Below are 67,764 nucleotides of genomic sequence, written 5' to 3'. Positions count from 1 at the left end.
CGATGTTGATTAATGTGCTTTGTCCATGTTCATTAAATAAAGTCAAAATCAAAAACCTTTTCTGCTAAAATACAGAGCCAACACAGAGCCAAAATATATACAACACATTCTCCATCCGAAGAACCATTTCATCATGCAGACTGCTTCTAAATATAACCACTGCCTTTACTAAAAAAACCCTGAAAAAGAACCCTTAGGAAGGTGAACAAATTCAGTTCATTGACTCAGGGAAAATGTCTAGACAGTGGTTAACAGTGAAGTTAATCAGAGCAACATTAGAATCAGAGGTGGACACTCTACACAAGGTCATTTAGCAACGTTTAATGAAACGAAATGCTGAGTGAATTAATACGCATCTTAATACACAGTGTAGCAACTACAGTGTGCACTGTCCAGCGCTGTTTAAACAAGCTAATACAGCTAGCTGCGTTCAGAAACGCTAACTAGCTTCATACTTGTTTACTGATACTGAGCTCTGAGTCTTGGCTTTCACGGGGTTGAAACACACAAACCAAGATGAGGAGATTGCTCTATTCCTGCTCTGTAGGTGGGTAATATTTTTGCTGTTTTGGGTCACTTAAGGTGGAATTGTCTCCAAACCCAGGAGACGGCTAACTGCGTTACCGTAAGTGCTACAAAACTACAAAAAAAAAACTTGAGTTACAAATGAGTTTCTGCTGAAAATCAGTGAACAATATTTTAGAGACAAATTAAACTACACACATATTTTCCCTCAAAAACACCATTCCACCTTAAAAAACACAGAGCTTCTGAATGTAAACACACAGAGAGAGCTGCATTTGTCCACAATCACAGATGTTACCTTTTAATTTCCCAAACCTTAGCCCTAAACCTAACCCTAAGTCTACACTTATGTAAATGCAGCTTTGTTTGTTTGTGTAGTGCTTTCACTGACAGAAAACTGCACTGAATATGTAGCTCTTCAGAGAGTTTGAGTGTATTAATGAAACAGCGCCACCAGTGGATGGGAGCTCACTTAGTGAACATACAATAACTATGAGCTATGATCAAGCAGAGTCTCCTCCACGTACAAATGACACTGTTTACATTTTACACTTGATCAAGTAACAGCCTCCTCCAGATGATCAGAGCAGTGTGTGTCCAGTGTTATTCATTCCATTACTACGTCTTTAGCACCACCCTCTCTGTGTTCTTCATAGGAGGTTTGATATGGAAGATTTCTGTCAGATTTCAGACACAATTGTGATTGGCTGAGAGACATGTCTGTCATAATTTCACAAACGATCAGTCAGTTGACATAATAATGCCCAGGTCTTTGAAAGATTCAAAAGGAGGTCACTCTTAGAGGAGATGAGGATGGTCAGGAACTGACCAGATGGATCAGTGCTGTTGTATTCAGTGCAGATGTATTTATGGAGGCCAAGTAAGAACATCTAGCCTTTCATCATTGTCCCAGACCTTACTACTGCACACGTTTACACACACACACACAGACAAAGGACTGCACTGAATTTAACGTCTGGCAGCCGACCGCTGCTTTGCTGGAGGGTTTCGAGTCCACGCGTTTCTATGATGTCATCCTTTTACAGGATTCTTTCAGCGGCCTCACGGCCCAGCGTCGGCACAGAGCGAGCCACAGATGGTCCGCAGACTCGCCATCTCCAGCATGGCAGCCCAGATTTAGCAGGAAAGCTCTTCAAGGTTCTTGGTGGTTCACTGAACTAGAGCCCAAGCCAATAACAAGTCTCGGCGGACTTGGGCTGGAACAAAAGCCGAGAGATCACGTCCAGTTTGTGTGGAGACAAGCTGTGATTTCTCAGAGCTTGAAACAAGCAGTTGGTTTATGCCTCTTGCCGGCACTCTTCAAAACAGAAGAACCAGAAATGGATATTTGGAGCGGGGGGTGGTTTAGAAGAACCATTTTGCATTTACAACTATTGGCAGATGCTCTTATCCAAAAGGGTTTACAACTTTAATAATGTTACAGATGTGGATTAATGCAGTGTTAGGCATCTTGCCCAAGGACTCTTATTGGTTTAGAATGATTCCTGCCCAAGTTTGAAACACCAACCGCCACTAATCTTGCTTTCTTTAAAAAAAAAAGCTTTTGTAATTAATGGGTTTTGGATGGATTCCATAGACTCTGTCTTTGCTCCACTCTTGTCGTTCTATGACACACGCAAAAAAGGTTATATTTAGAAAAGTTACAAATGCCTATCCTCTTCTGGAAATGAGAAGTGAATAGGCACCCAGTTGGACCTTAAAACGAACTAAATGTACCTTTAATGCCACATTTACCTTGTTTGGATCTTGAATAAATACCAATGTGCCAGCGCAGTGCTTTATTTCTGACAGAACTTATGTGAAACTCTCTTTATAATTTAAACTACTAACCATTCCTTATGTTTCGGGTTTTCTCTAGAACCAAGCACACAAGCCAAGGACCATTAAGGATCTATTATTTCAAAGAGCGTGGCCTTGCCTTAAATTTCAATCATTCATAGAACTGCTTACTAAAAAAGTGCTGCTATACTTCAAGATTAGAGCGGAACTTTGCTGAGGATTAATGCCAAGCTGAAGTTTACAGCGTTGAAAAACATAAATCTGAGGACCAGCGTTCCTGGGGTCTATTTTTAGACGTCCAGACCGAGCTCGGTGCTGGTTTGACTGGGATAAACGCCAATTCTCTATTGATATAATCACAGCCCCTTCTAACCCCACCACCCCACCTCCCCCCAAATGTTCAGCCCGGCCTGCCATGGACATGTTTGTGCACAGTGAGGGAGACTTCTGTTTTAGTTTGAGGGTTACCAAACGCCCTCTGGAATAAACAGGCCGATAAGAATCCTCAAGCCATGTCCAAAAGCTTCAGAAATGGATTTTCTTTCCATCCGAGAGATAGAGGCATCTACATTTGGTTCTGCGACTGTTTATAGTCTGTAGTGGAGAAGTCCTGAGCTTATATATCAAGAGAAATCACTGTTTTTTTGTTTTTTTCCCCCTTCTCTCTGATCCCGAATGGAGACTGACAGATAGGATTGGAATATGGGATGAATTATATTGCTTTGTGCACTTCTCCAGACTGAGGGGCATTGCCTCGACTTTGGCTAATACAGAGGCGCCTACTGGCCTGCTGACCTCAGGGCAGGAGCCGAAGAAAGCTGACGGGTTGAGCCAGACACATGCGCCTGATGCCAGTGTCTGATCTCTCCTCCCCTCTCCCCCCACTGACGGTGAATATACCAGTGCTGTTCATTGAATTACCTGCTTCTGGCCCAAGAACACACAGCTACGTCCACGGCGAGCCGTACTGGCTGTGTTCGCTTTACTGAACGCTTTGATTCGGGCTTCAGCCCACACAACAGGTTCACATTAGGCAACTGTCTTATGAGGAACAAGTTCCAGAAACAGTCTCAGCGTAGCAGCCAATGTATGGGTGGTCAAAATGCTCTGAATATTTGTAATATCAAAAAAAAAAAAATGTTGGGATGTTGATTAATTCATTGCCTATTCAAAATACACACGTATTACACTAACACAGTAATAGTATTGGGTTAACTTGATGCTAATATGCCTTTTATTTCAACACGCACCATTGTTCCCCTGTGTATTTAGCTACAACTATGAATTATGCAGTTATTACATTGTAACTACTATGTCATTACAAATGTGAGACTCTGTATTAGGAAACTGAAGTCAAAAACAGTCTAAAAAGACTCATTTCTGGTTTTCCAGTCCACAAAACTGAAACATTAGGACTTGAGGAGCACGTTTGAGAGTCTATGAAAATATCTGAGGGTTTCTAAAATTCTAATTTGGAAACCAATTTGGTCATTTTTTTTAAGAAGTGTGTTAATTTACCACAACTACAAAAATGTCCAAGTCTCATTTCTCACTAAGACTCTGCACAAACATTGTCTCCATATGTTTTACGCTTCTGTGTAGGAATCATGGATTCAATATTTATTAACTACAATCTTTAACATCAATATTGAAACTGTACATAGTGCTGAGAGTGAGGAGTTGAACCGAATGCCCACCTACGGACACAGTAAATGCCGGAATAGTGACTGTCTAGAGTTACATAGAGTCAATGTGTGAGTGTACCTTGGCATTCAAGGCTTTTATATTTCTACTAATATTAAAATAAGCTACACAACAAACAAGTGCATTCTAACAAGGATGGGGCGGGGTGTCAACAGCTATTTTAGACCAATTCTAAACCAGTACAATCACGTTATCAGGGGCCATATCTCAACAACACCAAGGCATTTTATTTTTCTCAACATGACATATGATTACTGCGTTATAAATACAGCATTAATAATGGAAAGCTGTAGAGTAGTGTCTCTAGAATGGAGAAAAAAAAAACAGTCTGAGATAGTTCTATTCAGTGAGCAAACAGCACTGACTAAGCACCATTCCACTTACAGCTTCACAGCTCAAAATCATCAATCTCAGCATTGCGTGCAAATACCAAGCCCTAGGAACGGGAATGTTCTGTTGCTCACCACGCCGCTCTCCAAATAATAAAGGCGCCCCCATATGCCAGTTCATGGGAAGCTTACGTTCCCTCTGCAGACTTATACCTGAGGCTCAGATACTGACACCGTTTGCTCCAAAGCTGAGCTGCTAACACTGAAGGCACGCTGGCAGCAATTCAGTGGCTTTTATAACTAGTCACTGGACTGTGGCAGAAGCCTTCAAGTCTTCTTTTCTGGTCCCATTCACACCGCACACACACACACAGTGTGATGGAACACACCCACAGCTGCCCCCAGAACAGTTTAGCATACGGTTACAGGATCAGCGCAGCGATGGGGAACCTGGTTCTAGCCATATGTCCCAATCTGCTGGTGACAGAGGTGAATCTTAGCAACTCCTTTATTTCCTAATTTGGTGCATGGGACTCATAAGAAAAGCTTTTGTTGTGAGTCTGAGGGTGGTCCACTGCAGAGTAACATACAGGACCCCAACCATAATCAACACTTACAATAAAAACGTTTATAAATGTTTTATTATTATTGTTATTATTATTATTAATAAGGTACTCTCCTCATCTCCAGCATTTATTTATCTTGGATTTGTTTTTGTATTTGAATGTGCTGGTTCCACTTATTAACCACCATTATGTATATGGTTACTACATTGTAACTATGCTGTAATTACACAATTTGGGAAAACGTAAATCCGCGAGAAATTTAAAGGACTTAACCATATTTATTTTCATAGTGACTAATGTTGGTGTGTTTTCCAGTTTTACACGAAGCAAATAAATAAACACAAACACCTCGCTGGCCTAAGGACGTGGAGTTCGACAGGGAATCATTACACGGTGCAGAGCTTTTACCTTGTGTTCTTCACACATCATTTACAAAAACCTTTCTTGAGAGAATCACTCATCTCATGCGAATAAACCGTTTTAACACCTACATTTTAAGGCTGAAAGCAGCCAAAGTTCCAAGACGTGTCAAGAACACTATTTATTATTTCCATGGTGTAACAAAACCATTAACAGTCAATCACACTCCCAGAGCCGGCTGCCAATGAAGATGTTATTAAAGATTTCAAAGGCTGCGTTTCTCCTTATTGCTCCCTATTGCTCACAAAAGAGGTATAAGTGGGCAGCCTTTTAATCTAAATTACAACTTCCAGAGCAGCTCATTCACACAGTGATTAAATCAGCAGCCTTTCACACGTCCTGCTAACATTATTCGAGTTTTTAAAATTCAACAAAAGAATTGTCAAATGAGCAGTTTGGATGGTTACTTAGTTAGGTGTCAATAGTCCGGGGTGTTATACGAACGCGTGTAATCTACCAAAGTGATCAAACTCTGAAACGCGCGCGCACACACACACACACACTGCTTAGATGTTGCCGAATGCTGGCTAGCCTTTTGTATTCAGACACACTGAAAGAATCCCCCGCACCGATCGCTCTGTGTAGGTATTATCTTTCAGCTTAACTGTTTTTTTTTTCCCCTACCACAATTTATTTGGCTCAAAGTAGCAGTTTGTTCTGCACGCGCCAGAAAAATGTTAACACAACTGATTTAATCTTCGCTGGGATCTGATAAAGACACCTGCATTGGAATAACACGACATGCATGAGTTCCCAGAAAACCTCCGCCAGACTCGGTCCAGCTGCTGCTGGCGTTGGGTTCAACTTCCTTCTTCTTTGTGTACGTCGTGTTTTGTGGGAATTGTGGGACAGAACGGTCTGCGGATAACGCGCTTTTTTTACAAGCAGATGTTAACACGTAAACGCTTGTAGTTTGAATTTCTTTACTGCGATTCAGTGTGTCGTTATTTATTAAAATGTCGGTCTGAGCGCTGTCCGCATCCCCTTTGAATTAAACTGAAAGACATTTCTTTAAACTGTAGATGGAAACCCGCCTGTTGTCCCGTGTGTGAATGTGAGCTAATTGTTTACCACTGAGACGAAGCTCGCGCGGGTGTTGAACGATACTTGCGCTTAATGGGGAATTTCCTACAGACGCTGGAAACGGAAGCGAAGGCGTTACAGTCTTTGTAGAGTTCTAGACAGAACCCAAAACAAAACCTGACACTTCTTAATATAAATTATGATAAATAAACAATTTAATTCATTATTAAGGCTTCACGCGAAACATTATTTATTTATTTATTTGGTATGAACCAAGAAATAAATATTGAACCATGCCAATACACACACATATATATATTGCCTGTCTTTGCTAAATAAAATAAAATAAAATAAAATAAAATAAAAATGGGCGTTCAACGAAATGTATGTTTTTTATTGAAAGCTCAACAATGTAGTGCCTCTCTTGTCTTACGCTTATTAAAATTCTAATTTACTTTATTTGTACTCGTTCAGAGTTTGTCCAGGTCTCTTTCAGGCAAATTATTATTATTATTATTATTATTATTATTATTATTATTATTATTATTATTATTTTAATGAAGAGCCCACGTCACATTTAAGAGCTCTAGATACTGATGTGTCGTTATTGTATCATTGTTTTATGTACTTTGTAGTTGCTGAAAGTAACACTTTGCCTTTTTCTCTTTGGGTGTTTTTGTTTGTTTGTTTGTTTGTTGTTTATTTGTTTGTTTGTTTTCTGATGGATGGCCGCACTCCAGGGCCCTTCAGGCGTATTTCAGTAAGAGTTCAGCAGTTTTAAAATTGAGCTCATATCACAGTAAAGCACTTGTGTCCAGTTCATTTGTGATTTGTTCGTGGATTACATTGTTTTCTTTGTTTGTTTATTGTTTGTTTGAAGCTCAAAAAGGGTCCAGTGAATGAAAACAACTCATGGATACCGTGGAAAAATAGAGGGTTGGTGTTTTTCAGCTCCAGTTAATGGTAAGATGCCAAGAAAGCAAGCTGTGTTCTGAGCTGATTTTTAATTGGATCTAAGCCCTGTTTCTTTCTCGGTATCGCTATTTTTGTCACGTGCCTTTCGGGTGTCATTTACCAGAACTTCAATCAACATAAACATGTGCTCGTGCAACCTCACAACTATTCTCCAAAAGCGCAGGTGCCGCGCGCACGAGCGCAGCCGCTCTGGGACTCACCCACGCACTCGTTGGCTTCTCTGGCGGTCGCGCGCTGCCACGGCCGGTCGTAGTGGAAGGGTTTGCAGCGCTCGCACTCGGGGCCCGCGGTGTTGTGCTTGCACTCGCACACCAGGTTCCCTTCTCCTCCGCTGCCCTCTCCGCCGCCGCGCTCCCGCACGCACTTGGACGCGTGTCCGTTACACTTGCAGCGGCCGCCCACCTGCAGGTCCGACACGGCGTAGTAGTAAGAGTCGCGTGCCAGCTCCGAGTCGTCGTCGTTCTCGTCGCCCAGCGTGTGCAGGCGGCTGAAGGTCACGCGCACGTCCGTGGCCGTCACCCAGTCCTGAAGCACGGGTGAGTTGTCGAAGTCGTGCGCGGACGGGCGGCCGTCCAGCGTGCTGAAGGCGATGAGGCCGCCGGCGAGGGGCCGCATGTCCGCGTGCGAGTCCGTGCACACGGCCTCCTGCTCGTTCTGCTTGGTGACGGGCGCGCGGTTTGGCCGACCGAACATCTTCTTGCACTGCGTGGAGTAGAACTGGAAGGGCGTCCACGTGCGCCCGTAGTCCATGGACTTGTGGATGGCCATAGATTCGGGTCGCGGCGAGCAGAACTGCAAGCTCACGTACGTCACCTCGAACTTCTTGCCCAGCGAGAGCGTGAGCGTGACGTTGCGCGGGTGCTGCACGTAGTTCTGCGACTGCCAGCACGTGAGGTTGTGCGGGTTGTTCAGGTCCGTTAGGTAGGCGGCGGGTCGCGCGCGCTTGGCGTCCGATGCGTCGCACGTGTGGCACTCCCTTTCGCGCTCGCGCTCCCCGCTGCTGCCGCCGCGCTCCTCGCCGCGCTCGCGATCCGTCAGCACGCAGTAGCGCGCCGGCGGGCTGCCGCACGTGCTGGACGCGCGCACCTCCCGTCCGAACGCTGCGTTTACAAAGTCCGGGATGCAGCGGCGCGCGCGCCCGTTCTCGTCGTAGCACGGGTCCGGGGGCGAAGACTGAGCCGCGAACGTGCCCGCGTAGCCGCCGCCACTGAGGCGCGCGCCCTCCACCAGCAGCGCGGCGAGAGCGAGCAGCGCGAGCCCGCCGGTGAGAAGTAGACGCAGCATCGCCCGCGCTCGCGCTCGCTCACGCTCAAAAGTGCGGTTAGAGGCGGAGGTGCTGGAGGTCTGGGAGGCAGAAGGTGGATGATGGGAAGAGTGGAATCTCACTCTCACTTTTCTCCACGCGCTTTACACCGGGACACGGCGAGTCACAACAAATCAAACCTGCAGTTACACTCCTGCCCAACGCTGGGAGTACGCCTCGGTTCGAGCCTATCTCTCTCTCTCTCTCTCTCTCTCTGAGACTTATTCACACACCACTATCTCTCACACACCTCTCTCTTTCTGTATCTAACTTACTCGCACTCTACAAAGTGTACGTCTCTCTCTCTCTCTCTCTCTCTCTCTCACACACACACACACACACACACACCTCTCTCCCTCCTTCCCCGCCCCTCTCCCCCCTCTCTCCAGAGAAGTTTCTTTGGCGCGCACCCACACGTTAAATCAGAGCGGATATGACCGCGCTCGTTCCTCTAGGTCTGTCGCGCGAGGCGTTTGTTTGCGCTACTCCGCGCGTGGGGGGAATTGTTTAAGAACTCTGATAAGAAACGCGCTTGTCCGGGATAAACATATAAGCTGTATCCGCGGAGAGAACGCAGTTTACTTCACAAAGCGCCCACAGGGTTTTTCTGAAGAGAAGAGCCAGAGAACACAGTACATTGTCTCTTACACACAGACTACAGGCGGAACTGCCGTTCAGTTCCTGTCCTGCTCGCTTTCTCTCTCCACTTTCGCTCACACACCACCGGATGTTGCAATCTCACTTTTCTCACACTTTAGGCCTGAGCACAACGAATATGTAAACAAAAACCTGATATTAGTTCAGCTAGTCTCTCTCTCTCTCTCTCTCTCTCTCTCTCTCTCTCTCTCTCTCTAACGAGCATTGAGTGACTGATAGTTTACAAAAGACCACAACCCCCTCTTATTAAGAGTTTACATGTTATTATGACATTAATAAAAGTGACTAGTGGTTATCAAATAGTGAGTCTACATTCATTTATTCACCTCAGATATAAAAAGTAACTGATGTGTTTATTTATTAATATATTATTGTTAACACCTTTTTAGGGCGTCTATAACCTAAACAGTTATCAAATAAAAGCTAAGCATGCGTTTATTTTATGAACTTACTGCTGTCTACGTGGCTAGCATAGCGTTTACACGTTGTTTACAACCGTTTAATTTTTCGAATCGAAAGAGTGTTGTTCAGTGTCCATATGTGTGTGTGTGTGTGTGTGTGTGTGTGTGTGTAGTTTAAAAGTGTTAAAAGTTCTTGATTTGACAGTGTGCTGGTTGATAGCTTAGCATTGTTTTGTTTGGCCTTGAGTAGCAGTTAGCAGCTAACACTGTAAGGGTTTATTGGGTCATTAATAAATGCCTGGATTTAATTCATATGTGTGTGTGTGTGTGTGTGTGTGTGTGTGTGTGTGTGTGTGTGTGTGTTAAAACAGTTAAAAATACAGCCTATATTTTTATGTTACATTTTTTCTTAATTTACAACTTGATTAGCCACAATTTAAACGGATTTTCCACCTGTTTTATAAAAGCGTGGACATTGTGGCTTGGCTTTTAGACAAAATTAAATAATTGGACACTGACATCTTGTGGTTGGTGATTGCAATTACCCGAGATTTCACGGAGCTAAGCAAATCTACAGCGAAACACTGTGACCGGTGAAGTCTGCAATTCTGTAAATTCATAGATTTCAGCTAACTAAAAAATACGTTAAAATATTAAGGGATATTGCATGTGTCCAGGAAGAGTAACAGAGTTATAGACTATTTTTAAACCACAGAGAACAGCTATGAGAATACATTTTAAATATATGTATTAGATCTGTGGTAGCCATATCTCACACAAAGAACCTTTAGTGATTCCAGTTATGAAATTTCACATATTACTCCTTATGTAAAACAAAGCAGAAGCATTAGTGATATGACAAGATGAGCCCATGGCCATGGCTGTTATTATCCATGCTTTTGTATGGGGCCCCCCCTGTAGGGTTTTAAGAGGAATGCAGGGTGCTATGACAATCAAAATACTAGGTTAATAGTAAATGTTTAAAAACAAAACACAGTTAAATAAGCAATCCACAGTTTAAATAATAATTAATGAATAACCTTCTAGAACCCTTTTTTACACAGTCTTTCTGAAGATCTGAGATGAGTTTGGGGCCAAAGAACTTCATACCCTTTCTAGAGTTGATGTATGTCGTCCTCCTCTTTGGTGATGGATGTTTTCTGAAGTATTCCTCAATACTGTGGCTATATTGATTACAGTAGCATGACAATTTCTCATGCAGTGTTAACTGAGTTAATGCTAACCATGTTAACTCCAGTGGCTGGGGCACTCACACTCAGACATGTTGGCAATTTCACACAGAAAACTAATGCACACTTTTGAACCATGGGGAAAACTGGAACAATGGGAGGAAACCTATGCAGACAAGGGAAGAACACACTAAAGAGTGATCTGAGGATGGGATTGAACCCAGGACCTCAGGGATCAGTAGTTATAATAGTTTTATCTTTAATCTTACATTACGTTTACCTCTTTCATTGTACATTTCACAGTGGGTGTCTTGAAAGGCACTTTTAAATAAAAAGTTATTATTATTAGCCCAATGATTCCACCTTAAATGACCTCGCATGTAAGTTCACCATTTACAATAGAAAGGAAAATGTGAATAAGAAACTGTTGTAAAGACAGGTCTAGTGATGCGCTAATGCCATTTTAGCAGTTTAACATCACATTAATGTTTAAAACATCTCTCCAACTGATTAATGATTACTTATTTTATATTTTATATTACAATACATAGTGTATGATCCTGTACTACAGGTACTAGACAAAGAATAAAGTAATGGAGGGCAGTGTTTTGGCCACAGCCTACATTTTCCGGCAGAGTTATCATATAAACTTTAGATGAATGTTACGGACCACAGAAAGCCACAGCATATAACAGCTCAGCCCACAAACTGACAAGCGTTCTTCCTACGTAGGCATGAAGCAGACGCAGCAAAGAAGAAGTGAGTGTGAGTGGTTGTTTGTAGGGGAGGGACTTGAGAGAAGGAAGTTCTCCTTTCCTCTTTTCATTGAAAATACCGGGTACACATTTCCTCCCATCTCAGTTTACCACAGGCCCAGATCAGGAGACACTATTAAAATATCTAATAGCACACAACACCCAAGGTTGAGGGTAAGGGTGGTTTTGTTGTACTGCTTCAATCAATACATCATTGCTGCCACCAAATAAACATACATATACATACATATATACTTATAAAAGGGGTTCATTTTTTATTTTATTTTATTTTTCTATAAAACGCAACTCTTGTGAAATCAGATTGATTTGTACACATGGGGGCGTGCTTAAAATAGTTTGAATACAGAACCCCTTGGTGCATTTTTACTGCATGGTACCTACAGCTTGGCTGTACTCCATGGACCCATCACAACCCACATTCTCTTACAGAAACCTCTGGCTTTGGAGACTGCAGCCACAGAGGAAGTAATATTAATCATTGTTCAATCGTGTATTTGTTTGTTGTTTTTGTTGTTTGGGACTCAGCATAGCTCCGTGCCTCAGTTCAGACATGAGTTCAGGCATTTTTTTCATTCCTTACTGCTATGTCCAGCTCACTTACTGCCATTGTCCATCAATCCAAGGAGTGTTTGAAACCTTCAAAAAGCCCAGTGTAATGTTACGAGCTGCCATTTTGAATTCACTAAAATAAGCATAATCCCTACTGTAGCGTGGAGATTTTATTAATTGCAAGAATCTGTTGAATTTCAGCATTTTGACATGACCGTACAAGCAGGTACTAAAAGAACAAACTAGTGGAAAATCAAAAAAGCAGAGCACAGCCGAGCCTAGTAGGTACTATGCAGTGGAAAAGCGCCACCTGAGATTTCATAAAACAAGACTGTAGCTCATGTTTTCTCTGCAGTGTTGTTCAGAGCCCTTTACCGCATTGACCTGTGCCTTTATAACAGCTGTCATTCACTGACCTTAGTTTTTCAAAATAACACACTGGTTTAACCTCAGAAGTTCACACAATCTGCTTTTCCTGTAGTAATTGTGGACACATTCAGTGATGTTATAGTGTGGGCTCTGAGGAGTTCATTTTACAAAGAACATCAATAACGCCTTTATTCTTCTTTTTATTTGTCAGTTTCCTTTTTTTTTTATTAGAGGTTTAGCTGCTCCTGCTTTAACTTTCATAAGACTGAGTCTCCTCACAGTGGAAGGGTAGGGAGAGGAGACCTCTGGGATTTTTTCAGAATCTAATGCCTGCTATTTCCTGTGAGTCTAAGACTGAAGCTGAGAAGTGTTTATGTGATAGTGACACTTTTGGTGCTTTATTAGATGTTGCAGTTGTTAGGAGCTTCATTTTCTCTGTACTTTTGTTGTTCTTTTTTTTTCCTGGTCTTTAGCTGGTTAGTTAATGTGTATCTAATCACCTCAGATTTTATTCTCCTCCTTTTATTCACATGGGGATGTACACTGAATCAAACAGTAAAATAGTTTTACTGTAGTATCACATTTGCATTTATGGCATATGGCAGATTCTCATATCCAGAACGATTTCCAAGATTACTGGTATTACAGATAGGCCAACGCAGTGTTAGGAGTCTTTCCCAAGGACTCTTATTGATGTAGCACAGACTGGTTGTCCAGTCTGTCAAATGGGAGCCGATGATTGTACCACACCAGCCAGATGCACCTATCATCACTGTCAAAAGAAAAAAAGATATATCCCTTAAATAGTAACTTTACATGAGAAAGAAAAATCCTTCTTAAATTTTAATGAAAGTTTATGTAAAATTGGAGAATTCATGGTAGTGTCACAGTCACACAGTTCCAGGAGGTTGTGGGTTCAAGTCCCGCTCCAGACGGTCTGTGAGGATTGTGGTGTGTTCTCCCTGTGTCCACGTGGGTTTCCTCCGGGTGACTGTCTGTGAGGAGTGTGGTGTGTTCTCTCTGTGTCTGCGTGGGTTTCCTCCGGGTGACTGTCTGTGAGGAGTGTGGTGTGTTCTCTCTGTGTCTGCGTGGGTTTCCTCCGGGTGACTGTCTGTGAGGAGTGTGGTGTGTTCTCTCTGTGACTGCGTGGGTTTCCTCCGGGTGACTGTCTGTGAGGAGTGTGGTGTGTTCTCCCTCTGTCTGCGTGAGTTTCCTCCTGGTGACTGTCTATGAGGAGTGCGGTGTGTTCTCCCTGTGTCTGCGTGGGTTTCCTCAGGGTGACTGTCTGTGAGGAGTGTGGTGTGTTCTCCCTGTGTCTGCGTGGGTTTCCTCCGGGTGACTGTCTGTGAGGAATGTGGTGTGTTCTCCCTGTGTCTGCATGGGTTTCCTCCAGGTGACTGTCTGTGAGGAGTGTGGTGTGTTCTCCCTGTGTCTGCGTGGGTTTCCTCCGGGTGACTGTCTGTGAGGAGTGTGGTGTGTTCTCCCTGTGTCTGCGTGGGTTTCCTCCGGGTGACTGTCTGTGAGGATTTTGGTGTGTTCTCTCTGTGTCTGGGTGGGTTTCCTCCGGGTGACTGTCTGTGAGGATTTTGGTGTGTTCTCTCTGTGTCTGCGTGGGTTTCCTCCGGCTGACTGTCTGTGAGGAGTGTGGTGTGTTCTCCCTGTGTCTGGGTGGGTTTCCTCCGGGTGACTGTCTGTGAGGATTTTGGTGTGTTCTCTCTGTGTCTGCGTGGGTTTCCTCCAGGTGATTGTCTGTGAGGAGTGTGGTGTGTTCTCCCTGTGTCTGCGTGGGTTTCCTCCGGGTAACTGTCTGTGAGGAGTGTGGTGTGTTCTCCTTGTGTCTGCGTGGGTTTCCTCCAGGTGACTGTCTGTGAGGAGTGTGGTGTGTTCTCCCTGTGTCTGGGTGGGTTTCCTCCGGGTGACTGTCTGTGAGGATTTTGGTGTGTTCTCTCTGTGTCTGCGTGGGTTTCCTCCAGGTGAATGTCTGTGAGGAGTGTGGTGTGTTCTCCCTGTGTCTGCGTGGGTTTCCTCCGGGTAACTGTATGTGAGGAGTGTGGTGTGTTCTCCCTGTGTCCGCGTGGGTTTCCTCCAGGTGACTGTCTGTGAGAAGTGAGGTGTGTTCTCCCTGTGTCCGCGTGGGTTTCCTCCGGGTGACTGTCTGTGAGGAGTGTGGTGTGTTCTTCCTGTGTCCGTGTGGGTTTCCTCCGGGTGACTGTCTGTGAGGAGTGTGGTGTGTTCTCTCTGTGTCTGCGTGGGTTTCCTCCGGGTGACTGTCTGTGAGGAGTGTGGTGTGTTCTCCCTGTGTCCGCGTGGGTTTCCTCCGGGTGACTGTCTGTGAGGAGTGTGGTGTGTTCTCCCTGTGTCCGCGTGGGTTTCCTCCGGGTGACTGTCTGTGAGGAGTGTGGTGTGTCCTTCCTGTGTCTGCGTGGGTTTCCTCCGGGTGACTGTCTGTGAGGAATGTGGTGTGTTCTCCCTGTGTCTGGGTGGGTTTCCTCCGGGTGACTGTCTGTGAGGATTTTGGTGTGTTCTCTCTGTGTCTGCGTGGGTTTCCTTCAGGTGATTGTCTGTGAGGAGTGTGGTGTGTTCTCCCTGTGTCTGGGTGGGTTTCCTCCGGGTGACTGTCTGTGAGGATTTTGGTGTGTTCTCTCTGTGTCTGCGTGGGTTTCCTCCAGGTGAATGTCTGTGAGGAGTGTGGTGTGTTCTCCCTGTGTCTGCGTGGGTTTCCTCCGGGTAACTGTATGTGAGGAGTGTGGTGTGTTCTCCCTCTGTCTGCGTGAGTTTCCTCCTGGTGACTGTCTGTGAGGAGTGTGGTGTGTTCTCCCTGTGTCTGCGTGGGTTTCCTCCGGGTGACTGTCTGTGAGGAGTGTGGTGTGTCCTTCCTGTGTCTGCGTGGGTTTCCTCCAGGTGACTGTCTGTGAGAAGTGAGGTGTGTTCTCCCTGTGTCCGCGTGGGTTTCCTCCGGGTGACTGTCTGTGAGGATTTTGGTGTGTTCTCTCTGTGTCTGCGTGGGTTTCCTTCAGGTGATTGTCTGTGAGGAGTGTGGTGTGTTCTCCCTGTGTCTGGGTGGGTTTCCTCCGGGTGACTGTCTGTGAGGATTTTGGTGTGTTCTCTCTGTGTCTGCGTGGGTTTCCTCCAGGTGAATGTCTGTGAGGAGTGTGGTGTGTTCTCCCTGTGTCTGCGTGGGTTTCCTCCGGGTAACTGTATGTGAGGAGTGTGGTGTGTTCTCCCTGTGTCCGTGTGGGTTTCCTCCGGTTGACTGTCTGTGAGGAGTGTGGTGTGTTCTCCCTGTGTCCGCGTGGGTTTCCTCCGGGTGACTGTCTGTGAGGAGTGTGGTGTGTTCTCCCTGTGTCTGCGTGGGTTTCCTCCGGGTAACTGTATGTGAGGAGTGTGGTGTGTTCTCCCTGTGTCCGTGTGGGTTTCCTCCGGTTGACTGTCTGTGAGGAGTGTGGTGTGTTCTCCCTGTGTCCGCGTGGGTTTCCTCCGGTTGACTGTCTGTGAGGAGTGTGGTGTGTTCTCTCTGTGTCTGCGTGGGTTTCCTCCGGGTGACTGTCTGTGAGGAGTGTGGTGTGTTCTCCCTGTGTCTGCGTTTGTTTCCTCCGTGTGACTGTCTGTGAGGAGTGTGGTGTGTTCTCCCTGTGTCTGCGTGGGTTTCCTCCGGGTGCTCCGGTTTCCTCCCACAGGCCAAAAAAAAAAAAACACACGTTGGTAGGTGGATTGGCGACTCAAAAAAAGTGTCCGTAGGTGTGAGTGTGTGAGTGAATGTGTGTGTGTGTTTTTTGCCCTGTGAAGGACTGGCGCCCCCTCCAGGGTGTATTCCCGCCTTGCGCCCAATGATTCCAGGTAGGCTCTGGACCCACCGCGACCCTGAACTGGATAAGGGTTACAGACACTGAATGAATGATTATGGGGTGAACTGCAAACTTATGAAATCCATTAGGTCTCTCATGTCTACAATCATTATTTTAATTTGATTACAGAGCTATAGAACTATTGTTTAGTATTGGATTATAATCAGTTTAAATGTGTAAAACCTTAAGTAACACTGCAGAAAATGGCCCACTATTCAAATAAATATTTAAAGCAGCTCCTTTCCATTAATGGACATGGGAGAAATGGTGCTAATAATTTGCAAATAATCATAATATTCAGCAAACCTCCCATGAGCACTCAGTCATAGTGGGTGTATATGACACTAGAGTCAGTGCCTGTAGCTACAAGTGAGGTGAACTTAATAAGATGGAAGTTCACTGTAATGTAGTTATTGTTTAATGAATTTCAATATAGTGGTGCAACCTTTCAGGAAATTTGTCTCAACGTAAAACTAAGAATATAAACAGACATTCAGAGAAGTTCACTGTACTTCTTCTAGTTCCTTTGCATGGTTTTAAATGATTCTTTATAGAAGTATGTCCTTGTTGTAGAGTATTATATGTTACCCTTTGTGTTCAGATGATCACACACGCTTTGATTTGGCATCAGAACCAGGTCCTGGAACACACTACTCACAAAATTAGTTTAATCAAGTTTGTTTGAACAGGTCGAATAGGATCAGAGTTGGATAACACTGGCTCAGACTGTCAGAGAGACTCCCTTTCTTCTTACCTGGATTGTGCATGTGAATTTGTAGAAGGACTATCATTCATTCATTGTCTGAAACTGCTTATCCAATTCAGGGTCACAGTGGGTCCAGTCCGGAACCTAACGGGAATCACTGGGTGCAAGGCAGGAACACACCAGTCCCTCACAGGGCGACACACACACACACATTCACTCACACTGAGTCGCCAATCCACCTACCAACTCCTACAGACCGTCACATGGAGTGTGGCTCAAACCCACAACCTCCTGGTCCCTGGAGCTGTGTGACTGCATCACTAACTGCCGCACCACCGCGCCGCCCGAAGGGCTATCAATTTATTTTAATACAGTTCATTTATTCAGTTTCATTTATTTCAGAAATACACCATATGTACAAATATTTGTAATGAATGTATTCTACATTACGTTGCACCCGTTACTAACACAGATGTGCAGACGTACACACACTGCCTCTCTGATCCCTGTAGAGAAACACTGACAATAGAACTGGATTCTCTAGAGTAGAGAAACATGAACCTAATGCCAGGCGAGGAATATATAGCCCCCTAGCACTGAGCTGTGCTGATGAACCCATATTTCCTGTCATGTCTCTTGTTAGGAAGTGAGTAGTAGCCTCTATGTGAGCAAACATTATCATTCTCAGTACATGTGCGCTCAGTTAAATGGTTATTCTCTTTTTATTGCAAGAATTTCACATATTAATCCAACCACAAACAAGTCTGTGAATCACATAATGCTCCATATAATGTACTCAATGTTTACAAGGTACAATATTAACACTGAATATACACACAGCGGTACTACAAAATACACAATAATCCAACACAGTGTCCCAAAGAAATCACTGACATTCTCTCAAACTTCCAAACAATGCTCAAACAGTGCAATGTGAGCTATAGAAATGTGTTAGAAGAAAGAAAATAACTAGGATCCCTATTTTGTGCAGGGCATTTTACACAGAGCAGGATGTCACAGTGAACCAGACAGCCTAGGTTTCTAAAAGTATCAGACTATACACACTGTCGGAACTGTGATGTATAAAGTGCTCTGGAGTCTAATATCTGTGCCTTAAGAATTGAGGTGAGGGGCCAGCTACAGTCCAGTTTCCATGCCTTAAACATTCTGGGGTGAGAGGCATGGCGTAACCACAAACATCGCACTGACCCTGAGACCCTGCTCATCAACACAAGCTTTTAGAAACAGCTCCATATCAGCCCTGTTTTTAAAAACAAATAAAAAGTGTTCTTTAGCCTCTGGGTCATCTCCAGAGCCTTTATGCCAACTACAAATCTCGAAGCCAGCGACGTGCTTGAGTTGTGCTTAAAATGTTCTTCCGCGCTCAGTTGGAGCTGTACCACCCACTTGGAGCTGTACGGCCCACTTGGAGCTGCCTCCGGCCTGCAGAGATAGATAGGAGAAGGTGGGTCTTCTTTAAGCCTTCGTTAAGGCGCCTGTTCAAATATAAAGCTGCTCCAATCATCAGCTTCACCTCCGCTTCACCGTCAGAGTCTGGTTTATAACGTTAGCTTTTACCAGCTCTGGGCTTGAGGTCAATAACAAGAGCACAACAGATAACAGTGACGGATAATTACAGTTATGAAAATGGCTTGTATTTAACTGTTAGGGAAACAGGATTTGAGATTTAGTCAACGTTATTACTATTTATTTTCAGGTTGTGAAAAAGCTCTGTCTTTTTAACATTCAGCAAGTTAACATTAGTCTCTGGCTGTGTCCCATATATAAATATACACACACACACACACACACACACACACACACACACACACACAAACATCACCTTAGCAGTGTTTCTGCAGTGCAGTATGTAAAGTTCCACAGTGTGTTGTTTGAGACACAGCCTCACTCTCTAACGTTAATGTTAATCAAATGCTATTTGCTCCTTTTTGCACGGATTGAAAAGTGAGAAACTGAAGCACAGTTTAAATATTAGGCCAATGCTCTGCATTCTTGAACATTGCTGTTAATGCTGTCTCTGGTGTTAAAATGTTAAGCTACTGATTTAGAGATAGAAGTTGACGTTACTTAAATAAATTAGAAAATTGTAAACCTGCATGTGTATTTTATTACCACTCTTTGGGGGCAATATGGGACAGGTGAGGTGCGGAAATTCCCCTTCGTCTGAGGAGGGGAATGATAGAAAAAGTTTGAGAACCACTGTGTTACAGTAAAAACATTTTAGAAGCCCTACTTCTGTCCTTCTGTAAGTAGATGGTTCAACATGGTTCTATTGGTCTAAAATATAATGATATGACTTTACTGTGAATAGTAATGTAATAGTAGTGTAACTACTTACATCTGGAATACGGCTTACGGCTGATTCGTAAAACATTATAATCCACATTACGACTGAATTTATTTACTGAAGTGTTTTGGGAATTAATGACTAACTGACTTCTGCTGTTCCTCTGTTTGAAAGCGTTCATTGTTCCTAAATTACACCCACAGTAAACCGGGAATGAGTGCAGAAGTGAAATTCACCCTGCTCAAGATCAGAGAGCTTTTCTTTAGTGAAGACTTCAGCTGTGAATAACAAAACCCCACATTGTCACAGCTTTTCTGAGAAGGGGCCACTGCAGATACAGTAACTGGTTAGTGATGGTCCTTTTACAATAATGTAGTGTCTGTACAGTCCTTAAATGGAAACTAAAGTGGAAAACCAAGAACAGTTTATTAATTTGTATAAAAGGCAGTGACACCTGTAAAGATGGGTATATTACACAGCAAAAAGATCTGAGCAACTTTTGGACAATTTTTTTTTTGTTGTCACAGTGTCAAAATGTTTCTGATACTCCGTCCACACATATCCAGTGTCTGATATATCCACTGTCTTGGCTGAGGCTCTCTCTCTCTCTCACTGAAAGGAATCAGTAGTTTTTAGATGATGAAGACAACACCAAACGTTGAAAAGCATAAACAGAGATTACGATATTGCTTTATTCCTGCTCCATAGGTGGGTAATATTGATTTTTTGTTGTTGTTTTTAGATCACAATGTAGAAATATCTACAAACTAGGGACACAGCTAACTGCATTACCGAAAGTGTTAAAAATACTGAACAACTGGAGTAACAAATGAGTTTCTGTAGTAATTTAAACAACAAATAAAAACTTCAAGTTCAACTTCAGCCACATACAAACGACTGCCAAACAACTGTTTTTACTCACAATTTTCCAGCTCTCTGCATTGTTTGTGTGATGGAATAAGGTCTTGGTTTGAAATGTCCCAGGCATTCTCTCTCTCTCAGCCACAGACGAGAAACGGCATCTGGAGGCATGTTGGCGATGTAGAGAGCGTTACTTAACTGAAAAGTTACATTACTTCAGTTGGAACTGATTAAATGCAGGAGACCACTAACTGAAAGAAAGTAAACACAAACCGAAAGTGCTACAAAACAGCTGGAGTTACAAATGTGTTTTTGTGGTAATTCAAACAGTGAATACAAATTTAGACACGCGAAACTTCGGCAACAAACAAGCTACATGGGCTTCTTACTCAGATATTACGTTCCACCTTAAAAGATACACCAAGTTACATAAAGTGGAGCTGACTGCAGACCTGGGAGACGGCTGCATTGCAGTTTTTGAAGCTGCGTGCCCTTGCCGACCCTTTAGCTTCCTCATGAATCAGTGAGTCTTGTGTCCTCATGACCCTGTTGCTGTTGTTATAAACCACTGCATACTAGGAATATACAAGACCCGCTGTTTTGGAAATGTCTCAGCCCCAACATTACGACCATCACCTTTTGTTAAATTCCCTCACAACTATTTTTTTGCTGCTTCCAACACATCACCTGCAAGATGTCAGGACATAACAGAAAGCTGACAGTCGCGGAACACAGTTAACAGTCTGTTTAATGTCGTTATCCAAAAGGGTAATCACAAGGCAGGCAAAGTTCAAAAACAGGAGCAAACAGTACCTCGGAGGATGGACAAAAATCGTAGTCAAAAACAGGCAGAGTTCAAAAACCAGAGAATGCAGACAATACCAATAGGGACAAGACAGGAGACGTAAATCGGGTACACAGGCAGGAAGTAGGCAACAGGAGACCGTCAGACAAAGTACAAGGAAACGCGTTGTATGCATGGGAGAACCAAAACAATACTCGGCAGGGAACAGTTCTCAGAGTGAGGTATATATAGGGAGACAGACAGGTGTGAGTAATTAGAACTCTGGTGAGGGAGACCGGTAGGTAGTCATGTGACTGGCAGGTGCATTCTGGGAATTTGAGTCCTGAGATGTAGGCGTGACAGTACCCCCCCCCGAAGACACCGGAGGAGGCCTGGAACGAGGACGACCACGACGACGACCACCCAGCGGAACAGAGTCACCAGAACTATGGACTTCTGCACGTGCGGAGGACTGAGATTGACGTGGGTCTCTGGATCGAGACCTGGGAAGGGACGGAGCGGGATTAGATACCGATCCTCTCGGGCGACCTCTGGGACGGGGAGCCGGCTTCTCAGGATGACGAGAGTGAAACACCAACACGAGACCCGGATCATAGATGTCCTTTGCTGGTACCCATGAACGCTCCTCAGGACCGTACCCCTCCCAATCAATAAGATATTGGAGAGTTCCTCCACGTCTACGAGAATCTAATACCTCTCGCACAGCATATGTGGAAGAGTCCCCAACGTCCAATGCCGGGGGCGGAACGTCGTCAGGCTGCAACTCATTCAAAGGGCCAGAGATCACAGGCTTGAGGAGAGACACATGAAAGGAGTTAGCAATACGGTATTGTGCAGGTAATTCTAACTTGTAAGTAACCTCATTAATTTTATCAGAAATACGAAAAGGACCAATATACTTAGGAAGGAGCTTCCTGCACCTCCCCTCAAACCTGATATCCTTTGTAGCCAACCATACTCTTTCTCCAATCTGGAATAACGGGGAATTTGATCTGTTTCTATCAGCTTGTTCCTTATACCGTGAAAGAACTTCTGTGATGTGAAGATTAGTTTTCTCCCACACCTCCTCACTACGTTTCATCCACTCGTCGACTGATGGAATTCCAGATGTAGCTGCAGTCCAGGGTGCCAACGGAGGTTGATAACCTAATATACACTGAAATGGGGTGAGACCCGTAGTCAAGTTAACCAAGGAGTTTTGGGCTATCTCTGCCCATACCAAGTACTGGGACCAGTCTTGTGGATTCTCATGACAATAAATTCGTAAAAACTTTCCCAGCTCCTGATTAACCCGTTCACACTGGCCATTACTCTGGGGATGATATCCTGAGGTGAGGCTAACATTTACCCCTAAATGTTCAAAGAAAGCTTTCCATACATGTGACGTAAACTGAGGACCTCTATCAGATAAAATGTCTTCTGGGATTCCATAATGACGGAATATATATGTATATAAAGCTTTAGCAGTATCCAGGGCCGTGGGTAATGAAGGAAATGGGATGAACTTAACTCCTCTAGAGAACCGATCAATGACTGTGAGAACTGTAGTAAATCCCTCCGACAAAGGTAGGTCAGTGACAAAATCCAGTGCCAAATGCGACCAGGGACGTTCTGGAACGGGTAGAGGCATTAATTTACCTGCTGGAAGGGTTTTAGGTGTTTTTGCCTGAGCACAAACTGAACAAGATGCTACAAATTCATGTACATCCGCTCTTACTGACCCCCACCAATAACGTGCTAGAATGAGCTGTGTAGTGCGTCTCTCTCCGGGATGACCAGATGACAGTGACGAATGGGCCCATGTAATCAGCCTATTACGGAATTCTGGCGGTACATAAGTTTTGCCTTCCGGACAAGATTCAGATACTCCTTTTGACCGATTTTCCTGTGCAATCAGTTCATCTAACTCCCATCTGATAGCTGCCACCGAAACGGAGGAAGGTAGTATAAACTTATTTGATTCTTCACCTTTCTCTTCTGATTCATTCTGATTAAAACGAGAGAGCGCATCTGCTTTAAGGTTACGATTACCTGGCTGAAACGTGATGGTAAACCGGAACCGGGAGAAAAACAGCGACCACCTAGCTTGTCGAGAGTTCATACGTTTTGCAGAACGAATATATTCCAGATTCTTGTGGTCAGTTAAGACTGTGAAAGGATGTAGAGAACCTTCTAGCCAGTGTCTCCATTCCTCTAAAGCCAACTTTACCGCTAAAAGTTCTCTATCCCCGATACCATAATTTCGTTCAGCAGGTGATAATTTATGCGAAAAAAAGGCAATGGGGTGTAACTTAGGAAGTTCCCCACTACGTTGAGATAATACCGCCCCTACACCCGTCTCTGATGCGTCTACCTCCACCACAAAGGGGAGTTCAGGGTTAGGATGTTTTAATATGGGAGCGGTAGTGAAGGCTGTCTTGAGACGTTCAAAAGCACCTTGGGCCTGAGCAGACCAACACAAACGATGAGGACTACCCTTTAGTAAAGCAGTAAGTGGGGCTGCAATAGAACTAAAGTTTCTGATAAACCGTCTGTAAAAATTCGCAAACCCTAAAAAGCGTTGAAGCTCCTTCACGTTAGTTGGGACTGGCCAGTTTACGACCGCCTCTACCTTCTGGTCGTCCATGACTATACCCGACACACTGATAACATATCCCAAGAATGAAATGGTTTGTTGATGGAATTCACATTTCTCTCCTTTGACAAAAAGGTTATTCTCCTTTAACCGCTGAAGCACTTGACTGACCTGTTTTACATGAGTTTTAACATCTGGAGAGTAAATCAAAATGTCATCAATGTATGCAATTACAAATTTTCCCAACATGTCCCTAAAATGTCATTGATAAACTCCTGGAACACAGATGGAGCGTTTGCCAACCCATAGCTCATTACCAAATACTCATAATGTCCCTTGGTAGTACTAAAAGCAGTTTTCCACTCGTCACCCTCCTTAATTCGCACTAGATTGTATGCACTACGAAGGTCCAACTTGGAGAAGATGGTAGCACCTCTAAGTTGCTCTAATGCAACTGGAATAAGGGGTAGAGGATATACAAATTTCTTGGTGATATCGTTCAGAGCACGATAGTCTATACATGGTCTAAATCCACCGTCCTTCTTTTTGACAAAGAAGAAACCCGAAGATATAGGAGACTTTGATGGACGTATGAACCCCTGTGTTAAAGCTTCTTTGACATACTCTTCCATGACTCTTTCTTCTTCTAAATTCAAAGGATAAATACGTGATTTAGGCAAGGTAGCACCCTCAACAAGTTCTATCGCACAGTCATATGGCCTATGCGGGGGTAGTTTAGTAGCTTTTGTTTTACTGAAAACTTCTAAATATTGGGAATAAACGGGAGGAATTTCTACTGACATGGTTGAATCTGGACTCTCCACTGAAGTGGAATGGATAGAAATGTTTTTAAGGGCTAAACAGTTTGTGTGGCATAAGGATGACCAGGATGTGATTTCGCGTTGGCTCCATGAGATAGCTGGGTTATGAATTTCTAACCACGGTAGTCCTAAAATAATCTGAAAATCCGCCTTGGGTAATACCAAGAACGAAAGCCACTCGTGATGCAAGAAACTTGTCTGGAACCAAACAGGAACTGTCTCTTGTGAGATGAAATCTCCTCCAACGGGACAGCCATCAAAAGCTCGGACTTGGATCCGTTTGCACAACTGTTTTGTCTTAATTCCCAGCCGGGTAACGAGGGATTGTTGAATGAAGTTTCCTTCAGCTCCAGAATCTATTAGCGCTGAAACGACAAAAGAAGTTCCTTGGCAGTACACTTTGACAGGTATGAGAAAGGATTTTGATATTAACCCTTTTGTGGGTACACTCACCAAATTAGCACGAAAATTCCTCTCCAGGTTTTGAGTCCGGACTCGTGGAGGTAAGCGTGTACAATCACGACGAATATGATCGGATCCTCCACAGTATAAGCATAGTCCACCGTGGAGACGACGAAGGCGTTCTTCATGAGAAAGTCGCATATTATCATATTGCATAGGATCCGAAGGAGGATTAGGACAGGGAGCTTGACCTTGTACCGGGCGAAATAGAAAACCAGGAGCGGATTGACGCTTGACAACTTCTTGTCTCTTACACGGTGGTCGAGGACGTTTTTGTAGGAGTTGGTCCAGGCGGATGGATAAAGAAATTAACTGATCTAAAGTCAATCCGTCATCTCGACAAGCCAGTTCCGTGAGTATTTCTGGATTTAGACCATTACGAAAAACATTAATGAGCGCAGGTTCATTCCAGCCACTACCAGCAGCAATAGTCCGAAACTCTAACGCATAATCGGCAGCTGTTCGGGCTCCTTGCTTAAGAGTGAGAAGGATCTCACCACAAGAACGTCCCTCATTAGCATGGTCAAACACTTCCCGGAAAGTATTGACAAATTCGGGATACGTGTTACTGACTATACTGTTCCAAATAGCGGTGGCCCACTCAAGTGCTTTACCAGACAGACGGGAGACCAAAAAGGCGATTTTTGCCTGGTCATTACTGGGAGGAGAATTCTCAAAAAATATAGAACATTGCAATAAAAACCCGCTACATTTGGCCGGATCGCCTTCAAACATCTCCGGTTTACTGACAGGATAACGAGAGTTCAAACTGACAGACGCTACAGGAGGACTGGGATTAGGGCTAGGAGCAGGAATACGCGCTACAAGGGCGTTAACACTCTCCAACACTTGTTTCAGCTGGAGCTGTTGACTCTGTTGTTGTTGAGCGAGAGAATTAACTGATTGAGTCACGCTATCCAACATTTGCTGGTGTTGACCTAGCATCTGGCCCTGACTAGTGATAGCCGTTCTGACGGCATCTGTGTCCGCTGTCTGCATGTTGGCCGAGTATTCTGTCAGGACATAACAGAAAGCTGACAGTCGCGGAACACAGTTAACAGTCTGTTTAATGTCGTTATCCAAAAGGGTAATCACAAGGCAGGCAAAGTTCAAAAACAGGAGCAAACAGTACCTCGGAGGATGGACAAAAATCGTAGTCAAAAACAGGCAGAGTTCAAAAACCAGAGAATGCAGACAATACCAATAGGGACAAGACAGGAGACGTAAATCGGGTACACAGGCAGGAAGTAGGCAACAGGAGACCGTCAGACAAAGTACAAGGAAACGCGTTGTATGCATGGGAGAACCAAAACAATACTCGGCAGGGAACAGTTCTCAGAGTGAGGTATATATAGGGAGACAGACAGGTGTGAGTAATTAGAACTCTGGTGAGGGAGACCGGTAGGTAGTCATGTGACTGGCAGGTGCATTCTGGGAATTTGAGTCCTGAGATGTAGGCGTGACACAAGAACTGACTCACTTCACTTGCTGCCTAACGTGTTGCCTCCCTACACATGTGACGTGTAACAAGAAATCAATTTCTTTTTCAATTTATTATTGTACGGCACTTGTCAATGTTAATCTTGTTAATCTTGTGGCTGATCAGTTCATACTAGTTTATGCTTATCTATTTATTTATCAGTGCATTCTGCTCACAATAGTTTAGCCGTGCCGAGCCTAGAGGAGGATATGAGGAGTGTGTCGAATGAGGGATATCAAACAACCTGGCAGGGGCCATTTGCATAGATTAGACTTAAAGGTACAGTAGTTCCTGGACTGTAACTAACAAAGAAACACTAAAAGAATTGTCATCTAAACTCCATGATTGATTCTCACCTATAAAACAAAGCTAATGTTACATGTATGCAAGTGTATGGGGCAGTGAGGAAGAGGTTACTTTGTGCTGACTCTTGCACAGTATGACTACTCTACTTTATAAAAGGTTTACAGAGCCATTACTCAATACAATGGCCTGTTTCGCACAAACTGAATTAATAAAACTTTAATGAATAATTCACATGTTCATCACAGTTTCTTTTCTCTCTTTGACTGTCACGGCTAGATCTGAGCAGAGGAAGCTGGCCACTGACACTGAGACTAACCCTAAATCTAGCTGAAGATAATTTTAGAAAAAGGGAAGTGCTGAAGCTGCCAAGCTGAACTGCAGAACACGAGAGACACAAAAGACACTGCACAGGCTCTAATGGATCTTAAGGAAGATGTTTTTCAGCAAGAGTACCTTTATACAGCGAAATAACAAGTGTAATAAACAAGCATAAACAATTATGCTTATTTTAATGTTCTAAACTGAAGGAAACAGAACTGATGCCATATTTAAAATCTTTCACTATATAAAATATTAAATAGATTTATGTTTAATTAGAGAATCAGCAAAAACCCATTTGACCACGGTGTTGATACCTTAATAACTCATATCTGGGAACTACACTTAGTCGACACTTTCACATACCTCTGCAACGTGGGTGCATACTGTAGGTGGTGAGTGAGAGAGTGTGGCTCATCGTTTTCCATCACCAGTATGTGTTAGCCCACCTCAGTCAGTTGATACTTTTTAGGTTGTTAACTTTGACTAATATATATATTTAAGTGCTGTCAAAGTTAACACATTTAACCTTCCTCCTGTGTTAGCTTTCTGTTAGCATCTCTTATGTTACTGGGTCGGTTTTGATCTTAAATCAACCATAAGATCCCCTAAAAACAATTAATCATCGACCACGTCGTTTCTTACCTCTTGTTTACCTTGTTATTCTTCCTTATCTATGAAAGGATTGGTTTTAATTTTTCACTGTTGCAGACTGTAAACTGGAGATGTAAACTCTACAAAACACACACTCTACACTGACTGGGCCTTACATGTTTGGACATGTCTGTCTTTCCTTGTTTTGTGAAACAGACAAAGGTAGAAGCCCCTAACTGAAGCTCGAGTGGTTATAGGAGAAGCCAGCTGTAGGCTGTTGGTGTATAGTGTGTTTAGTCCAGATTTGGCACTTGTTTTTGGTTTCTGATTTAAAATACCTGGATTGAAATGGACCCTAACAACAAAAAAAGCCATAATTTTAACACGAAAACTTTATAATTTAGTAAAATATATATATATATGTATATATATATATATATATATATATATATATTATTTTGTTTAAATAGACGTTCCCGACAAAGTCAGAAAATCTTGATGCAATAAACAAATGTATGGAGTACTTGTATGTATTTAAAACCTGAAAACACAAGAGGACGGTTAAGCATGTGATTAATCTAGATATTTTAACATGTTAATATTTATTTTTAAACACAAACTACAAATTTGACCAAATTTGGACACAGCTTCCTCCCACAATTCACTCATTTTACAGAGCCGTGAGGTATTAGTGGTTTTGATGGGCGATGTAAACACATCACTACTACACTTGTGCACTCACAAACACACACACACAAACATTTGCTGGGAGAATTTTGGCTTTTGAGAAGTTTATTCTTTTTTTTTCTCGTGCCTGGCTTAACCCACACATTTATCTCTTATAAAGTGGTTGAGGATGAAATATGGAGGTGTTTTATTTTCTGAGCTGTGAGCTGCACACTGCAGTTTTCTGAATTAAAGCTTGTGTCCATGCTTCGTTGTGCTTGAGGTTAAAACTATCCCTTAAACTTTTACTCAGCGGATTTAGAGCTTCTAATTCAAATATCATGAAACTAATCTGAAATGTTATAGTGAAGTAAAAAGAACTATTTCCTCTAGCCAGCATACCACTCTACATGTTTATGTCTTATCTCCCTTCCAATATCTATTTATGTACATATAAATATACACATTCACACACACACACACACACACACATCCTCTGTTAATTCAACCCCAGCTTCCAACTGTTCTCCATTCCTATTTCTGAATGCCTGTGATTGTTCTAATGTTCTGGTAATATGTTTCTCTCATGCTCTGCTTGGTTTTGTTTTAATAGATTCACACATCTGTTTTAGTGCGTTTGGAACATTACAAATCAAACACTTCCTTTGCGGACTGAAGGACAATATTTGTACAAGCTGCACTGCTGGGGACCCTGGGCATGAACGACATATTGGGAATTTACAACTGGGACTTTATGTTATTCTAATTCAAAACAAACTGCTGTTGTCAAGACAAAGAAAATCGGCACATGGACAAACACAACTGCCAATGCCTTGATGTTTGTTTAAATATTAAAAAAAAAATACAAAATAAGCAAATAAATTCACCAGTCTTTACTAGTAGCTTATTTTTAGGTATTAAACAGATTCAGATTTTGTTTATAGGTAACAGATACAATAGATACCATGCTATTTAATACTCATTATTCTTTAGAGCCATTTCAAAACCCCGTAAGCAAAACCAGATTTTGTGAAAGCCATTACAAACTAGAATATGTGATTTGTTAATTGTCTTGAACATTAACTGACAACCGTACAAAGAAACAACTTAAATATAAACAAATGCATAATTAGATGTTTGAAACACAGTATGCAAATGTTTGGAGAGAAGCAAAACAAGAGTGAAATGTTATAAAACCTATTGAAATTTTTACATTTTTTTGAAACATTCCACTAAGTGCAGGTGAATATTAAACATGCATCAATCAGAGCTCAGTCTTTGCAAACACCACTTGTTACTTTGTGCAAAATCTCATGAGGGAATTGTCAAAAAAAGAACATTTCTCATTAAATGACCACAAAGCATTTACGTCTTAATCCCTATTACGTGGATAATAATTAGAAATAAGTGTGGTCTTTGAGCCTTCAGATGGCATTGCAAAGAAAGCGTCATGCTGCTTTAATAATGATGGTCAGAAACATAGGGGTCATTCCAGGTCTAATGCCATACCTTATAGTTTGAGACCTCACCAGGACCTCTGGCCGTCAGAATCCTCTGCACATACAATCATCTGTGCAGTAAGTGACCTTCCTTTGATCATTTCCCTAATAGTACACAAAGGACACTTTCACTGGAGTGATGAGCTGTCAGAGATCCTCTTCTGATTTTTTAACTTTGTTAACTTTGTCATTAACATTTGTTACATCCATGTGCTAGAGGCTGGGGGCCCTCCAGAGCTATCATTAACAGCTCGATTAGGCCTTGATGGCTTGGAGAGTTTTTTCATAGTATGAATTTCAGCCTATAAATATGATGGTCCTATGCAACATACACCCACACATTTAGATGACAGGAAACTCATTGTTGCACCTTGTGAAAAGAGAATAGGAAGTGCAGTGTGTACGTGTCTCTATGTGTGTATGTGTGTGTGTATGTGGTTGCAAGCAGACACTGATCGACAGCAACTAAATTTGTGTCTCCCCGCACTACCACCACCTACAAATACACATGCTAGATTCACACAGTCACAGTAGTTCAGAGGAAGAGAGTTCCAACACTGACCTCAATGCGAGGCGTCTCTTCATGGCAGCTGCACTGAGGATTTTATTCTTATTAATGTTTGTTGGACTTTAGTAAGGCATTGGCACGTCTGAGGTATGTGAGACGTTTCTGTTTTCTGCTTCATGTTAGCATGTGTACACTTTCAGAGAACATTTCAGTGTGTAGTTCTTCAAGCAAACCCAGAGGAAATTAGACGTTATTTTGAGAAACCAAATGATCACATTTTTCATGCCATTTTAAAATGTATTTATTTATTACTGTTGCATCGTGTTTAACAGATGTTGCTTCTTTACCGAACTCATTGTAATCGTATTAAGTGTAGATTCAAGGTGTGATCTAGGAATATGCACAGGTCACACTTATTGGAATTCCACAGTTATGATCAAACACTGATAAATGCTAATGAATGGTCACATTTCAGGTGCAAGTTTACAGATACCTGTGATGTATTATTAAAATATGTGTATGTACTTTAATCTGGATTCATAAACAACTAGGATTACTCGACCATGTCTTTTGGAAGCGTATTTTCATAAACTGCAAATCATTGCAAATTGCATTTAAATGTGATTGGTGAAACCTATAAAAACACATTAATTTGCCTGAGACTTTATTACATTCGGAGCTCATTTATGAATGACTGGTGTCCATTTACAAGGGCATTATTAATAGTTTGATTGTAATTCATGTGTTTTTAAGTAATCATGTAGAAGAAGTAGCTGTACACTACAAGTCCAAACATGTTAAGATACTTTCACATCAAACACTTCTTACAATTTTTACTTTTTTTTTAGTAAGCCTCTGCACTCAATACTGGAACATTTTGAGTGCAGGTATGAATGGATTGAATGCTGATTAGTTTTAGGTCATAAGCGCCATTCCAGTTCATGCCAGAAGTACTGGTTGGAGCTTTGCTGCTCCAGAGAATGTGGTTCTAGTCTTCCACAGCACACTGCATGTGAATAACTGATGAGCTCATGAACATCAAAATCATGAAATCAAGAAATCTTAACAACTATTTAAAAAGGAAAACTTTGCTTCAACATGTTATTCAAGCATTGAAGTCATGGCTTTACTCGTTTGCACATTTTACATTAGCAGACATTCTTATCCAGAGTGACGTACAATTCTAATCATGTTACAGAGGTAGGCAACGGTAGTGTCAGGAGTCTTGCCCAAGGACTGGTATTGGTGTAGCTTGCTGTGCTCGCTCAGATGGGGAACTGAAGCCTGGCCTGCCATGTTGAAGTAAGCAGTGTTACTCAATACACTACACCTACCAGAGGCATTGAGGTTCTGACATCGACAAATGTCCTTTCATTGCTTATTTATGCACTTTTAGTTTTCATGCATTTGTTTTGTCATGTGTTAAACAAGACCCTTTGTTGTTGCAAGATATACAAAGTTTTGTCATAAAGCGTGTGTAAATACATACAGCACTGTGCAATGTCAGAGAACACCATTCGTTTTTACCATTCACAGTCAAATATCCGCTTGCGCAACCGTTATTTTTTGATCACAAGTTATTACAAAAAAAAAGATAAAAATCATGCCAGACCTGTTAGACAAATAAAACCGTCACCATCAGCGTAGAAGAGCTTAACAGTTCATCTTTAAGAGAGAAGAGAAAATCAAGCTCCAATCTACTACTCCACTCCACTGTAGAGCAAAGTCAAAACTATGGGTCTGAAATATGAATTAATAAATATATGTGTGAATCAAATATAACATTTACTAGTGTTCTCAGATCAAATAGACTGGTCTCTCAGAGTCCAGACATCTACACCACCACCACTAATAATAATAATAATAATAATAATAATAATAATAATAATAATAATAAAAGTAATAATAATAATACATTTTATTTATAAAAACCTTGCAGGATTCTCAAGGACAAAATCAGTGAGGAGTAAAAGACAAAACTAAAATAAAATGACAGATTAAGACATGATAAGAGTACAGTAAGAAAAAAGAGGACTACTACAACTATAATAAAACAACAAGGCCGTGAGGCAGTAAAAACACATTAGGAAAAGCAGTCTGAAAAAGAAAGGTTTCTTAAAGGTGGAAAGTGACGGGCAGAGACGCAGATGCAGGGGGGTAGAGTTCCATGACTTTGGGCCTGCGACACTAAAAGCTCTGTCACAATACCGGCGTAATTTTTCAGTAGGAACAGAGAGCAAATGGGCACCAGCCGTGTGTCTGGACAACACTGCAGAGAGGTAGTCAGGAGCCAGACCATGTAAAGATTTAAAGACTAGGAGTAGGACTTTACTAGGACACTATGTCTAAGACTAAACCTTCTGAAATTTGTTGAGGTGTCAACATAATTTTCTGTTTCCGGAATATTCCCTGATGTCACGTGTCTCTGACTTCTTCACAGTAATATATGTAGGGTTGGGATTTACTGTAGGGACATTTACGGTTCTCTGTGTGGAAGATGTTTAAGTAAAATGTCTGTAGCTTTAAGTGAAACACTTCAAAACACATATCCATGAAAACATTACCTTTTATATCTCATTTCTAGGTGAAATGTGTTATTCCAATATTAAATACTCTTGCACTGGGTTATAAATATAAATATTATATAATATTCATATAACAGACAACGCTGTAATTAAAAATATACATTTCATCACTGTTAAATACACAAACAATTATGGGCAGTACAAGTGGCCAAGGACTAGGAGGAGTTAAGGAGGTACGGGAAGGTCCCAGCAGTCCTAGTGGCCACCATTTTCTCTGTTGTTCAGGGTTCATTCTGTTTTTTTTTCTTTTTGTTTCTTTTTTAGTGTTGGGGATTTTAGTGTTGCTTTGGGATTATGATGTGTGTGTATGTGTGTGTGTGTGTGTGTGTGTATGTGTGTGTGTGTGTGTGTGTGTGTATGTGTGTGTGTGTTTGTGTGTGTGTGTGTTTGGGCTTGGTGTGTGACGAGATGTGTGTTGGTTAGGGGAGTTTACCATCAACCTGTGTTTGAGTGCTTTGGGATTATGTTGTATGTGTGTGTGTGTGTGTGTCTTTGTGTTTGGGCTTGGTGTGTGACGAGATGTGTGTTGGTTAGGGGAGTTCACCATCAACCTGTGTTTCAGTGCTTTGGGATTATGTTGTATGTGTGTGTGTGTGTGTGTGTGTGTGTGTCTTTGTGTTTGGGCTTGGTGTGTGACGAGATGTGTGTTGGTTAATCTTGTTACACCCAAAGCCCAAATTCTGTCTGTTTTCTTGTTCCTTTCTGCACTCTGCTCTTTTATAATGGAGTCTTCATCCTTGCCTTTGTCACAGTATTTTAACTGTACGTCAAAAAGTTGTATTTTTACAGTAAAACGTGGAATCAAGTTTACAGTGAATATCTATTTTATTCTCATTAACTAATTTTAAACAATAAAGTTCTTAAATGAAAAAAATAATCTCAAAACACAGCCCCAGTATGTTATTGTAATAAAAAACCTGTGTAATGACAATTTGTTTTTATTTGTTTTGAAAACTTAGCAAAATCATCCTTTTGTAATTTACATAATCAAGTTTTCACTATTTTGAACTTTGGAGACTTTGTTAAAACAACTTTATTATTTTTGTTACTGTTTCTAAGTTGAAGAAAATACTATAGTGCTGTGCCATATTCGCGTACATAATTAAAAGAATAAAAAAATCCCTAAATAATAAAACATAAAATGACTGTAACAATAGTGTACAATATATGATGAGAGTTCATGAGCAGACGTACGCATAACATAGAGCATAACACTGCTGCTCTAAGGTTTAATTAGTTTTAGGCTCCCGCCACATGCTCCCTGGATTATACAGGATCTAGTTCTTGCTGCATTTATTGCTATAAAAGGCATTAAATTGAGCTGCAACTTCTTATATCTCAGACCTATTACAACCTCATCCTTCTTCCAGGTCTCTGAAAATGATTATTTACTTACTTACTGACCCCTGGATTCAGCAGGAACACATCATTATACAAATTACTGTCCTTGGGTAAGACGCCTAACTCTGCATTTTAGGCCATTCATTTAATAATTATTTATATAACAATAAACAGAAAGCAATTTATATATAGCTTGATCATAGCATGTTAGCACCTAATCTTTAGGGTTTTGTTTTTGAGATATAATGACAATTGCTATTTTTTGTCAAATACTAGGCAAGATTACCACAACACGGCATCAGCACTTTGAAATTACAAGTATATGTTACGCTAAAAAATGTTTTAAAATGTATTTGTACATTTGTATAAAGTGCTGATACTTTTGTATTACTGAAAGCTGAAACATGGCCCTTCACAAACCTTCAGTCCAAGCACCGGTTTCTTGAACATGTGCCTGAAGACTTGATGTCTGTTAGGGAATGTAAATTTGAAGGGTCTTCATTCTTGTGCCCAGCATTTTTCAAAGCATGCCCACAGTTATGGCACTTTAAAAAGTAACGCCCATGATAACACACCTTCACAGCTTTATCTGTGCTACGTACCTACAAGTACTAAATAGGAAACTTCTTCCCTGGAAGAGATTCTGTGTAAAATATTTCCCACAAAGGTTTAATGCACCAGAGATTTAAAAAGCTATTTATCTGAGCATATTAAAAATGTTTAATTACTAAAAACAAACAAATAAACAAACAACAAATGATAAATAATGATTTAAAATAATGTGTGCTGTTAATTTAATAAATTCATGCAATCATTAAGAATCTGAACAAAACTTTGTCCTTCAAACTCACTCTCACCCACTACTTTATAGAAGAAAAAGATTATCTTATATTCCTTTTTTATATTATTTTGTTTTTACTGTATTGTTCTTGGCAGTTAAACACCATATTTAAACATGTAATGGTTATAGAATGGTATATAGTTTATTTGTTGTATTTGACATGACAAAAACAGATTTACAAGAACAAAAACATATTCAACTTTTTTTATCTTTCATCATAAGTTAATGGAACGAGGCTATTTTGACATATGTTTGTTGACCATTTCTGTTTGTAGTTATGACATTTTTGCCAAGCCTTAGATGAGTTGATGTGAATGTATTTCCCAACATGCCATTAATTTTGCTTAAAGAATGTTTGATGACTATTTTTGCAGGTAAATACACTCTACTAATTCACATACTTGTTTTCTGCAATCAGCCATTGAAAGGTTTATGTACTTTGTCGTTTGTGGCTGTTTCAGATGCAAATTGTAATCATTCCTCCAGTGAAAACTTGTAGATGAGTCTAAATGACTGGCCGATTTGTCAAAAAAACACAAAACAAACACAAAATGTGTTTCAGAAAAGAGAATTTGGAAATTTTACACTCTTGAGTGATTACAAATTTTGCTCTATTTACCAATGATTGAGCAGTTTTACACCAGTTCCTTCTAAAACCAGACACTGAGTGTTTACTCACACTAGGCAATGTGTACAGGGCATGTGCACGGTTGACCCCCTATGTCCAAAGAAGTTTAGGCACAGTATAGTCAGACCTGGGCATGGTAAGCATTAATGTGAGCGCTAACGGTGCTCAGGCATGATAATGTGCTCAGGACAATTAAAGAAAAATCAATGAGCTGCGTAATCAATAAATCAGTAAGTCACATGAGAGTGCAGAGGGTCATCGCTGACAATCAACTCTCAGTAAACCACAAAGTACAGTCTTGAACCCCATTGTGCTGCACCGAAGTGCATTTATTCAACATAAAAAAAGCCACAGGTTGGTGATGGAGGTGTGCGTGGGCCTTGAACATGAAACGCAGTGTGAGCACAGACCAGTGCAGGAGTGGATACGGGGCACAACCTTAAAGCATGGTACGATTCAACTGGGCCCAGTGTGAGTACGCCAAAAATTGTGTTGGATATGTTATTACTAGACATCCTTTAACACTGGCAGTAGATGGCCAGAGTGAGTAGACTGACGGTGAAGGTGAACACGTACTGACAAAATGTTTTCTCTTTGCTCTAAATGATATAAAATATACCATCACTACTCAGTACCCTATGTGTTAGTAAATAAAAATATACACACATATGACCTCATGAGCTGTTCAGCAAAATGTTTAAAATAGAATTCTCACTTTTCTCAGTAAATATAGCTGGGGTTTCACGTGGGGAATTTCCTTTATCAAATAAATATCAAACGGATATCAAATCAAGTGGAATATTATTTGTGGCAATTAACTGAATTACTTTGTCTTGTTTTTAAGAGAGAATATTTTTGAACATTAGTATTTTCCATTTTTGGACAGACACTTCAGCTGATTTAAGGAAGCCTAGTGTTTATTTAAGGTGGCAACAGGCTGAAGTGGATGTCTACACTACAGATATAATATCTCATTTAGTGAAATACCTTACACTTTGTAACTAGATATTTATGAGTATTTTAAAACAAGAATTTAAGGCAAAATAAGGGGGGGAAATCATAGCCAAATACGTCTAACTGTTATTTATTTAGAGATATAGGGTACACTGCCAAAAATGATCATAGCACATAAAACATATCTCTTGTTACATAATTGTTGTAAGTAAATGAAGTATTTAAAGCTATTTTTAAATGTTATTGCATGGCATTTCAGCTCATGAAACTGCAGAGTGAAACTTCTATTAACAGATTATATCGATTTATAAAAACAAACAATACTGGGATATATCCAGAATTCAGCTGAAAAATCATATTTTGCTCTGAGGAATAACTAAATACGAATATTCAACATTGCAGATTATGATGTGCACATTTTTCCTTGAGGTTTGGAACTGAATCTTTTAAAGCACAATTCTCCACCTTAAATGATTAGCACTACATTCAACACTACACACACACACACACACACACACACACATGGGGGCGGTGGGGGGGGGGTATGCTAACATTCAGGAACAATATCCCACACACTCTCCTTTATGAACTCAACTTTCTTAGCTGGACTAAAATAACATCCATGTAGACTGTTTTGTGGTAAAGAACTTTCATGTGGCTGCAGAGAATATACTGCTCTATGTGGTTGTTGTGGTCACACTTTGTGCTGCCATTGTACATACATCTGGCCTGCTGTGTTTACAATTGTCTTTCACCTGGAACTCCCACACCTAATCTATCCTGCTCTTATGGAGATTAATTCATTAGTGATGTCACTTCTGCACACTTCCACTGAGAAGAATAAGTTCCCTGTTTTGTTTCAACAGGGACAATATGTAAAAAAAAAAAAAAGTGAGGAACTAAAGTGTAAATTTACATATAAATGTTCAAGTTAGAGGGAGGGCGGCACGGTGGTGCAGCAGGTAGTGTCGCAGTCACACAGCTCCAGGGGCCTGGAGGTTGTGGGTTTCCTCTGGGTGACTGTCTGTGAGGAGTGTGGTGTGTTCTCCCTGTGTCTGCGTGGGTTTCCTCCGGGTGACTGTCTGTGAGGAGTGTGGTGTGTTCTCCCTGTGTCTGCGTGGGTTTCCTCCGGGTGACTGTCTGTGAGGAGTGTGGTGTGTTCTCCCTGTGTCTGTGTGGGTTTCCTCCGGGTGACTGTCTGTGAGGAGTGTGGTGTGTTCTCCCTGTGTCTGCGTGGGTTTCCTCCGGGTGACTGTCTGTGAGGAGTATGGTGTGTTCTCTCTGTGTCTGCGTGGGTTTCCTCCGGGTGACTGTCTGTGAGGAGTGTGGTGTGTTCTCCCTGTGTCTGCGTGGGTTTCCTCCGGGTGACTGTCTGTGAGGAGTGTGGTGTGTTCTCCCTGTGTCTGTGTGGGTTTCCTCCGGGTGACTGTCTGTGAGGAGTGTGGTGTGTTCTCCCTGTGTCTGTGTGGGTTTCCTCCAGGTGACTGTCTGTGAGGAGTGTGGTGTGTTCTCTCTGTGTCTGCGTGGGTTTCCTCCGGGTGACTGTCTGTGAGGAGTGTGGTGTGTTCTCTCTGTGTCTGCGTGGGTTTCCTCCGGGTGACTGTCTGTGAGGAGTGTGGTGTGTTCTCCCTGTGTCTGCGTGGGTTTCCTCCGGGTGACTGTCTGTGAGGAGTGTGGTGTGTTCTCCCTGTGTCCGCGTGGGTTTCCTCCGGGTGACTGTCTGTGAGGAGTGTGGTGTGTTCTCCCTGTGTCTGCGTGGGTTTCCTCCGGGTGCTCCGGTTTCCTCCCACAGTCCAAAAACACACGTTGGTAGGTGGATTGGCGACTCAAAAGTGTTCGTAGGTGTGAGTGAATGTGTGTGTGTGTGTGTGTGTGTGTGTTGCCCTGTGAAGGACTGGCGCCCCCTCCAGGGTGTATTTCTGCCTTGCGCCCAATGATTCCAGGTAGGCTCTGGACCCACCGCAACCCTGAACTGGATAAGGGTTACAGATAATGAAAGTTAGAGGGACATTATCTTTTTTACATTTTACATTTTTCAAACTTGACCAGGCAGAACTTTCTGAACATTTGTGGTATTTTTGAATATTTGTGGTAGTTTGGAAAAAGCACCACCTGCTTTGTTACTGTACTCCTAGAAAGTTCAGTACCATGATAATTCTAATAAAAATAAAAAATCAGGGGGAGAAGATTTGAAACATTTTTATTCTGTTATTTACTGGCTTTAGCTGTTCAGTGCAGACGTTTCTGGGAATTGACAAAAACAGATGAAACAAACCTGAATTACAGGTCTCAACCCTGAAAACACCCTTAGTACCAAGCATCATTTTTTAGCCCAACACCTCGTTTAATGCCCCTGCTGTTCTCACCGCAGGTTTGTTATGAAGGAGGTCTCCTATTGATTGGAGAGAACACTATATTCAGTGAGTTTTTGTTTTAGGACGGTGTTAATGTTGCGCTACATTAGCTACGTAGCTACTAATCAGCAAAGTTAATAGTGTAAATTTTTTTCCAGTAGCTTGGTGGTAGTTAGCTATTCAAATACATTACTACTTTTTTTCCCTCAAGTAACTTTGTATTGTGACAAAATGCAAAATGGTTTATTCACAGAAGTGTATTTTTGATATTTGAATGATGTCAGAGCTCTCTGGCTATATATATATATATATATATATATATATATATATATATATATATATATATAGAAAGGGAGAGAGAGAGAGAGAGAGAGAGAGAGAGAGAGAGAGAAAGAGAGAGAGAGAGAGAGACAGAGAGAGAGGACATTTATTACAATTTATTAACTGAATACAGTTACATATTCTACATGGTTTCAGAGATAAACTATGTTCCCTCTGACCCCTCCTCCACTCTTCTGTCACCACCTTCTACAGAGTTTCCTGTGTCAAGTCACAAAGGCCCCGTCTCTTTGCATCATGTTTTGCTCTGTTTTCCATTCCTGTTTTCTTAACTTCAATTTCATATTTTCAAAATTGTCCAGTTTAAGGGAACTGCCTGTGTATTTCACTTTACTTTACTTACTTTTTAATAGTCATTGTGCAAAGTGCATGTGAGCAGTCTGAATCCCAACATTTTGTTTGGTTTGTGTTTTTTTTCTCTTTAGGTCTGTGCACAGCATCTGACTCATGTCTTACATGTCATGTGGAACTAACACTGAGCATCCGAAACCTGATGGAGAAAACAGGTAGTGAAACCCTTTGTAAATTTACCTGTAAAATGTGAATTTTTTTTAAAGTAATTATGAAAGAATTTAAATCCACACCAACGTATTAAATGTGGTTACAATTCACTCTTATAATGAAAGTTTGGCTGTGACCTATTCATACGAGACATTTACATTTATGGAAGGGTTTAGGAGTAAATGTTCATTTGGCTTTAAGAAGGTAAAACACAGTTTCTTGTTTTGAAATCACACTGAACATTGAAAAGTAAAATGGAAATACTCTATGAATACACAAAACATTTTTTGCATTTTTTCCTTTTATAAAAATACATACATAGCAGTGGTTTTAAAGCCCAGTTTTGTTCCCTAAAGGTACATTACATTCTCCTCTCCTGAAGGAGTGGGGGATATTTGTAACCTTTCATTATAGAACTGTGTAAAATAAATGAATGTAATGTATTGCCTGGATATGAAATGGTGTGTATCAACACAACTATTAAATCTAGAATATGGTAATTACTGTATGTTCCCTAACTAAAGGGACTGAATACGTACCCTTGAGGGTGCCATCACAGTGACAGATTTGTAGAGTGTAAAGACACACTGTAGTATACCTTGCTAGCATTAGCATATTCAAAAGGAAAAATATATTATTAGAATAATTATTAGTCTCAGAAAAAAGCTTCTATACACGTTAGCCTCAAATATAGTACATATTTACCATAAAAACCAACAAAACATTACTTAGCTATCATTAACATGGGGTACAAAAAAACGAATTCAGTTTGTTTCAAATATATATATTTTTTTCAAGAAAACACATGAACATGCCCTCTACAAATGTGAAAAAAACCTTGCCTCAAAAATGCAGATATTTTTCATTCTAACACCACAGTATAATTATTAAGCTAGTATTATTAGCATGTGCTGTGCTGAAGAAACCCATTCATTCAAATTGGTTCAGGAGAAAACCTCTCAAAAATAAAAATTAATTAAAGACAAAAGGCCACTGTGAGCACATTGCCTCATAAATAATATTAACATGGTTTTCATTACGTCAACACTAATTTACTGTCTAGCTTTAATGAGCATGTGCTTGAAAAAAAGGATGCATTTTGTCCTAAGATTAACAACCTGAATGAACATGAACACTGGCCTGACCCTGTCACTTGAGAAACCCCTGTTAATCCCAAACTTTGCCTATGTTTATTTAAATGTTTACATTGTAAAGACACCAAGTAACTATTTAGCTAGAATTATCACGTGTTAGAAAAGCTCTATTTTAATTGGAAAGCAAAAATAATCATATTTATTTTACTGTCTTTCAGAAAAGAGGTAAAATGCTGCCGTGAACATATTTCTTCAAAAAATGTCATTTCATAAAGAAACTCTAGCTAGACTCACTCACTCGTTTCACTCATAACTAATTCTACCCTCAGTCACAACTTTTTTTGTGGGTGTTAACTTGGTGGGGTAAGATGTTCTTTTACAGGAGGGTTTCTTTTTCTTTTGGCCTCATCCAGCTTCACTTACTTCACAAGTATACTTGAATTTAACAGCAAACTGTCTTCTCCTAATTTAGCTAGTTCTTTGGCCAATTTCCTCCTGGTCTTATCATGACAAACCACTCCACATCTTTAGTAAGGGCACTTTATAAATGCCAGTCACCGTCACATGGTGTCATGATGCAGCAGATGGTATTATGCTTCCCACAGTGCATCAGATGCTGTACGTTTAAGTTTAATTTAAGGCTTTTTAAAATGATTCCGAGTGTTGTTCATTGTTCTTTTGGGTTATTGGTTGTAATGTTTATGCCTGTTTCTCCATTTTTTGCAATGAACTTTAGGTTTTAAACACTTCCTGCTGTTTCAGACCAAGAGTTAGATCTGGGTCAATGTCTGCAATGTGCTGGAAAGTGTGGTCAAACCTTTGAATTGCTGGTGCAAGAAATTCTTGCTGTGTGCTTCAGTGTGTTCTATAGGAATGTTACACTATACATCTATTTGCAGTGGCTGCTGGGTCCTCAGCTGTGGAGTCAAACCTGTATCGCAGCCTGCATGCAATCCTCAGAGAACTGGAGACTGACACACTGCCTGGATCAGCCTGTAATAAAGGTACAGCTGTGTTCTATGTACTTTAAGACAAAGTCTAGTGATTATTGAATCAGAGGAATAGTGTAATTATAACTATGCCATGTGGACAACAATTAATAAAGCTATGCTGGGTAAGTAGTAGTTCAGCAAACGTAGCTTAGCACAACTAAGTTATATGAATCGTTGGATAGATTATAAATGAAATTATTCAGAACCTGAAAATCTTACAGTAATAAAAGGCCATTTTCCCTAAAAAAGGCTTATTAATGTGTTAGGTTTATTTATGTTGGGTTATTTCACCAGAGTAGGGTCGGCTGCTGTTTGTTTTGGGAGTGGGTTTTGTGTATCTTTTTGTATACTTAGGGAGACGTTGTTTTTTGTTTCCTTTTGTTTTCACTTAGGTAAGTTATAGCTGTCTGTGGGTCAGTTGCGAGGGGTGTTTGTTTTTGTCGACATAAGGCCATCCCAAAGTTCACTGGTGCTTGTGTCATTGTAAATATCACATCTACAACATATATTCTATTCATTATCCATTCTTTGTTTCCATTTGTGACCTTTTCATCCACATTCACACCTCTGTTACAGTTATTCCTTTCCCATACATTAATCCTAACAAGCACCTTACTCTGTTACTGTATTTTGATCATTTTCATTAATAAAATAAATAAATAAATACATTTAATTTCTTCAGGGATGCTGCGATGGACTCTGCATAAAAAAGTGGAGAACAGTCCCTCTACCTGTATCTCTCTGTTGAAGGTACTTGTTAAGGAGCTTGAAAAGGTTGGTCCAAAACTCTTTAATATGCTTCTTAATCTTTCTTTAGACATTAATTATTCATCATTGAAGTGATGTCACATAATCAGATACACAGACACAGAGCAGGTGTTATTTGGGTGGTGGATTAAGCATCCTTTTAGGGATGCTGAAGCACTGATGTGGTGATTGCATGTGGAAACAAAGTATGGAGATTATACAATGCAGCAACAAGGAAGTAATTTTAACGTTATAGCTGGTCAATGTATATCTGCCTAGTCAGCCTTCATCAATTTAGCTACACCAATTCACAGTAGAGTACAGCCAATCAGAATAGAGATACATTCACACATGGCAGTCATAAAGATATCATAAAAAAATGCAGCTTAAATTTAGGTGATAAATAATTACCTTCAAGATCAGGTAACGGCAACAAAATTCTTACCCTTGTCTTTGGAAGGTCTGGAGAAGCTTTAGTGCTTCATGTCAATGTCTATGTTTACAACAATAACAATAAACCATAAAACTATAAAAATAGTTTATCTTGTCAGTTGCACTTATATATGATCATGAGAAAGCCTGTTCATACAAAACAACAAAAATGAAGCACTGTTTTGAGATGACGTTAAAGCAACTTGTGTTCCAGAAACCAACAAGATAACATTTTAACATTTAAGTTATTGAACATGTCTAAGCACTTTAACATTTTATCAACCAAGTAATCAACACTTGATAAAGGAACAGGGCATTGCTGGGAACTAGATATTTATTACTGACTTACATTTCTATAATGGTTTGACTGATAAAACAGTGCTGTAACCAATTCACAGCCTCATTCATTTTGAGTAACACCTTAGTCTGGTGTTCTTTAATAATCCAGAGATTTTGCCTGTTTTCATATAAAGTTAAACAAAAAGCAGTGCAGATGTAATTTACTCATCAGAAAGTCAGTAACGGTGAGATGTGTGCGTATATTCATGTTGTTATTGGGACAGACAAGATGACTTTCTGTTTTTTAAATATATAGTAGGAAACAAAAGGCACAGAAACATTCTCCAAACATGAAGAAGAGACTATGATAAATATTACCTCAACAACATTCAACACGTTTCTGTCCGAGGTTCCGGTAAAACACTGAGCTGTGGTGGATGGTGGACCTACAGCACTGAAGCGGCCCGAGTGTGTCCCAATTCAGCTCTCAACCCTCTGACTCCTTGAACACTTCAACCCTCACACCTTCTGCTCACCTTTAATGAAGGGTTTAGGGCTTTTGGCAAGAAATGGGATGAGGGAAAACCTGCAGACAGCAAAATCCCGAACATTTTTGGTGATTTAGAAATCCCGGCCCAACGCATTTTTATGTCCCAAAAAAAGAGGATTTGTCCAGGGAAAAGAGGACGTTCTCTCTGTGAAATATGGCGGAATTAACAGTTCCTACTCACACGTTTCAACATTAGAACTCAAGTCAGTCAGTCAGTCAGTAAGCGAAAATGCCTCTTCTAGGCCTGCCCGATAGGCAGTCTGGCAAAAATATACAGCAGAAAATTTTGCATATTTTAATTGTTTTCTAAAGTCTCAACTTTCTTTTTTCAGGCCGAGAGAATAGACTGCAAAATTTGGATCATCCCTTTGCTTCACACACTGGCCTATACAGTCATACAGGTCAGTCATATATACAGGAGCATCTCAGTAAATTAGAATGTCATCAAAAAGTTAATTTATTTCAGTAATTCAATTCAAAAGGTGAAACTCATATTATATAGATTTCTTACAAACAGAGTGATATATTTCAAGCATTTATTTCTGTTAATGTTGATGATTATGGCTTACAGCCAATGAAAACCCAAAAGTCATTATCTCAGAAAATTACAATAAACACAAAACACCTACAAAGGTTTCCTAAGCCTTTAAAATGGTCCTTTAGTCTGGTTCAGTAGGCCACACAATCATGGTGAAGACTGCTGACTTGACAGATGTCCTGAAGACAGTCATTGACACTCTCCTGCTGTATCCAATCACATTAATGGAAAGTTAAGTGGAAGGAAAAAGTGTGTGAAAAGCAACAGTGATATCCACAGCCTTGAATGTATTGTCAAGAAAAGGCCATTCAAAAAATTTGGGGAGTGGACTGCTGCTGGAGTCAGTGCTTCAAGAGCCACCACACACAGACGTGTCCAGGACATGGGCCACAACTGTCGCATTCCTTGTGTCAAGCCACTGATGACCCAGTGACAATGCCAGAAGAAGTCTTACCTGGGCCAAGGAGAAAAAAGACTGTTGCTCAGGAGCCCAATGTCTGGTTTTCAGATGAAAGTAAATTTTGCATTTCATTTGGAAGTCAAGGTCCCGGAGTCTGGAGGAAGAGTGGAGAGGCACACAATCCAAGCTGCTTGAGTCTAACATGAGGTTTCCACAATCAGCGATAGTTTGGGGAGTCATATCATCTGCTGGTGTTGGTCCACTGTGTTATAGCAAGTCCAAAGTCAGCCATCTACAAGGAAATATTAGAGCACTTCATGCTTCCCCTGGCTGCCATGCTTTATGGAGGTGTGGATTACATTTTCCAGCAGGGCTTGGCACCTGTTCACACTGCCAAATGTACCAATACCTGGTTTAATAACCGCAGTATCACTGTGCTTGATTGGCCGGTCCGACCTGAACCCCGTAGAGAATTTATGAGCTGTTGTCAAAAGGAAGATAAGAGACACCAGACCCGACCATGCAGACGAGCTGAAGATAACCTGGGCTTCCGTAACACCTCAGCAGTGCCACAGGCTGATCGCCTCCACACCACGCCACACTGATGCAGTAATTCATGCACAAGGAGCCCTGAACAAATATTGAGTGCATATACTGTACATACGTTTCAGCAGGCCAACATTTCTGTATTAAAAATAATGTTTTTAATTGGTCTTATATAATATTCAAATTTTCTGAGATAATGACATTTGGGTTTTCACTGGCTATAAGCAATAATCATCCACATTAAAATAAATAAACACTTGAAATAGATCACTCTGTTTCTAATGACTCTATATAATATTTGAGTTTCACTTTTTGAATTGAATGGAATATTTTACTGAAATAAATTCACTTTTTGGTGATAGTATAATTTATTGAGATGCACCTGTATATGTATTTGTATGTATGTAAGTATGTATGTATATATACACACACTAGTGCATATCAGGAATTAGAATATTGTGAAAATGTTCTTTATTTTTATCTTTATCTTTTATCATAATTCCATTTAATACGGTATCTAAAGGTAAAGATAAATTTGCTCATAAACATCAGCAATCCAGCATCTCAAATGATTTGAATATTTCATTGTGACTTTGAGTAAATTACTATTCAAACATAAGTGTCAACATTAAGACAAAACAAGCCTTGAAATACACTTAATGAATAAAATGTTAAGGAATTTTTTTAAATAGATTTTAAACAAAACTGAACTTAAAGACAGAGAGGGGGGATATGCTTAGGCTTCACTTGTTCCTTATAAAGCAGGTGCTTGCCTCCAGTCTCCTAGCAAGGTAATTGACAATGACAATGGCTGAACTGAGAGAGAAAGTTGGGTAAAATGGAAAAAATCTCTAAAGTCCATACGTGTTGAATAATCTTTTTACAGTAACTTTCTGAGACAAGATTTTGTTTTCTGGTACACATCCAACTTTTTACTTTTTGCATTTGCAGTCTGTTTATGTTCCAGATGACCTAATGGAGAGGATTTACCTCTGTCTGAAACGGCTAGTTACACTACCTGAGCCTTACTGCTCTATAGGCCTCATCTACGCAAAAATTATGAAAATGGAACAGAATATACCAGGTAATCATAAGGAGTTGAACTGAACTATTCATGCACATACATCTGCTCATAATGATGTTCATATTACCTTAATTATAACTATAATATAGTAAGTGCAAACTACATCAGGTATTTACACTGTTCAGCAGCCTAATCATTTTGTTTCTACACTTTTGTTCTGCAAAAAGACTGTAGTCTACATGCTTTGTTAGTCCTGTTTCACCCTATCCCTCAATAGTCAGGAACCTTATAGGGCCACAAGGGAGTAGGTATTTTTTGGGTGGTGGACCATTCCCAATGCTGCAGTGACACTGATGTAGTGGTGGTATGTTAGTGTGTATTGCACTGGTATTAGTGGATCAGACACAGCAGTGTTACTGGAGTTTTAAACAGTAAAAAAGCTACTGTTTTGGACTTTACATCTACAAAATGGACCAATAAGGTAGATGTGTACAGTCTACAAAGAGTGGAAACAGAGTTTTAAATACTCATCACTATCCCTACAGTGATGGAACAAATTATATATGATTATTGAAGAACACTGTGAATAGGGTCTACAGTCCCTATTAGCAACAGGTGGACTACAGTCTGTAATAGGAGAACCTCGAAAAGGCCTCCTGTACGGTCAGTGTAGCTGTTTAAATGGACAATGACTTTAGAAATGGGGCATCATTTTAATGTTATGGATGATCGGTTTTCTTCACTCACTAACATACACAAGTACAATTGCTACTGAAATCTTTATGAATTTGAGAACATGTGCTTGAGGGAATTCAACTCAAATGAAACGTGTGAGCAGCCCAATTTAAATCACTTTTATATTTTGACAAAAGACATAGCTCAGGTTCTCATTTGGTTGCATGAGATGTTAAACAGCATTCTGTAAACACTTGCTCCACCTCAGAGCATTAACTACTGGAACTCTATCCAAAGGTCAGTTCCTGAAATGTTTGGTATTAAATTTGCTTCCTTTAAGTGTGTTACCCTATTAACACATCACTACCATTTGTGCTGGAATAACTGTGCTCTCTGATTGGTTGCAGGTGCTTTGTATCAAAGGCGGGTCATTGCTGAACACAGCTTAACGAATGAACACTATCCCTTTCGAGAAAGGTAAGAGTCTAAACAGCCACCGATTTTTAAACTGATGTTATTTTTGTACTCTGTGGGTTGTGGGTTCTCAGCCTGAGGGTCACCAATGGGGTTTTGAATGGAACTGACAATTTCTATTATATTAACCTATTTTACACTGGTAACCAGTTACAGTATGATACCTTTAATTAATTAGCCATATATATTTACAGCCCTATATTTAAATTTCAAAGGTTTGTAGACTTCATAATGAGAAAATGCAATGACTTTAAGGTACATCCATTCTGAACAGGCGTGAAATGAACTGAGAAGTACTGAAAGCCTCTGGTCACCATTCCCAATAACATGTGCTGGCCAGCGGTGTATAAACCCCTCTTGTCAAGTTTATGAGCCATGTTCTCTGTTTTTCCATGCTCCTATTATTAATTTTGCTTATATTTGTTTAGACTTACAACCGTAAGTGGATTTTGTATGTGTGGTAAAGAGTACATACAGTAATAGAAATAGGTTAAGTGATGCATATCAAATGAAAGATAGGTGAGAAGTGAAATCTAAAATGCGTGACTGATATAATCAGTGACTCATTCGTTTCTCTCTCTGCACCCTGTGCCCTGTATTTGCAGCTGTTGCAATGTAAACCAGAGACAGGCCAAATTTTGTAAAACTAATGATCAGAGGGAGATAACACTATGGTGCACACAAATCACTGCCTCTATCTTTCGGCAATGTGCAAATTCCATTCAAAATAACAATTAAGTACAAGTTCTTTAATAGATATTTCTGAAGAGATTAGATACAACATTTAATCCACGGGCTCAAAGGAATATCTGAAAGACCACCTGAACATAAATAACAGGAAACAAAAAAATAGCCTTTCTAAAACATTTTACATCATAGTGTGTGCACCACCCCACGCACCTAGGCTGTCCCAATTCTAAAACACATTTAATATGCTGCCTACTGAGATACCTTAATCTGGCTGAATTTTTGAGGCAGCATTGAATCGTTCCTCAGCCTCTAAGGCAAACCCATGATGCAACACAAGCACAACTCCTGTCTAAAGCACAACTACTGTGTGCCTCATGAGCAGAGACATTGGTTAGTACACTGTCAACTTAAACAGCTGCCTACATAGTAGCTAACTAGGTTTTGGGACAGGCCCAGTGTCTGTGATATGAAGCACTGAATAGCACCTCCTTGTGGTGTAGTTCCAAAATGTCAGTGACTATGTGAGTATTGTGCAACGCCCTGTGGTTCAGTTGCTAACCATAAATGAGTATGTTACGATAACCTTTCACACATGAACACTGGAAGAACTCTGACGTATCAGGTCCAGAGATGTCCTGGACTGGTCTTTTCACTAATGCAGCACACAGCGGGAGATTTTCTGTGTCAGACACATTCTCATTCCACATGGTTTAGGCATGAACCAGTGCCTGTGCAGCACATACAGGTGATACCTCTAAACATTAGTGGCTCCATTCACACGAGCGCTGACTCAGGCGTTACCTGGAGTCTTTAGGGGCTAGTGAGATAAAATCTGAGTATTGTCTGGAACAAATGTCGTAGATATTCGTGCTCACATATACAGCCCCTCCAGGTAAATATCTGGGTTATGGTGCATATGTGACAGGGGTTTCTGTGAGTACTGGTATCCGTTGTAGTGCAGTGCATACCAGATGCGATTGGTACCAGCTTCCCCTAAAATGTAAAAAAATAAGTGATCAAATATATACTGTTGTGTGTACATGTCATTGAATAAATATTCACTACAACGCGCTTCAGAATCAGCTTCTTATCACTGGTAAAGACGCGGCTTTCCTCTCAATCATTCCCGCAGCTTCACAGCGCTTTAAACAGCGTCCACAGAGTTCAATAGCAAAGCAGCGAAACGAGACGAGTCATTGGATAAATGCTGGGCTTTGTCCCGCCCATCGGATGCTCAGCGTCTCTGGGGGTCTATGGGGCAGTGGGCTGGCCTCGGCTGGCCCGGACGCTCAGCTTCTGCATGATGATTGGATGAGCTGTCTGAGGCTGAATCCCTTTTTGATTGACAGCGAAATGAGCGAATCATCGATCCTTTGGTGTAAAGATCCGTGGGAGCATTACATTTTCATTCTGTTCTGAGTTGAACCGGAGACTTTCTTAAACCTCTTAGCGGCATTTTCTTTGTTAAAAACGACTAACAACAAATCGAGCTTCTATTTCTGGTGGGTTTTTTTGTAGCTGCTTGTGTTTCTATCACTCTTTCTGACTTCTATCTCAGTTTCTGTCCAGCGGGTGCTGCTGAGCCCCTCCACCGTCACAAAGCACTCACAGGCGGACACACTTCACATGGGCCAAGGCCGTTTAAGCAGCCTAGCTCTGCTGGCCATTGAGAGGACACTAGTCAAGTCCCTGGAAAAGACGCCTTGTTGGTACGACAGGGTCACAGATCATTTTCTTAAAAAGGAACGGAGGGTAGAATTTACGTATAAATAAACCCACACATTTTATGACGTAGGCCGAAATTGAGCTTCCCCTCCTTGAAAGACCAGCATCCGCCACTGGTGCATGCCCATAAATTAGTATATGACTATGTGAGCATTTGCACCCCCTTGAGGCATATTTCCTAAACATGAATGAGTATGTGACTGAGTATTTGCACCAACTTTTAATGCAGTACATAAACATGAGTGAGTACTTGAGTATGTGAGAATTATCACCCCTTGTGGTGATGTTCATAAACGTGTGTGGCTGTATGTATGAGTGTGTATGTCTGTTACAAGCAAGTTCCATAAATAAAGAGAGAAAAAAACAAGCTTTATATTTTCTACAACACAGAAAGTACAGGTCCGGGACATGGAGGTTTAGACCGGTGTGTTTAAATTTTGAAATTAAATTATTTAAAGTAGAGGTAGAGAAGGCTAAAATGTGACTGAACTGCTGGGGAAAAAATGTGGCCATTTTGATTAGACAGTAAATAAATAAGCACTGGTGTCTGACCCTAAGTGTAGTACTCTATTATGAGTTAGGAGCTTTTGGTCACCACAGTGTCTAAGTTATATTCTCTTCCTGGTTTGAACAGGGTGTTTGTGTTTGTGGACGCGGCTGTGTTCCCTCACAGTCTGGTGAATGCTGTGAGAGCTGATGTGAAGCATGGGGCTGCAGACTGGAGCACAATAAACAACCAGCGCAGAGTTTTATTGCACACACTGCAGGCAGCCCTGGGCCAACAGTGCCATGGACAACTCCTCGCTGAGGCCCTGGAGGTGTGTGTGTGTGTGTCCTTAAAAATCTATTTTCCTAGAAAGCTAATGTCACATGGCTAATCTTTAATGCACAACTGAAGTTTTTAGAATGTACTCTCCGTGATTTTTTTAAACTTTTTTTTACATCATGTGTAGAAAATCAGCAAAGACATGTTTGATGTGCATAATATGGTAATTCCAGACAACAAGCAGCGGGTCACTGTTGGTCTACTGGCTGCCAATCTGGAATCTGGATCTGTTTTTATTTCTGCTTGTTTTCCAGCTGGTCCATAAACAGCTAAGCAGAATTTCAAATAAAAGCTCTCTTGCATGTACTGTTTTGTTTTGCTCTGAAAGACACAGTTGATGGGTCTTCCTTCGTCCCTGTGTCTGGAATAAGCCCAATGTTCCAGTTATAGCTGAGCAGAGATGGCTAACATTAGTTAACCTTAGCTAGCTAAGCTATTACAAAGCAAGAGACAGTTTTTAAAAGAGCCTAAGCTAATTTTTTAGAAACATTTTCATCCTTAACAATAACAGACATTAAATTATGTTCTGGAGAGAAGTAATGAGAAGACGTTAGAGTTACTGTGTCCAAGAAGTTCTGCCTGATAACCACTAAATCTCAAGGAATCTTTAAGCAGCAACAAGGCACACAACCTTTCAATCAGCATTAAGTACATTACATAGGAATCTGTTAGAGAACGTTACACAGTGGCTTTGCTCAGCATCCCGTTAGCATTATCAGAGCAACAATGTGGTTTCACAAATAGAGGCTTTTTTTTTTGTCATAAATTTGGCGTTATTAATGTAAACACCAGATATATTTGCTGACTGACTATGTCTGGGGTTAAAGAAAATGGAAAGTGTGCTATAAATATCTAGTTTGGTGCAGTAATTGTAAAGCTTTTAGAGTGTGGGTTCATTTTAAAAATTTTGCTTCGTGTTGCAGGAATTAAATGATGTAGAAAAATACTTCCAGGAAGTAGTGGCCACTGTAGAAGAGAGAATAGAAGATGGAGGTGCAGACTGTGACCAGTATAACGCCAGATTACAGCAGCTCTACCATGACATCCTTTGCTCTGTAGGCAAAGGTGCGTAGAAATGGTTCAAAGCTTGTACTGAGATTTCCACATTACGCTGGGTATGTTTTTATTTTTTATTTGTCACATACTCTCTGTTCAGATCAGTCAAACTCTACTAGTATGGTTGGAAATCCACTGCCAAGTCCTGAGATCAGCTTTCATGTCTGGACGAAGGAAGATGAGATATGTGAGTTGCCGTTTTAATTGAAGGTCCCTATCTTTCCAAACTTTTATTAACACAAACTTGCTGATTCTAGAAAGTTTCCGCATGCGTATATACTCCTTATTTAATAAAGCGACCCAGACAGCGAGCATATAACGGTCCACTGGCATAAAAAGGCTGGCACACCACTGACTGTAGACCACTGCTGGTCCACCATCGGACCCCTCAGATTACTGTCCTGTACCGGATAGAACTCATTTATAATCTCCTCACACAGATTTTACATTCACAGAGACTTTTATTCTGGAAAACACACTAATACAAATATTACCAACAACTCTGAGAGATATAATAATGAGTGTAAGACTGATATAAAATGATTAAATGATAAAAATGATGACACTGTGCTGATTAAAATTATTTACTAATCTTATTTATAAAGAATAACAAAAAGAACCTAATGAAGGAGAAAAATGTAAATTGGACTGTGAATGGAAAAGTGCTAAAATGTGGCATTTTGTCTAAAATGTTGTTTAATCAACAGTGGTCCACCCAGAAAACACTGTGTAAAACACTAGTGGACCTCCAACTTTGCCCTCAGTGGGTCAACAGTGGTCCACCCAGAAAACACTGTGTAAAACACTAGTGGACCTCCAACTGTGCCCTCAGTGGGTCAACAGTGGTCCGTCCAGAAAACACTGTGTAAAACACTAGTGGACCTCCAACTTTGCCCTCAGTGGGTCAACAGTGGTCCACCCAGAAAACACTGTGTAAAACACTAGTGGACCTCCAACTTTGCCCTCAGTGGGTCAACAGTGGTCCGTCCAGAAAACACTGTGTAAAACACTAGTGGACCTCCAACTTTGTCCTCAGTGGGTCAACAGTGGTCCGTCCAGAAAACACTGTGTAAAACACTAGTGGACCTCCAACTTTGTCCTCAGTGGGTCAACAGTGGTCCACCCAGAAAACACTGTGTAAAACACTAGTGGACCTCCAACTTTGCCCTCAGTGGGTCAACAGTGGTCCGTCCAGAAAACACTGTGTAAAACACTAGTGGACCTCCAACTTTGCCCTCAGTGGGTCAACAGTGGTCCACCCAGAAAACACTGTGTAAAACACTAGTGGACCTCCAACTTTGCCCTCAGTGGGTCAACAGTGGTCCACCCAGAAAACACTGTGTAAAACACTAGTGGACCTCCAACTTTGCCCTCAGTGGGTCAACAGTGGTCCGTCCAGAAAACACTGTGTAAAACACTAGTGGACCTCCAACTTTGCCCTCAGTGGGTCAACAGTGGTCCGTCCAGAAAACACTGTGTAAAACACTAGTGGACCTCCAACTTTGCCCTCAGTGGGTCAACAGTGGTCCGTCCAGAAAACACTGTGTAAAACACTAGTGGACCTCCAACTTTGTCCTCAGTGGGTCAACAGTGGTCCACCCAGAAAACACTGTGTAAAACACTAGTGGACCTCCAACTTTGCCCTCAGTGGGTCAACAGTGGTCCGTCCAGAAAACACTGTGTAAAACACTAGTGGACCTCCAACTTTGCCCTCAGTGGGTTAACAGTGGTCCACCCAGAAAACACTGTGTAAAACACTAGTGGACCTCCAACTTTGCCCTCAGTGGGTCAACAGTGGTCCACCCAGAAAACACTGTGTAAAACACTAGTGGACCTCCAACTTTGCCCTCAGTGGGTCAACAGTGGTCCGTCCAGAAAACACTGTGTAAAACACTAGTGGACCTCCAACTTTGCCCTCAGTGGGTCAACAGTGGTCCACCCAGAAAACACTGTGTAAAACACTAGTGGACCTCCAACTTTGCCCTCAGTGGGTCAACAGTGGTCCGTCCAGAAAACACTGTGTAAAACACTAGTGGACCTCCAACTTTGCCCTCAGTGGGTCAACAGTGGTCCGTCCAGAAAACACTGTGTAAAACACTAGTGGACCTCCAACTTTGTCCTCAGTGGGTCAACAGTGGTCCACCCAGAAAACACTGTGTAAAACACTAGTGGACCTCCAACTTTGCCCTCAGTGGAACAACAGTGGTCCGCCATTTCCTTGCTCTCAGGGAGAGGAAGAAACAGCAAAAAGTGTATTTTTCATTAGGATGTAACTATAATTAAAAAGCCAAACAAACTTTGTAATTCAACTTTATTTCAAATACAGATGCCACAAAGTGGTGACCTTGGGGCATCACTTTTGTTTTTTGTTTTCTTATTTGCTGAGTAAAATTATACAGTTACAGTTAATTATTTTGTGAAGTTATTCACATGTAATTATTTGTTGATGAAAAGTGCAAAACAGCTGTAGTTCTCATCTTAAAATTATTCTTTTTATTAAACTTTTGTCTAGTTTTCATTGTGATTAAACAGTTGAATTAGAAGAAGATTTTTTGTAATCCATTTTTTTTGTTTTTTTGTTTATGAAATATGCATTGTAAACTGGGGCTGTGAAATATTTTGAAGAGATAATTCCTCATAATAATAAAAACACTTGATATTTTTTTCCAAACTTTTTTATTGTCAAAAACACAGTTTTCAAAAAGATATTTTATGCTAGGACAAGGTGAATAAGATATCATATGTTTATGTTATGCTATGATAATGTTTCAGCTGGTTTAGACCTAGTGTGCATTCAACAGAGCACGTGCCAGAGCCCCAGACTGATCTTGCAACCATGGGGTTTTAACAGATTCCACCTGAATCTCCTTCTTCGTCTGTCTTTTATGATTTTGGACCAATCATACCAGCACCATCTGAGCTTTTTATTTTAGTGCCCCAACAAATAAATATTAAAAAATATTTTATTATACAATGGTTGTTTTTGATATAAATGACTGTTAAATGTACAGATCACAACAAAAACCGACTTAAAAATTCTGTAATCACTGGAGTCGACGTCAACTGAAGTTCATTCGCAAAATTATTGCATGGAAACATGACTCATATTCGCATTTACTTCCGATATTTCTTTATTACGAATGTTTTAGATGTAATTCAGCTACTGATAGCTCTTATTTCACATAATTTCTCTTACCACTGTAAATTTCCTGTAATTCTTATTAAACATTGAACATTGTAAATAATTGTTTACACTTTTGATTATATCAAACAGGGAATGAGCTAGTGAACTTTGCTCTGATGGTAAACCCTGCCGAACGAAGCTCTGCCTTCCTCGATGAGGACGATGAGGCCAAGCGTGCTTCTGTCATTTCTACTATGTCTGTAGACAGTGGCATTGAGGGAGACCTTCCTTTGAATGAGTTTTCCTCTTTAATGGTGGAGCCCCCGGGTGACCCGGATGTCCAGGAACAGCAGAAAGCCTCACAGTTTTTCAGGAGAGCTTGTGTTAGGTGGCCTAGAGCTGGGAACAGGATGACCCTTATGATGGAAGCCATTAAAGAAAGTGGAGGAACAGCCGGAGGTGGAGGCTCTCTTCCTAAAGAGGAGAAAAACTTCACGGCTCGTCTTGTCATCATGGGAGATGACAGCACTCTGGGCAGACTAGGCAGGGCCTATTATAATATACGGTATGATGACTCTACATTTGAAACTAACATTTCTATTGGTTGTTTTCTAATGTCCGTTTATATTGTTTTAAAGGATAAAAGAAATAAAAATTGTGAATATAATAATTTCTCCATTCAGTACAAATATGCTTTTTCATTCTTGACCCATCTGGTTTTGTGTAGGAAAAGAGAAGCACGCCATCTTTTTCTGACAAAAAGAGTCAACATGGAAACATACTATATTCCAGTCTCTAACCAGCTGTCCAAGTCTCCAGTTCAGGTGATTATTCTCTGACTCTGACACTTTGATAACATGATAACAAACTGTGGAAAAAACCTTTAAACTAAGAATAAAACAATTTTTAATATCCGTTCATAATTTATTTAAAGGCTCACTAAATGTGCAACACACATCTTGAGGAAAAGTATAACTATATGTAATAAGATAATACTGGTATTAATATTGGTCTTAATTGCAAAAGTAAAAACTTAAATAAAAGCAAATGTGTTGTGAGTGATGTTAGGTCATTGATGTTAAAACTCAGTAACATGTGTCTCAACAATTCTACATTTCAGGAGAATGCTATAGAACCTGTGAATATGCTTACACTAGCAGCATCTCTGGCAAGAGTAGATCCTTGGTACAAATGTAACATTAAGAGTCTGGGAAGCATGATCCTGAAGCTAGCTGTAATGGTAATTGTCTTTTCATTCTTTTCACTTTTATCCTGCAAATCATATTTAACCCAAACAACAGTGGCTGAAGGGCAGCATGGTGGCATTTCAGTAGTGTTGCTGCCACACAGCTCCAGGACCTCAGGGTCCTGGGTTCGATCCTTGCACCATAGGACTTTCTGTGAGGAGTTTTCCCGTTTCCTCCCACAGTTCACTGTAATTGCTCAGAGCAAATGTTAGAACAAAACACAGATTGTAGCATGCAATCTACAATAAAAGTAACACCATGTGGCCTCTGAAAGCTCTGTAGTTTTGTATCTCTGGAAGCTGGAATACCTCAAAACATGCCTTCTGTGGATTTCAGCACTCCAGTGTCAGTGGATCTTCAGAACAAAACTGCTTTCTTCAAGACGTGATTTCATACTACACCCGCACAGCACAGCAGCAAATTCAAATCCCCATCTACTTGGTTAAGGTCAGACTGCTCTGCAATATTCAAGCTTTGGTGGTGTTTGAGAACTTTATAAAATTGAATTTTTTTCACACTTAACTCAAAGAATACTGTTAGAAAAGCACTTACTGTACAGGTACAATTTTGTTCACTATGGATATAAACACACTGTAAATTTACAGTAATTTACTGGCAGCAGTTTTGACAGTATTGTGCTATTTACAGTACTTTACCTTATTTACTGTAATTATTATTAAACTTATATTTAGTATTTACAGTACTAATACTTATTACAGCACATTGCTGTAATCCCAAAAACATACAAGTTATTTCTGTAATTTTACAACATTTAATGGTAAATTGAATTCAGAGCTGGACTCAAATATTTGACTATTTTTTGGGTATGTATTTAGTTTTTAATTCTGAGATTTCAACACTTTGGAAATTACAAACATACTACATCTTTGTTAATAAGTGAATAAAAGTTTGAGCAAAAATAAATTAGAATGCAAACACAAGTCAAAACTCCTCATGCAACAAGAGTTTCCTGCTGAACAGCCAGTCTAGCAGTAATTTACTTTTTTTAGTAATTGAGGAAATGCTCACATGGGAGTGATATAAATAGAGCAAAGATAAGATAATGATTTTCAGTCCATGTTCTGTATTTAAATGAAAGAAAAGTCTACCCTTACAGGGTTTCCCTGTGAAATTACATACATTATTTTAACGTGTGTAAGTGAACACACCTGGGTAAACTTTTTTATTTTTAGTTCTTTTCCCAAAACTAAATTGAATGTTTTCATAACATAATTATATTAAATAGATACATTTAATAAACAGCATGGAGTTGAAACAGGGATCAATGCAACAGTAAAATCTACACCACAGCTTTTCTCACAGTGTAACTGTGTGCTTTATCTTGACCACTGTAAATGCTAAATATAAATTTAAATGCATTTAAAATACCGTCTTAGTACTAATTGAATTAAATATAGGATTTCAATGGTTTGCACATCATAGTATTCTGCATTTAATTACATTTTGCACAATGTCACAAATTTCCTGGAAGCAAATTTGTTTGTAAGTTTTATTTGTAGAATTACACTGTATGAGCAAAGAAAAGTGTGTTAAACAAACTAAGTTTACAAAGGATGACTACAATTACAGCTGTTGAAAAAGTCAGCAGTTGTTATGTATCTTATTGCTCTGATCATGCTACTGATTCACACTTGTGCATGTCAATGTGTGTGTAAATTAAGCATCCTTTTATTCTTTCTATATCTAGATGTCCTTCTTTGGCTCAGAACCTAAATCTCTGGAGGATTTGTTTGTGTGTCAGCTGGACATTGATTTCCCTGAGTTCAGGCCTTTCAGGCCTACATTTAAAGACACGCTCAAAGGCAAGCGTTACTTTTATCCCGATTGTCTGAGAGTGAATGGAACTTCCTTCTTACACACCACTTACTAACCCAATTCTGTTCATGTTTAAAGGATCGGTGAGGTACAAGAAACACACACAGGAAGATAATGGAGTAAATGTGTCTGTTATTTACAGAAAGGTGACCGTCCTCTTCTTGCATTGTCTAAAGAGTAGAAGGCCATTGCGTAGTGATAGATTCTGTCATTCTTAACTTTGCAGTAACTTTAATGAAGGAACGACTTATTTTGGAAGTGTAAAGGTCTTGTCCGCACTGTTTTGTACTTGTAGGCATCCATCAGCAATCGAGAGGTGGACAGAGGAATGTCTGTTACTGCAAGAGGTTTGTCCATCTGTCGCTCTCCCTCATGTGGAACCAAAAGTAAGTTGAATGTAGGAATAGCTTGACACATCAGTTCTTTAAAAATTAATGAATTCATATTTGTTTATGAATTACCATGTGTCATGGTGTGCTTTATGCATTGATTCTCAAAATGTTGCCATTATCTCTTAAGTCTATATATATATGTTTATTTATTGATTTCAGAATGTAGGATATAGATTAACTAATTTAACGACCACCCTGCAAACGACTGGTGCCCCCTTCAGGATGTGTTCCTGCCTTGCACCCAGTGATTCCGGGTAGACTCCGGAACCTCCGTGACCCAGAACTAGCGGTTACAGACAATGAATAAATGAACTAATTAATTAATTTAATGACAATGTTCAATTAAAGAGCTATTCATTAGTATAATACTGTGTAACACTTGTTTTAAAAGTTGTGATCGTAAACTTAGGCATTACTGATTGTTTCTTTTCTTCAAATGATGCAGACAATGCCACTTGCCCTGGCTGCATGAATTTAAACTGCAACAATCCATTTGTATGATTTTAAAGGATTTAAAAGTAGGGATCATTTCTCCCCACAGATCTCGACAGCCTAAATGTAGATTTTCATGATCCAAATCCTACTAGATCCTCCATGGTAAGAACGAGCTACCTACAAGAAGAAATTTATGTGACTTATGACTGTTTAATTAACAATTTACTGTTGCTGCATCTACAATAATGTACTTTCCTACAGCCTACACTCAGAGTGACCAGAATTTCCATCAGAGCCCTGGAAGAGAAGACATTCACTGTATGTTTGGATAAAGACTCTCACAAATCCTTCAGAAATGTCCAGAGGTAAATAAACACTTATTTCATTTTACAGTATGTTTAAAGGCTGCCAAATCGCCTACAATTTGTATGCACCTAAAACTGTCATAATTCACTGCAATGTTTTTTGTGACATCACAAAAATGGATTCGCGATGGTTTCACAATAGGACGTTTTCACAACTTTGTTTCCATATTGACTGAAATTAACGGTGCTTTATAAAACTAAATATGATACTGAAGTATTGTTTAAGAAAAAAAAAATCTGTGACATTTGCCCTTTAATGTTCAGTATTTTGCAATATAAAGGTGTCTCTTTCTCTTCTGTAGCATAGAAGTGTGTCCCTGCACAGACCCAGGTTATTGTCTTCAAAAGAGCAAGTCCAGATCGGCTGTGGAGGACGATGACTCAGGGCTGAGCAGATTTCTGACCAAGACTTTCTCTTTACCCATCAACACCTTCTCTGGAGTGTTACAATGACAATAACACAAACCCTGACTCTGACACGAACTCTGCAGTCAAGGACATACACTGGCTGAAATCATATACCTCTATGGAGTGTGTGTGTGCCATGCACACAAATGGTGTCCTGTTTAATAGGTGTTAAACAATAGCCTTTGTCCATTATGGTGGCCCAGAGAGTAAAATCGCAGGGTATTTTATAATAAAAAAAACAGAGAAGACCATTAAGTGATATCACAGAAACAAGACATGGAAAACACACAAAAATAAAAAATAAGTACATACAGAAAAAACAAAAACATATGTATTTATATTGTGTTCTGAGCAAATGTGACCTAATATTCTCTTTTTTGATGTATTTACATCCAAGCTAACGTATTTCTTTGATACCGGAAGGGTTTCAGTTTGATCCCCATGACCGGTGAGAACATCCATGGCTGCAATGCACTTCAGCAAAGCACCTAAACCCCAAATCACTAGTGTGAGTGTTTGTGTTCACTGCCCCTACTCACTAGTGTGTGTGTGTTCATTGCCTCAAATCACTAGTGTTAGTGTGTGTTCACTGCTCCTACTCACTCGTGTGTGTGTTCACTGCCCCAAATCACTAGTGTGAGTGTGTATGTTCACTACCCCAAATCACTAGTGTGAGTGTGTGTGTTCACTACCCCAAATCACTAGTGTGAGTATGTGCGTTCACTGCCCCAAATCACTAGTGTGAGTGTGAGTTCCCTGCCCCAAATCACTAGTCATGGTTTAAAATCCACAAAACTTTATGGTGGATAGTAGGTAGCCCTAGGTGTCAGATTTTAAAGTATATGAGTTGAAAATATTCTATAATTTAAAGATTTGTTTTTAGCAGGTATGAGATAAAGATCTCTGAGAAAGTGTTGTCTAGTGGTAGATGTGGGCTTCCAAGAACACAAAAACTCACTTGACTCACCCATTCAAACTCTAAACCACAGCTAATCTTGTGATAGTGCAACTACCATGCTGTGTTTTCTCTAAATGTTATACGTTTCTCATTTCCTCTTGCTTTATTTGGAATAACTAATGTGTTCTCACATTCTGGGCCACCGTAATTTAAGACTGATTTTTGTCAATGTGACTGATCAATATATTCTGTGAACACTGTCCACCATTTTATAGACCAGTGATCAGTCATGAATTTAAACAAAACAGTGCTACAGCTGCTTCAGAACAAATCTACATTAAGAGAACACCGCCTGTGTGAACTATGCAGTCCATATTGTGTGTTTAGTGCAATTTCGCAGGGCTTTCTCTGTTGTTTGTTGTACTGTTCAGCTGTTTGCAGTAGTACCTTACAAGTGCCCAAAATTGTTCTTTCCAGCAGATGGGGCTGTAGCTCAGTTACAGAATATCTACAGTATTTCTTAAAAGGGCAATGCCATGTTTTTTGAACATTTCTGTGTGATTCAGTAACTGAAATGTAAACAGTCTTTTGAACAGGTCTGATATGAAGTGGTGACTGTGGAGTGTAAATTACATATTCGTATTTATTTACTGTGGTGGTGAGCGGAATCAGAAAACACAATGTCTACAACACAAATATAGCAGTTTTATTTCATTTCCAGTGTAAAACATTCAGTGAGTCCACATGTATACTTTGCATTTTTGTCTTTTAATGATGTGGTAAATATCAAACCTTTGTCTAGACTTTGGCCATTTAAAGTGCAGAGATGTTTTAAATGTGGTGGGATTTGCCTTTAGAGAGTCTTTCTGAATGTGGTGCAATATGTAATTTATTTGACAGTAATATTTTCATCCATATTTTTGGACGAAGAGGAGAAAAACATCTGCTGGTCAGGGTTACAGATTATTGGCAATTTATAAAATATCTCAAATATTATATTGCATAAAACTGTTAAACTCATTGTGTGTTTTATAGTGTGTTTGCCTTTTCACACTACTTTGCTCTATACCTAAATAAATTTTGACAGCAAATGTTTGCACACAGACTCAACAAAATAAATTTATTGGCAAATGGATAATCAGAAAAGATGATGATGATGATGATGATAATGATGTTCTGTTCAGAACTAGGTAATAAGGAGTTGTATTTATGCAGCACAAAATGCTGATGGTCTTTCCTGAGTATTAGGATTGTTGTCTACTCAAACATATTAGTGAATAAAGGAATCTATTTCCTTTTTCTGTTATATATATATATATATATACATATAAGCAAAGGTTGAGTGATAAACACAATCAATATTCAACATCACAGCTACGTAAATAATGATTTGTGTATATTACAAAAGTATACGTGGCCAAATGTAATTGGACACCTGATTACGTCACCACATCCCCTCTCATGACTGCAGTTTAATCTTCTTAATCTTCTCAACACCTTTAACATGCTAAAACTCCTTCACTCAAAAGAACGCCGTGTCTCCTGGGGTGGGGGTGTAACCTTAATGGAAATGGTAAACTCACATGTTACTGCTCCGGACGCTCCCATTTTGTTTTACTTTGTCTACTGAGATTCTGTTGTTGTGAGTCCACAATGGGTACAGTTTTGAGGCCTGGTGTATTTGAGCTCTTACCTCGTGATGTGTTTCTGATTTGTTTTAATGAAGGTGTAGTTCTTATCCCTGCCGACCGAGGGCGCTCTAGTCAGAGTCAATGAAGCCAGAAAGGTGAGCCGCTCTCTCCTCGTCACTGATCTCGGCTCCTTTCTCTCTCTCAGAAGAAGAAGTAAAGCAACTGTTAACTTTGAAACCGTATGGAAATGGAGGATTATTTCTAGTTGGTACGTAGCTGGAAAGATGGCCACAACTCTCTTTTAGAGACGCGATATTGAAGGTAACGTTAGTCATTCAAACGTACTACTTCAGTTAAGTCAGCGCGTGACGTGTACAACCGCTGAAACAGGTGAATAGCACAGGTTCATCCAGCGGGACTTGAAGAGCTGGGTCTGAGGTGTTTACAGTGACGCTGTTCGAGGTTTTTCACAAAACCGGCAACGGGTTAAATACAGGGGTGTTTTTGAAGAACATTAATAATACAAGAATTTCTTTCTCAATACGGTTTACAGCCGGAGCATGTTACAAAAACTACTATCAAAAATCTAAAAAATGTTCAAAAATAAACACATTATCTATCATTGTGGAGCGCTCAGGAAGGTTTTACAGGGTTTACAATCTTAGAAAAATTACTCATTTTTTACTAAAAGCTTCTTTGCTAGCTAGCAGTGGTTTAACTTAACGTTTTATTATTTTTATTTATTTTTCGCCACACAAACCAAAATGTAGCATCGATGCTAATGGTGCAAGGACATTCAAGAGCTTACACGAATTTTATAAAAAAAATTTTTTTTTTTTTTTGGTATCTTAATTACTTAAAAACTTCATTTTCAACCTACAGTTTATTTACCTTGTCAGTAAGTCACTGTCACACACTTAACTAGGCCTTTATTATGTTTTAATGAAAATTTCAGTCACGCACATTGCTGTAGTATATCTGTACCGTGGAATGTTCTGGATGTTTTTGAGTGTTTTCAGGCGGCATGGCGGCACATCTCTAGGAGCCTGGGGTTGTGTTTTCACACCATGCCTCGAATCACTGTCAAGAGCTTGTTCTCCATGTATATCCAAATCCATATATCAATGTCCATTTATGTGTAACATGTAAAACATCTTGTTGTACAGAACACTTTACCTGTGTTTAAAATACATTTTACCTGCTTATGAAGGCTATTTTTAAGTGTAACTTTAGTAGAGCAGAAATGGCATCTCAGTCATGGAAGCACATCTTTAAACAACTGTCCTTTGCGCAGTATGACCTGTTTAATTCTGCATGTAAATAAGGATAAAAATAATTCTCATAGCTCTGAACTGAATAGAAGCAGCTTTATTCCAGAATGTGGAAATGTCCTCCTTTCAGGTCCCTCCAGGTTTGTACTGATTGGCAGGTAATAAGACTAAGACTAATAATTACTGAAGTGTTTATGTTGCTAAGAACAATATTACACTGGTCCATTTCCCAGACAAGAATTACGACTTAACACAACTGGAAAGGCGAAATTGAAGTCTACCATCACTACAATAAGTTTAGTTGAGGACTCGGCTTAATTTGATCCTACTCAGATAGTCGACATATTTTGGATTAATCCATGCCATGTTTGACATTTACAGGACTGGCCCATCTTAGGGAGACTCGTGACTGAGTTCAGGCAACCAGGCTCACAATGGGTCAGTGCCAGTCAAGGCCAAATGAGGTTATACATTGCAAGTCTGTTTTTGATATTGAGCATTGTGGTCGTATGTTCACGTGTGATCTTTCCAATCGAAATGCCTTTCAAATGTATTTCCAAATGATTTCAATGAAGTTTATTCAAACTGTGTACATATTTGAACACCACTGTCAACAAGGAGTGCATCTTAAAGGGTAATTTCGCAGGTTGGTATAAACGTATAAACTTAATACCCAAGTGTGATTTTTTTTTTTTTTTTTTTTAAATTCTTTATTTATGGACAGTTATATATATTTAATGTATCTGACATCATTTGATAAATAGATAAGTGTTGTGTAGTTTTCCATGAGCTAGCCACAAAAAACTAGCCACAAAAAGGCCTGTTTTTAACTCTGTACCTTCTTTTGCAAACTGCTGTTAACTGCAAGCTTTCTATGTTTCACTTTGTAGGGCTCTTTGTATAACTTACTGGCATGGTGGGAGCCGTTATGAAGAGAAGCATGCAGTGGGACATCAAAGGAGCTGTGGGCTTGGCAGGCATCTTTCATTTTTTCATTTGCTTTGCCTCAGGATGTCTTCTGCCTTTCCTCACCCTTTACCTCCGCCACCTTGGCCTTACCGCTGCCATGACAGGTGTCATCATGGCGGTCAAACACCTAGTGGCTTTGGTTTGGAGGCCCATCTCCAGCAGCCTGGCGAGGCGCCATAACAAAAGACGGGTGTTCTTAATAGGGTCTGTCATCTGCTCGTCAATGGCTGCTATGACACTTCTGCTATTCCCACCTATAGGAGTGAACAGAGAGAGTGAAAGGTGTAATGTTAGTCAACAAAATGATAATCAAACGGTACACGTGTTTGACTTCACTAGTCCTGGACCTCAGACCAAAACATTCTCTGTTCCGGTTGTCAATTCAACCATTGTTAATTCAGCGTTCAACATGGTCTCTGAATATAGGCCTGCATTGACAGTCAGCAGCACATCTACTTCCAGCACTCAAAGTCCTTCTGAGACTCGGACAGTCGATGCAGGTTCAAATGCAACTAGTACCCAAGTGGATCTGGAAACAAAAACCATGCAGAACCCCACTCCAGAAAGAAGCAGGAGGTCTTTAAAAAGACGCAAAGAAAAGCAGGAGACTGATGTTGCTCATCCTGGGTTTCTTGCAAGTTTGAAGGTCATGGACGCCCAACATCAAATGTTCTTTTTGGTGATGATTGTAGTTGGGGTGTGGATGGTCATATCTGCCCCGTTGGAGTGGATAGCTGATGATGGGCTGCATGAGTACCTGGATTTTGTGGATGCAACAGACCGCCATACAATGGTTAAACCATGGAGACTCCTGGGGATTGCAGGAGGCATGGGAAGCACTGGAATCCTAGTATACCTCCTATACTGCGTCATTGGACCTGTGTTGCACATTTATGCCTATGCCATATTTATGGTCATAATGGTGCCTGTAGCTGCTGTGCTGCCTCTCTACCGTCACAAACGTGAGAGACTTCCTGGCAGTGGCTTGAAGGCCCTGCAGTTGGTGCGAGGGGATTCACGGGCATTGCTCTGTGCCATCAGTGCCCTCCTTTCTGGCATGGCAAGCTCAACTTTATCTGACTTCTTGCTATGGCAGATGCAGGATCATGGTGCATCAGAGCTTCAAATGGGCATTGCTTTGGCCCTGGCACCTTTATGCCAAGCTGTCTTTGCCCCATTGAATAGAATTGCATCCCATTTTCTAAAATCCCATGGGAGGCTTCTGCTTCTTGCAATTTCGGGTCTTTGTGTGCAGTGCCTTTACTTCTCTTTCTTATGGGCTCCATGGGCTGCAATTCCTGCACAGCTGTTGGCCGGACTTAGCTCTGGTGCTCTCTGGTGGTCAATAGAGGCTCAGTGTGTGGATATTGCATCTCCAGGAACTGAGAAAGCAGTGTACAGAGTCTTTGAGGCCCTGTTTCTGGATCTTGGGGCCGGTCTTGGCAGCCTGGCGGGGGGATTTGTGGTGCAGACGTTTGGAGTAGGGGTGCTCTTCCAGGGTGCAGCAGTGATGCTGGCACTGTGGTGTGTCGCTCTAGCTGTGTTGCAATGGAGGATCCCTCGTCAGCGCAGAATCAACTACTCACGCCTCCTAGCAGCTGATGCCAGTGAGGTGAGTGAATCAGAATCTGACCAGGACAATGACTGGCTGGAGAAAGCCATGGAAGAAGACAAGGGAAACAACAACAAATCAAGGAAACTGGGGAAATAAGGATTGAACATGGTAAACGACCTTCCACGGTTTTATGCCTGACACCAGTAGGTGTATCAGTGACTGACCAAGCCTAGGTAATGTGAAGTGCTCAGAGGAACATACTGTGTTGTAAATGTCTTTCTGTGATTTAAGAACATTTTGAAATGTTGTTTCATCCACGCTTGCTCTGTTTCACAAGGACTGTATATCATAGCTTGTTGCTGCATGAGCTGTGTTGCCAATGTAATAAATTTGCTCTCAAGCACTTGTCATAAAATTCAATTCTTATCAAAGCTTAAAGCTCAAATTTTTCCAGTTTTGGAGAAGTATATATTTTTGAAAACTGAAGATGATAGCACAAAGGCCCTGTGCACTGTGTCAATTAAGAACCCACTTTTGCTTCCTGAAATCACCCTTCAGTAGCAGCTTCTTTAATTTCGCTATTCTTGGAAATGTGGGATGGTGTGAAGACCTTTTTACATTCTCAGAACCTGTCACGGTGGCGGTACTTGTTGCTTTAGATTTCAAAAGTTAACTTCACACACCCAGTTTAATTTCCAGGACTACTTTTATTTTGCACAGTTCTGTAATGAAATCTTAAAAATATTCTCCTCTCCTTCTGGAGAAGAGAATGTAATTTACCTTTAGGGAACGAAAGTGGACATTGAAACCACTGCTGTACATTTTTAAAGGTGCATTTACACTGTTTGTACATTCAGTGACAATAATGTACCTCTACCATATGTTTTGGGGGATTTTTTCTGTGAATGTACTCTCATAGAATGTTATAGGAAGAAACCCGGAATACTCCCTGGAGGGGGCGCCAGTCCTTCACAGGGCGTCACACACACCTACGGACACTTTTCAGTCGCCAATCCACCTCAGTTAAATTTAGTTTGTTTAAAAATATTAATATTGACCAAGAGGTTGTTTGATGGTGATACGTTGCTTTTTTGTGTCTTTTTTATTGTTCGATATCGGATTTATATCGTATTAACCGAAAATAAGAAATGATATAAATTTTGGCTGTATCGTCCAGCTCTAATTTCTCACAGTTCTTTATTCACGTTTCTCTCATTTACTAAAATGGTGGACAGCTTCAGTCGTTCAGAAGAGGCGTGTGATATTAAAACATTTATAGGTGAATATTATTCATTGTGTATTTAAGCTAGGTAAACCTATTGAGTAATAAGGCATTTGTGCTAATGATTTATATGAATTGGGCTTATGGGAGGTGAACTATCAAAGTGAAGGAGTGAACATTTGTGTTAATGTTTATCTTGGCAGTGAAGCCATTAGTTTATTTTTGGGGGTGTGTGTGTGTTGCTCGTGTTTGCTCTGGATAATCATATGGCTTTCAGCAACACTTTTAGTTACGATTTGAAACTGCATCCCAAGGACAGCTAAAAGAACAGGATGTTATCTTTTAAGTTTGTTCAAGCTAGTTTTTTTTTTGTTGTTGTCTTGCTAAACCTGTGTCACTGTAAGCAACTAAACACAGTTGGTCATCAACATAGACGTTCATGAACATGGATCTTTAAAAAGTTATGTTAATAGGACAGA

The 67,764-nt window shown here is 40.5% G+C and overlaps 3 protein-coding genes across 6 annotated transcripts in view; 2 read left to right on the top strand and 1 right to left on the bottom strand.

Moving 5' to 3' along the window:
• The window catches only part of ntn1b (netrin 1b), an 87,336-nt gene extending 78,432 nt beyond the window's left edge, over positions 1-8,904 (bottom strand). Inside the window, exon 1 of the mRNA XM_066642044.1 lies at positions 7,543-8,904. Within this exon, the coding sequence (XP_066498141.1) occupies positions 7,543-8,626 (1,084 nt within the window). The 5' untranslated portion in view covers positions 8,627-8,904. The remainder of the gene's footprint in view (positions 1-7,542) is intronic.
• A 21,467-nt stretch (positions 8,905-30,371) lies between these two features.
• On the top strand, positions 30,372-61,719 carry pik3r6b (phosphoinositide-3-kinase, regulatory subunit 6b). Its single transcript, XM_066642485.1, has 20 exons — positions 30,372-30,488; positions 39,809-39,889; positions 41,878-41,982; positions 42,653-42,744; positions 44,311-44,379; positions 46,414-46,546; positions 47,569-47,638; positions 50,685-50,868; positions 51,800-51,941; positions 52,033-52,119; positions 55,207-55,621; positions 55,784-55,880; positions 56,177-56,296; positions 56,640-56,750; positions 58,012-58,126; positions 58,218-58,285; positions 58,435-58,525; positions 59,073-59,128; positions 59,228-59,331; positions 59,634-61,719. The coding sequence occupies exons 2-20, from the start codon at positions 39,877-39,879 to the stop codon at positions 59,782-59,784; spliced, it is 2,223 nt and encodes a 740-aa protein (XP_066498582.1). The 5' UTR covers positions 30,372-30,488; positions 39,809-39,876; the 3' UTR covers positions 59,785-61,719.
• Positions 61,720-62,141: 422 nt separating this feature from the next.
• On the top strand, positions 62,142-66,621 carry mfsd6l (major facilitator superfamily domain containing 6-like). Of its 4 annotated transcripts, none has more exons than XM_066642518.1 (3): positions 62,142-62,210; positions 62,364-62,589; positions 64,430-66,621. In XM_066642518.1, exon 3 carries the CDS (start codon positions 64,453-64,455, stop codon positions 66,217-66,219), a length of 1,767 nt encoding a protein of 588 aa, XP_066498615.1. In that variant the 5' UTR covers positions 62,142-62,210; positions 62,364-62,589; positions 64,430-64,452; the 3' UTR covers positions 66,220-66,621. The 4 variants fall into 4 exon arrangements, with proteins under 4 accessions (XP_066498615.1, XP_066498614.1, XP_066498616.1 ...); XM_066642517.1 differs by having other exon boundaries at positions 62,145-62,210; positions 62,364-62,536; positions 64,430-66,619; XM_066642519.1 differs by having other exon boundaries at positions 62,172-62,210; positions 62,364-62,423.
• The last annotated feature ends 1,143 nt before the right edge of the window (positions 66,622-67,764 follow it).

Source organism: Hoplias malabaricus, chromosome 13 (assembly GCF_029633855.1).
Source record: "Hoplias malabaricus isolate fHopMal1 chromosome 13, fHopMal1.hap1, whole genome shotgun sequence".
Lineage (NCBI taxonomy): Eukaryota > Metazoa > Chordata > Actinopteri > Characiformes > Erythrinidae > Hoplias > Hoplias malabaricus.
This window is presented reverse-complemented; position numbering and strand designations above follow the sequence as displayed.

Coding starts and splice junctions, on each gene's coding strand:
- pik3r6b (XM_066642485.1), top strand. Junction 46,547..47,568: donor AATGGAACAGAATATACCAG/GTAATCATAAGG, acceptor GATTGGTTGCAG/GTGCTTTGTATCAAAGGCGG. Junction 58,526..59,072: donor TCCCTCATGTGGAACCAAAA/GTAAGTTGAATG, acceptor TTCTCCCCACAG/ATCTCGACAGCCTAAATGTA.
- mfsd6l (XM_066642518.1), top strand. CDS start 64,453: ATGGTGGGAGCCGTTATGAAGAGAAGCATGCAGTGGGACATCAAAGGA.